General features: G+C 46.4%; 3 protein-coding genes and 1 non-coding gene across 8 annotated transcripts; 1 reads left to right on the top strand and 3 right to left on the bottom strand.

Annotated features, from left to right (window-relative positions):
* Nucleotides 1–10283: 10283 nt before the first annotated feature.
* S100A8 (S100 calcium binding protein A8) lies at nucleotides 10284–11337 on the bottom strand. Its single transcript, XM_061405972.1, has 3 exons — nucleotides 11232–11337; nucleotides 10633–10795; nucleotides 10284–10482 (listed from the first exon to the last, which is right to left on the bottom strand). The coding sequence occupies exons 2-3, from the start codon at nucleotides 10771–10773 to the stop codon at nucleotides 10354–10356; spliced, it is 270 nt and encodes an 89-aa protein (XP_061261956.1). The 5' UTR covers nucleotides 10774–10795; nucleotides 11232–11337; the 3' UTR covers nucleotides 10284–10353.
* Nucleotides 11338–16808: 5471 nt separating this feature from the next.
* On the bottom strand, nucleotides 16809–21770 carry LOC133240911 (protein S100-A15A). Of its 5 annotated transcripts, none has more exons than XR_009734456.1 (4): nucleotides 21665–21770; nucleotides 20209–20432; nucleotides 19135–19280; nucleotides 16809–17978 (listed from the first exon to the last, which is right to left on the bottom strand). XR_009734456.1 is itself a non-coding variant. In XM_061405900.1 (4 exons), the coding sequence occupies exons 2-4, from the start codon at nucleotides 20356–20358 to the stop codon at nucleotides 17802–17804; spliced, it is 468 nt and encodes a 155-aa protein (XP_061261884.1). In that variant the 5' UTR covers nucleotides 20359–20432; nucleotides 21665–21770; the 3' UTR covers nucleotides 16809–17801. The 5 variants fall into 5 exon arrangements, 4 of the variants coding, with proteins under 4 accessions (XP_061261884.1, XP_061261897.1, XP_061261903.1 ...); XM_061405900.1 differs by having other exon boundaries at nucleotides 19135–19275; XM_061405913.1 differs by having other exon boundaries at nucleotides 19135–19275; nucleotides 20209–20369.
* A 25599-nt stretch (nucleotides 21771–47369) lies between these two features.
* TRNAS-GGA (transfer RNA serine (anticodon GGA)) lies at nucleotides 47370–47441 on the bottom strand. Its single transcript has one exon. It is a non-coding gene; the product is annotated as a tRNA-Ser (tRNA).
* Nucleotides 47442–55167: 7726 nt separating this feature from the next.
* Nucleotides 55168–58019, top strand: LOC133245283 (protein S100-A7-like). Its single transcript, XM_061413218.1, has 3 exons — nucleotides 55168–55279; nucleotides 56713–56869; nucleotides 57803–58019. Exons 2-3 carry the CDS (start codon nucleotides 56729–56731, stop codon nucleotides 57965–57967), a joined length of 306 nt encoding a protein of 101 aa, XP_061269202.1. The 5' UTR covers nucleotides 55168–55279; nucleotides 56713–56728; the 3' UTR covers nucleotides 57968–58019.
* The last annotated feature ends 10332 nt before the right edge of the window (nucleotides 58020–68351 follow it).

The following is a 68351-nucleotide window of genomic DNA, read 5'->3' as shown; positions in this document are numbered from 1 at the left end:
GCTAGCAGAGTAGCCAAGAATGCTTTAAGAATGGTTGTTACTAGCCATGTCCATGGACAGATGAGTGGATAAAGAAGATGTGATATGTGCATACAATGGAATACTTCTCAACCATGAAAATGAATGAAATAATGTCATTTGCAGCGACATGGATGGAACTAGAGATTTTCATATTAAATGAAGTAAGTCAGAAAGAGAAAGACCAATACCATATTGTATCACTTATACGTGGAATTTAAACTGTGGCACAAATGAACCTACCTATGAAACAGAGACAGACTCAGGGACGTAGGAAGAGACTTGTGGTTGCCAAGGGGGAGGGGTGGGGGAGGGGTGGGCTGAGAGTTTGGGATTAGCAGATGCAAACTTATGACATAAACAACAGGGCCCTACCGTATAGCACAGGGAACTGTATTCAGTACCCTGAGAAAAATCATAATGGGGGGGAAGAGAATATGTGTGTGTGTGTGGCTGAATCACTTAGCTGTACAACTGAAACTGATACAGCATTGTGAATCAACCATATGTCAATTTAATAAAATAAAATGCCTTTTAAAGGAAAAAAAAGTGATTTGCTCCTACAAAAAAAAATCCGTAATTTTTAAAAATTTTTATTTATTATTTTGGCTGCCCTGGATCTTTGTTGGTATACAAGGGCTTTCTCTAGGTTGTGGCAAGCCGGGGTCACTCTCCAGCTGCAGCTTCTCATGGTCATGCCTACTCTTGCTGCAGAGTGTGGGCTCGCAGAGCGTGGGCTCAGTTTAGTTGTGGCACATGGGCTTAGTCGCCCAGCAGCATGTGGAATTTTCCAAGACCAGGGATCAGACCCACGTTCTCCACATTGGCAGGCAGATTCTTAACCACTGGACCACCAGGGAAATCCAAAATTATTTTAAATAAAGCAAATACTACATATTGTGCTGGGTAGGGGGTGGGGGAGAATGATTTGTTAGCTTTTCTATCTCAGACTGAATTTCTTAAGACTCTGAGCCCCTTCCTAGAAGGGGGCAGGCACACATTGCTTGGATCAGTGGGTTCTGGGAATGAGGCTACACTGAGGCTCTGACCCAACCTAGAGCAATTGATGGAGCCAGTCCGCTGTGAAGAGGGACTGTGGTTGATGAAAGCTGACATTACAGCCTCAGGGGAGCATGCATTCCAGGCAGGACTGGGAACCTGGCTGAAAACTGTAAGAGAAAAAAAAAAGAGATGAAGGAGGTCAAGAGGCTCTGCAAGAACCATATGGGCTTCATGTAGAAAAAGCGTCCGTAACTGTGGTGGAGAAGCAGAGGCCACAAAAGGTGTACTTGGAGCTGTGCAGAGTTACATGGCCCCAGTGGGATTTCCCAGAAACCTGAGAAGGTGACTGTTGTTGCTAGACCCTGTGCTCCAGAAACTGCTGGAGGAGGCATCAGGGCCCAAGGGTGCACCAGGCAGGCTCGACCTGTTCGAGTCAGGGGAAAGGGGGACACCTGTCACAAAAGTCTCTGGGCTGAGGCCCTCCAGACTGACTTGTGTCCCAGAAGTGGGGTGGGTGGGGGAGCAGGCAGTAATCTGGTCCACAGAAGGAGGGAAAAGAGAGACAGACACATCTCACTGGAGAAAGCAGCTAAGGGCCCCATACAGGCCAGGGCACCTGACTGGGACTTTGAATTCCACTCAGGACATCAGCCAATGGGAAATTCCAAAGCTCTGAAGATAGGTCTGAGAAGGAGCTTTTTCTGAGACAACCTCTAAAAACCTTGAGAAAATGAAAATGGCCATCCTCTCACCTATCTGTGAATAAAATGGCTATTTTCTGGTGACCTGATCCCATATGGTGAATCTGTCTACAGTGTCCCAGAAGCTGAGGCTGACATACACGGGAGATGAGGCCTCTTGAGAAGTTTTCAGCCCCACAGGATTCAGCTCAGTAATCACCAGGGCCTTTTCCTACCCCGGTGCAGAAACACTAGAGGAAGACAATAAAAACTCAGGTCGGGGAAAGGCAGACATCCAAAAGAAATTCAGCAGAGGTCTCTGCTCCCTCCAGCTGCATCCCCCATCAGAGAACAAGCGAGGAAGCGAGAGGGAGCAAGGGCCACCCCTTCCCAGCCTGGAGAGCCCCAGAACTGGAGAAGTCCACAACCCTACAGGTGAGAACTGCGTGAGTGATGGATCAGCCACAAGTGTCCAAATACAGATGGATTAAAGCCTGAAACAGGAGCTGTTTACCTGCTTTCAGAATAGGGAAAACAGAGAGCTATCTTGAAGCAGTTCTGCTTTGCTCCGTGGGGCAATGGCACTGAGATACGTGCCCTCTGACCCTCCCCCATCCCCACCCCGGTAGGCAGTTAGTCAACATCACTGCTGGCCCAACTGGGGAAGAGAAATCTCCTAGAGATATAAGGCAAGAGAGACATTTGGCCCCAGTCGGATCCACAGCAGGAAAACTTTCCTGAAACCAAATTAATATGGTGAGCAAAAGGGGAGATCATGCCAGTGACAAAGGAAACACAAGAACAATAAAATTGATGGAAACTCTTCCAAACCCAACCTTCCCATGTGCTTTGGGTGGCAGTGTCCTCTACAGCGGCCGCAGTGCCTGGCCTTTATAGAGGGCTTCCCAGCAGCTTGCTAGAAATGCATCATCCACAGAATTGTGCAGATGGCCTTCAACATCAGCTTTTATAATGAATAGAAGCAAACACAAGAGACTACTGCTGTTCATGAGAGCAGAATGATCCTCAGACTCCCCACTGGCCTGAGTGAGCCCCAGGCTCAAGAAGCAGATACCAGACACCCTCTTAGTATGATTTGTGGAAACTTGAGCAGTTAACTGGGAAAATAAAAACAGGTAGTTGTAAATGATCATACTTATTGCGTTTGGAAGTTCCTTGGAAGATCCTCATCTGCCTTGTGGATCAATTGATTTTCCTGGAATTTGGAGCCAGTTGCGTTTTGAAACAGTAGCTGGAATTGTGTCAGAAGTCTGGTTAATGGGGCAGATGTGATGTTGACTGTCAACTGTCTATGCTGGAACTGGCTGAGTTTGAAGGATTTGTACAGGATACCTCCAAACCCTTCAACAGCATGGAATTGTTGGCAGAATATTTCTGGAGTAAAAAGAAGGCAGATTAAAGCATTTTTTAAAAATTATTGAAAAAGTAATTCTCTGTGAGACCCAGAATAGAAAACTGAAGAGGGGAGTGCATCAGAAATGATTTCTGAGGTCCCTACTTCAGACTGTAAATTTCTAAATTTCTGAACCTTTTCCTAGAGGAGAGGATTCAGTATTAACATCTGATGACCTCTGGAGTCCCAGAGTATAGCACCCTCTATTCTGTGAGTTTGAGTGAACTCCAGGAGATGGTGATGGACAGGGAGGCCTGGCGTGCCGCGATTCATGGGGTGGCAAAGAGTCGGACATGACTGAGCAACTGAACTGAACTGAACTGATTCTGCTCCAAGCCTGAGTGTTCCGGATGCAGGCTGCAGAAAAAGCCCTTCAGCCTCCAAAGAAAACTAAGAAACACCAGCTAATCAGTGTGTTTTCCAGTAATGACATTAATAGCCTCAAGGGAAGAACTAAGTCCAACTTGGCTGGACACATTCCTGAAAAAATATACAAGAGTAGCAGTTATTCAGATGGAGAAACAGAGGAGGTGATGAAATTCAGAGACAAGAGTGCCCCGTGGGGTATTGGTTTGCTCCACAAGCTCAGTGTCTCCAGATCTCCCATTACTTCTCATTTAGTTTTTCTTGTCTTATAGCACTGGCTAGAGCCCCACAATACTAATATTAGATAGAAGTGGTAATGGAGGCATCCTTGTGTTTTTCCTGTTATTAAAAATTAATGTCTGTGGAAACAGCCTAAATGTCCATCAAAAGGTGAATGGATAAGGAAGGCGTGGTATATATTTATATATATTGTGAAATATTACTTGGCCATGAAAAAGAATGAAATGGTGCCATTTGCATCAACATGGAGGGATCTAGAGATTATCATACTAACTGAAATATATCAGACAGAGGAAGACAAATATATGATATTACTTATCTGTGGACTCTTTATAAAAGGATACTAACAAATTTATTTATGAAACAGAAATAGACCCACAGACATAGAAAACAAACTAATGGTTACCAAAGGGGAAGTAGAGGGGAGGGATAAATTGGAAGTTTGGGATTAACATATACACACAACTATACAGATGACCAATGAGGACTTACTGTATAGCACATAGGAACTATACTCAATATTTTGTAATATCCAATGGGGGAAAGGAATCTGAAAAATAATATATATGTATGTATAACTGAATCACTGTGCTATACACCTGAAACTAACACACCATTGTAAATTAACTATACTTCAAAAAAAAATAAATGTCTAATGTTTTTCCTTTAAGTATGACATTTATGATGGGGTCTTAATGAATTACATTATAGTGGAGAGTTCTAGGACCAAAGCAGGAAAGAAATCCAGAGCATTTTATTTGTGTTTGATATTTTGCTCTGGAAAGCACAGAAGAGAAATATGCCATAACAAAGCAAGATGCTGAGCAAGCTGAACCGAGTGGAGCCCTTACTGGGCTAGGCTGATGAAGAATCTCTGACTCTGGATGCAGGATATAGTTCTATGCTTTCTGCTGCTAATGAGGTCCCTTTAGGAGGAAGAAGAAACTTCTGCCCACTGAAAGAGCAATGGGTACAGATCATTTGAAAGAGTTGCTAAAGGTCTATGCCCTGACCTAAGCAGCCAGTTCAGACCGTGATTTTGCAAACAAGACAATTATTCACATGGAAATTTTCACCACTCCTAAAACTAGAAGGAAGACTCCTTAACCGAAAAGGAGGGACAGTCCCTAAGAGCTTATGGAACACAAAATGTTAATCCCCAGTTCTACAGTCATTGTCTGGAGGATTGCTCATACCAGGAAAAAAAAAATAACCACAGTAATTCAGGCCCAAGTGAGGGTGAGGACCTGGAGACAGAAGAAAGAAGTCCAAGAGAGAAAGTCCGTCCCTGTAACTGCAGGGGGCAAGGACAAAGAGACCAAGAAGGGCAGAAGAGGAAGGGCGGGCCCTCTGCAAACACAGGTTGGAAATCAACTAGAAGAAAAGCACTTCCATGTCTGAACCGGGGTTTCCTGCCTGGAGACACCCGCAGATCTAATCCTAGCTTTGCCATTTGCCAGATTAATACATTTTGCTGAGTTTCTTAACTTCTCTGAACCTCCTTATGTGTAAAATGGAAATAGCAAGTATCAGTCTTATAGGGGTGTTCTAAGAAACAAAAGAGATAAGCTATCACAAAGTCTAGTACTTAAAAGCAAAATTATCAACAAATATAGTGAGCCTGTGTCAAAATTCTTGTTTTAGTTCATTAATGAGAGAATCAGCAAAGATTTTTAAAAGCTGGTTTGAAGAATATTTGAGAATATATAAAGACATTCAGGAAAGGAATGACTAAGATTTTTAAATATGACTCAAGGTTTAATAGGGAGATAAAAATCAAAGCAACAACCTCAAATGTGAATGTCTTGATTTTATTTTATGATGACTGTATCTATAACAGTTCCTGTTTCCAAAGCTAAACACTGGAATAATACTGAATTGTCACTTAATTTAAGATAAGTAATTGCTTCTAATGACTATTTTGTTTCAGTGTCATGTATATATTTGAGTTTTTCTCTTTTGCATAATATTATTTGAACAAATGTAGATAGTTTATATGGGGCTTCCCAGGTGGCACTAGTGGTAAAGAACCCGCCTGCCAATGCAGGAGACGTAAGAGACACAGATTCAATCCCTGGGTCAGGAAGATCCCCTGGAGAAGGGCATGGCAACCCACTCCAGTATTCTTGCCTGGAGAATCCCATGGACAGAGGGGCCTGGTGGGCTACAATCCATGGAGTCGCAAAGAATCGGACATGACTGAGCGACTAAGCACACACACACATACAGAGCTCACATGCTGCCTTTTTCAATTCAACTTTGCATGGCCTCAAAGTCGGCTATGGAGTATGTCTCATGTGGAAATAAATAGAGGTTTAACATCTCTGCCAAGCTATAGAATCATATTACCACACCAAGCAGATGTGAACTGCCTACTTCTTTATCCATTGTGACCTGTTAACCAAACATACTGTGCCGACCATGTTACACTTCCCAAAGTGCCAGATGATGGAAGGTTAACAAGCAGCGGAGACTTGCTTCTACTCAGACAAACTCTAGCCTGAGATCAAAGATTTAAGCAATCACCATTTTGTCTTTCTCCAGGTTCGAGATGATTTTTTTTTCCTTTCACACTGCCTTCCAGAAGGATAGCACCTTCCCTCCCCTTCTGGACTTCCCTTGTGGCTCAATGGTAAAGAATCCACCTGCCAATGCGGGAGACGAGGGTTCTGTCCCTGGGTTGGGAAGATCCCCTAGAGAAGGGAATGGCTACCCACTCCAGTATTCTTGCCTGGAGAATTCCATGAACAGAGAAGCTTGGCGGGCTACAGTCCATGGGGTCACAGAGAGGTGACACAACTGAGCAAATAACACTTTTTTCCCTCTTCTCAGCCCATCTGAATTTAGGCTGAATTCCCTAGGTCAGGAGGCCAGAATCTAGGCTGATATCTGGACCCAACCAGAATCACTGTGGCTCCCAAGTAGAAGGATGTACAAGGAAGTCTTCTCCTCTGGAATAAGCTGTCTGTTCAGCTCCTAGACACCAGTTGCCCAATTCCAAATACTCCCCGTGCTCTTTAATAATTCTGTCACAACTGCAAGGCACTTGGCTGAAGTCAGGAGTCTTGGGTCTTGGGTGGGGAGCCTGGGTGGAGAAGTGGGATTTCAGACAAGTCATCCTTTAAGGCCGGATCTGCCTCAACTGGTGAGCCAAGTTCTTCGTGGGTTCAAAATGACATGAGGCTTCCTACTAAACCACCTATTTCTCAACTTTCCACCACCTTGTTCTTCTTTTGCTGCTGCAGCAACAGGAAACTGAAACACCTTGCTCTGGGCTACAAGCCCTGCCTGACTCTGCCCAGTAGGTCCTGTAATGGGCACAGCCTTGTTTGTACATGACAGTCTGCAAGCCTGCCTCCTCCACAGACCTTCCAAAGATGGCTTCACTCATCTCCACCTCATCCTTCAGGTGGCCAGTGCCAGCTGGTCTACCTCCCACATTCAACCATGAGCTTGGGTATCAACCGTTTGACATCTCAGGGTCAATACAATTCTTCACAATCACTGGCCCATCAGTTATGGTGAAACTCCAGAGGGCATTCTGGGCTGCTTTCCCCATGGTCCTCTGAGAGGACTCAGAGAAAGTGGACTCACTGGACTTTCAACCAGCAGAGCACAGTTAACAATAGTAAAGCCCCCACGATCACCCCACCCAAAAGAATCCATTAGCAACAAGTCTAACGTGCATTTTCAAGGAGAGTGAAGCACTGGGATATGTTGCCCCTCACCCTCACTCAGACACATACAAATATCCACACAAATACACACACACACACACACACACACATATACACACCACCACCACCAATGTGGATAACTGAGGCAGAATGGGGCTGCCCTCTCCTTTTGTGCATTCACCCATTATGTTCCCTAAATATTGAGTGAGGCCTGGGATGCTTCTTGGTGAACCATGACAACCTTTCCCATATTTTTTGCCCTGGGCCACGTTTGGACAAGCTGCTCACGTTTAAAGGTGCCTCTCAGAACTGCAGTGAGAGCCTCCTCCATGTACAGAGTGTGTTCACACTCCTGAGTTGGGTGAGAGTCAGACACGGCTGACCGACTGAGCACGCACACACTTGGCTTTGGGGAATAGATAAAGAGATCCTCCAGGAAAACTGAGAAGGAAGAGCTTTTGTCTCCAACCTTCCCACGCCTGCACAGAGGGAGCCCACCTCCATATTTAGTGACTAGATCCCCCATCCCATTCTATGCCCCAGTCTCAGTTCTCTGCTGACTGCCAACCATTTTCACTAATACATTAGCTGATAACAAAGCTAGCTGGTAATTAAAGCCTTGCTCTGTGAATAAGGGTTTAAGCTGTAATCTTTCCCTGTTCATTTGCATTTCTGTATGAGTAAACCCTACCACAAAGGAAAAGCCCAGTGATCTGGGGTGAGTAATCTTCAGCATTGGGACCCAGTTCATCTGAGTGGCATTTTCTTGGGTGAGGGAGAAACTTGCTTCTCCTGAAATCCAGGGGGTGGGGGGGTGGGGGGTGGATTGGCCAACTCCTTTTCTCCTCCTGGGGTTGAAGCACTTCTGCCTTCACCAAGGGTCCCCTCCTTCCCCCACCTTCACCCTCACAGAGTTGGGTTCCTCTACAGCCCAGGCTCCTGGAGTTAGAGGCACACAATCATCCCAGGAAGGGTGGAAGGGTCCCTGCTGTTTATGCAGTGGTTCAGTGCCTGATGCACACAGAGGGACTCCAAGCCAGCATCCATCTCCTGGGACACAGTGCCCCCACCCCAGCTTCACAGAGCAGAAGAGTTGTGAAGGGGTGGGGCAGCAGCAGAGAAACTAATTTAGCCCTTAGCAGCACATGTTCCCCACCCGCTACCCACCCCACCGAGTCTAGCCACAAACAAAACAACAATAATGGAAATACACACTTTACTTTTCATTACTAAAAATCCAGAAGCCAGAACAAATGTTATTAACATTTGAGGGGTGTCTGCATCCTTTTTTAGTGATGAAAGACTCAGAGGAATGAGCATATACACATACAATCAGAATGGTGTACTCAACTTCAGTTCTGTTCCAGAGGTGTACCATGCGTGCAAGCTTGCTCAGTCATTTCAGTTGTATCTGATTCTTTGTGACCCTATGGACTGTAGCCCGCCAGGCTCCTCTGTCCATGGGGATTCTCCAGGCAAGAATACTGGAGTGGGTTCCATGCTCTCCTCCAGGGGATCTTCCTGACCGAATCTCTTACATCTTCTGGGTTAGCAGGCAGGTTCTTTACCACTAGCGCCACCTAGGAAGCCCCAAGATGTACCATAGTAAAGTAAAGTCGCTCAGTCGTGTCTGACTGTTTGCAGCCCCATGGACTGTAGCCTACCAGGCTCCTCTGTCCATGGGATTTTCCAGGCAAGATAGACCAAGTCAAAATCCCTGGTGTAGAGACTTTGGTGACAGCTCCCAACCCCCTTCTCCATAACTAACATCACCACCCCTTCTGCTAAGTGAGGACAACGGTAAATGTCCCAAAGATGCAGCATGGAAACTCAGCTTGCTGGCTGGGTTCTGGTGAGAGATGCCCATTCATTTTCCGGCCCTCCTGTTTCACCAGACCCTTGGAAACCCGGAGTAATGACGGGGAGATTATTTTAGATAAGTCACTGATTATCGAAGCATTCACCCCACAGGGAAACAATTGAATTCCTTATTCTTCACATTGTGTTTTATTAATGTATTAGCCTATCTGGCCTTTCCTTTATTTTTTAGTATCTATTTATTTATTTCACCGTGTTGAGTCTCAGTTGGAGTCCCAGGGCTTCTCACTAGCTGTGGCTCAGGGGCTCTAGAGAGGATGGGCTCAGTCGTTGTGGTGCGTGGGCTTAGTTGCCTGCAGCAGGTGTTATCTGCTGGACCAGGGATCAAATCCATGTCTCCTGCATTGGAAGGCAAATTCTTAACCACTGGGCCACCAGGGAAGTCCTTTCTTTATTATTGAATAAAGTTAAGAGGTTGGAAATGGAGAGAGAAGGAAAGCTTCCTAAACCTCTTTAGAAGAAATTACAAGTGCGGAGGCCAGGGGGCTTATTAGTGTTACTTAATGTAACATCCACCTAAAGTCACACCACAGCATAGAATTACTCTCTCTCTCTCCCTGTCTCTCTCTCTCTCTCATACACACACACACACACACACACACACTTCTACATAGCTATCTCCCTAACTTCCTAAAAGTCACATCTAAGACATTTTGCTGGAAATTAAAATTTAGAGAGTACTCTGAGTTTTCTTTATGTCTCCCTGTTCTCAAATCACCCATGTCATATATCACGCATATCACTCATACTACAACTATAACATCTTGGACTTTCTAGAATCCTTAAATCCTGGAACTCAGGACTCAGGATTGTGGGGCTGGAAAGGCTCAGGAATCGCCTGGGAAGAACACGGGGAGGAGAGCAGACTGGTGGCAAGCACAGAGGGCTGCTGATAGATGGGTAGCGGGGGCAACACAGGTTCGTTTCTCTTCCTTTGGGTTTTCCAACCCTCCCTCCACCCCCACAGGAGCCTCATTCCACAAACAGAAAGCGCAATCAGGAGAGACCTGAGGTATCAACTATTTTATTACTCTGCAGGGACGAGTCCAGGGGCCTAGCCCCAGGCCCAATAGCTCTGCTATTCTTTGTGAATTTCTTCATGGGCTACCAGGCCCACCTTTATCACCAGCACGAGGAACTCCTCGAAGTTAATTCCACCATCCTGATTGATGTCCAACTCTTTGAACCAAGTGTCCGCATCCTTTTTCTGTGAAGATTGGAGAGAGAGAAGTCAGAGGGTAAAGATCTCAGGGAAGCTGAGGTATGGCTGTCTGTTCGGAGCCACGCAGGTGATCAGTGACCCAGGGCTTCATCAAAGCCAGACCGAGAACCCCAACCACACCCAGTCCCTCCTCACCTTCATAAATTTAGGACACTCTGTCTCTAACAGTTGCTTCAAGTCATCCCTATAGACGGCGTGGTAATTCCCTTTTTTCAGGGAGTATTTGTGGTAGACGTCAATCAGGGAGTTAATGGCACACTCCAGATCCGTCAGCATGGTGTCCAAGGATTTGCCCCACCTGGAAGACGGAGCACCCGGGCAAGCCCGAAGTGGGCAAGGTGCCTGTGGGGACACTCAGGAAGCTCCTACCCCAGGGGATGGCTTTGCCTTGGATGACACCATCCAAGTAGCTAAAGCCAGCAGAGGGCTATGGCTACAAGGGGAAGGGGTGGGATGATGTAGATGAGGGTGTGGGAGGTGGCAGGGTACCCAAGCACACACAGTGCCTGCCAGCTCTCCCCATGGCCTCATCCTCTGCCCAGGAAGGGCCCAAACGTGCCCTCACTCAAAAGTCCTAGAGCCCTCGGCCCCTTCTTCAACCCCAGGCTCATGTTCCTCTGGACCCTGTCCAGATACCAGCGAGCTTTCTCTCCCCTCCTCTGAGAAGGCTGCTGCACTCCTCAGCCCACCCCAGGGGAAGCCCTCAGTGACGGACAGACCACAGTTCCACTTACCAGGTCTCCCCAAAACAGAGTTGCCAAAAGACATGCAGGGCTCAGTGTCGGCTCCCTTTTATAGCAGCCAGGATTGGCCAGCTGCCCAGGGCCTCGGGCCACTCAGAGGCAGCTACTCCCTTCCAGTGTTGCTACAGCCTCAAGTTTCCCAACAAGGAGAATGGGGCAATCACCGTGCAGAATGAAAAGTCCTGAGGGGGAGCACAGGAAAGGTAGAAGGAGGAAGGCAAGTGCCAGGCAGTGATGCCCAGGAGGAGAAGCCAGGAAGAGGGCATGGTAAAGATTCTGCCTGTGGGCTGCTAGCGTCCCCTGGCATGGCCAACCATGGAAGCTCGCTCCTAAGTCCCTCCCACTGTTGCTGTGGTTATTTGCAAGGCTTCTCTGTGCATCTCGGAAATAGAACTGAAGTTGAATGCCTCATTTTAAGTGCATGCACATAAGCTCATTCCTCCACAGCATTCATCACATTGTCAAAAGGGTCCAAAGGCCTCCAACAGGTTAAGAACACTTGTCCTAGTTGCTGGGTTTTTAGTAATGGAAGGTAGAGTATTTCCATTATTGTTGTTATGTGTGTGGCTGGACTCAGTGGGGATGTGGGCTGCTAAGGGTTAAGTCCGTTTCTCTGCTGCTATCCCCACACCTTCACAACACCTCTGTTCTGTGAGGCTGGGGTGGGGCAGCACTGTGTCCCAGGAGATGGACTCTGGCTTGGGGTCCCCCTACGAGCATGAGGCACTGAGCCGCTGCATAAACAGCAGGGACCCTTCCATCCTCTCTGGAGTGATTATGTGCCTGTGACCCCAGGAGTCTGGGCTATAGAGGAAAACAACTCTGTGGGGGTGGGGAAAGAGGGCACTTTTGGAGAAGGCAGAAATGCTTCAACCCTAGGAGGTGGGCGATTCCCCCAGGATTTCAGGAGGAGCGAGTACTTCCCCCCAACCTGGGTTCCAGTGCTGAAGATTTGTGATCATTTCTCTTGTACAGAGTACTTGACATTCGTGTAACCTATTCAGACCCTCAGAACATGCCTATCAGAAAGTCGGGGCACAGAGCCCCCTCAATCTATACACACGGAAGCCGAGACCTAGAAAGGTGAAGCGGTTCACACAGTTTCGCAGTGCAGATGTGTCAGAGCGCAGACAGGATCCCGGGCTCCAGGGCATGATCTGATAAGAACATGACTCTGCTGAGAAAGCCCCTCCCATCTCTCCATCCTTCATGCATTGAACCAATATTTTCCTTATGCTTCTCCAAGACCTAAGCCATCATCGCCTCCTAGAGGAAGCAGATGGGATTAGCCTCTCTCTACTTCATGTTCCAGCAGCCCTTTGGGCTTTATTCTGTCATTAACTTTGTAGCTGGGTGACCTTGGGCTAATTACTTACCCTCTCTGTGCTTTAGTTAGCTCAATTATTAAATAGAGATTACAATAAAGTCTACCTCCAACCTATAGGAGAGAATATTTGCAAATCGTATATATGAGAAAGGGTTAATATCCAGAATACAGAAAGAACTCCTACAACTCAACTCAAAAAGAAAACCAATAACCCAATGAAAACTGAGGTGGGAGGGAGGTTCAGGATGGAGGGGATATATGTATATATGTATACATCTACTGCCAACAAAAACAGAAAATAACAAGTCTCGAAAGGGACGTGGGCACTGCTGGTAGGAATGTAAAGTAGTGAAGCCCCTGAGGGAAAATAATAGAGTGGTTCCTCAAAAAATTAAAAACCAAATTACCGTTTGATGCAGCAATTCCACTTCTGGGTATATACCCAAAATAATTGAAAGCAGAGTCTCAAAAAGATATTTGTACCCTCATGTTCACAGAAGCATTATTCACAACAGCCAAAATGTGGAAGCAACCCGAGTGTCCATCCACAGATGAATGGATAAATAAATGTGGTGTGTACATACAATGGAATATTATTCAGCCTTTAAAAAGGAAGAAAAATCTTGACACATGATACAACATGGGTGAACCATGAGGATAGACAGTGAAGTAAGACATTCAAAAAGACCAGTATCTCCATTTATATGAGGTACCTGGAGTAGCTGAACTCATAGAAACAGAAGTAGAGTGGTGGTTTCCAAGGTCTAGGAGGAGGGGGCTGTGGGGGTAATTATTTATTGGGTACAGGGTTTCAGTTCCAAGATGATGAGCGTTTTGGAGACCAGATGCACAACAAAGGGAATACATTTAACACGACTGAACTGGACACTTAAAGACTGGTTAGGATGGTAAATTTTATGTTAGAGATACATATATATATATATGACTTCCCTGGTGGTTCAGATGGTTAAGCGTCTGTCTACAATGCAGGAGACCCGGGTTCAATCCCTGGGTCGGGAAGATCCCCTAGAAAAGGAAATGGCACCCCACTCCAGTACTCTTGCCTGGAAAATCCTATGGATGGAGGAGCCTGGTAGGCTACAGTCCATGGGGTCGCAAAGAGTCGGACACAACTGAGTGACTTCACTTTCACTTTCATATTTATATAGCTCAGTCGTGTCCGACTCTTTGTGACCCCATGGATTGTAGCCCAGCAGGCTCCTCTGTCCATGGAATTTTTCAGGCAGGAATACTAGAGTGGGTTGCCATTTCCTACTCCAAGGTTATATAAATATATAAATATATATAACCACAATTTAAATATTTTAAAATCCTAAATGCTTCCACTCCCCCAAAATAAAATCTGCCTGATAGTGTCGTTGTGAGCATTAAAAATAGATGCAAAATATTTATGACTTGTGGGCTTTTATTAATCGATATTATATTTTAATTAAAAGTTTCTACACAAAAAAACACGTGAGGCTTTTAAAGCAGCACATAGTAAGCCAGCACTGTGTGAGCGTACACAGTGATCACTGCCCCGTCGATAAGTCCGACTCCCCAGCTGGGCTGTGAACCCTTGAGGACCCAGACTGGGTCACCTGTGTCTGCCTCCCTGGGACCCAGCTCAGTGTCAGCTATACACTATAACAGCAACGACAATCAACAAGAACAAACAATAGCAAAATAATGATTGGTATTTATTGGGCTCTTACCATGTGCCAGGAACCACTGTCATTGTTTAAGAGCTTTATTTACATCAATCCATTTAACCCTCATATAATCCAATGAAGTATGTTCTATCATAATTTCCACTTTACAGATGAGGGAACTGAGGCCCATAGAGACACAACGTTCAGAGCCTCAAATGACCTGGGTGACATGACCTACTGTGACATCATCCATTTCCTGCACTTGACTGGAATACCTCTCTGCCAATAAAGTGCTTCTCATCCTTCCTGACCCAGTCCAGGCACCATCTGCTCTGGTCCATTGCTGACTCTCTGTCCCCCACCTCTATCAACGCTGAGTGAATCCTCACCTCCATGCTACCAAGCTCTTCTGCATCACGCATTTGCTCTGCTATATTGGAGTTCATCTGTTTATTGCCTGTCTTTTCTTTGAGACTAAGGGCCCCTTTAGAGCAGAAACCCCATCATATCCTGGGGTCTGGTACATACTAGGTACTCAATTAATACTTACTGAGGGAATAAATGAATGAAGAATTGAACACTTGACCAAGCCCTTATCCCAGGCAGAAATTCCCTTTATCATACCCAGCCACTTTAAATTATAGTGTTTTGGGAACAAAGGAGGATATAGACCCACCCACCAAATACAGTCTGCCTTCCTTGATAGTCAACCTCCTGATAGGAAAATAGGGCTGTTTATGACGTCAAATATGACAAGTTTTCAACCAATGATCAAGCACTCGACACCTACCTTCGGTTGTCCAGGCCCACTTCTCAATGACCTGCACAATCACATCTTAGCCCAAACAGCACATCATATTTTCAGAGTGTTTTTGCATCCACTAACTCATCTGATAGCACTGTGAAGTGGACATCACAGATATAACTCTCCCTGGGTGACAGATGAGGAAACTGAGGCCTGAGGTCCTACGGGCTTTGTTTTGGTGCTTACATGCCAAAAGCACACTTTAGAACAAGCTGGCTTCTTCTGAGATTCTTCTTCCGGTTTGTTCACTAGCCCAGGATGGCATTCACGCTGACCTCTCTCAAGGAGGGTGATGGCGAGATTGACGGAGATGATGTTTTTCCAGGCCCCGACCCCTCAGGAGATGCCTGCCTTGAAGCCACTCCTGAGAACATCCGGGTGGAAACAGCTTCCTTTATCCAGAAAGGACAGAAAACAGGCCCCAGGTCCAGTGAGGGAATCATAAACCGTGATCCCCTCCAGCATCGGGTGTTGTCAGTGGAGCCTGCTGGTCAGCAAGGCCATGAAACATCGCCCCAGAAAAGCTCTCCCTGGACAGGCAGCCTTGGGGGCTTCCGGGAGAGCAGGAGCCAGGCTGAGCTGACCCGGAAGGAGATAGTGTCAGGAATTGGGCAAGCACAAGGGGAAAAAGGTAGCGCCTGTAATCAGACTGGCGGACATGGGGCAACCTGGGGGAACGGAACTTAGTCCTGTTTACAGGAAAGAGCTCAGTCTTGGCTGTGTGTCTCAACACCAGGCCCAAGCCAATGGCTGAGGAAATGAGGACAGAGCATGCAGGGCCGGTGGAGAAACCCCCAGGAAGGGACAGGAGGGCTGGGCTGAGCCGCCGCTTTGTAATCAAATGCCTGTGCAACCCGGTACATTTCAGGTGAGACAGGCAGGGAGGATCCACCTGGGCCTGGGGCAAGGGTGGCCTGCGTCACCCTGCCAACTGTCTCCCAGTCTCTGGATGTGACTAAGGGCCTGCACGAGGCAACGTAGACCCCGGTCATGGGATTCCAGCCCACAGGCCCCACTCCTGCACAGCCCCAGCTCCACTCTGTGTGCTGACGTTGGGCCATGTCACAGAGATGACAGGATGGGGTCCTTGTCTTGGAGGAGGATACAGACAGCCACACATAACCTCAGTGCAGCAGGATAAGCACTTCCACAGGGGAGGTCCAGAGGGAAAGTGGGGCCAGTGGCACTGACCCCTAGATGATGAGAATTGAAGATCAGCCAGTATGTGAACGTGGCGTCCACGGAGGGCCTGCTTCTGAGCGCCACTGATCAGGAACAAAGGCCTCCAGTTTGGCCTGCAGGGCGCTGCTCCCCATGTTTGGTTCACAGGTCCAGTTGGCAGAGGGAACCAAACCAAGTCCTTTAAATAACTTGATTGGGGTATCCAATCACCTGCATAGGGGTGCAGAAAATTACCCATCACTCTTTCAAATAACTCATTGTTTCTATCACAGTGCACTCAGGACATGGGTTCTCAGACCATCCTCAGAGAAGAAACCCACCAAGATGGACCCAGCAGGACCTAAAGGCAGACGAGACCCTCCCCCAAGAGACTGTGCATCAGCTTCCTGGGCTTCCAGGGAGGGACAAAAACAAACAACACAGAGAGAGGGCAGGGGCAGGTCTGAGCTGGGAGGGATGAGGGAGTCACAAATAGCCCAGAGTCAGAACAACACCCATATCCATCATCATTTATTTATTAACAAAAACAAAACCAAACCCTCCTCTCCCCAGGAAGCTTTCCCTGATTGATAGTCACCCACATTCCACTCATCAGTCTTCCAACTTTAAGTTTGACCCATCTCTGACTCAATGTCTGGAAAACCCACCTCACAATCTTCCCTCACCGACTGGCCATGGACCTGCCACCCATGCCAATTACCGGCATCATCTTCCCCACCCTGTCCTGGGCCCTTCCCAGTCCCGGCTGCTCCGCCTTTGTTGGGGCTCTCTTTTGAAGCTGGGAGAACTTCTTCCCTCGTGGCTCCTGTCCAATCAGGCATGTGTAGTGAATGAGTGACCAGAACATCAGTGGTGAGGCCTGGCTTCCTTGTCAGAGAGCTGACTCCCCGAGAGAAGAGACTCCACCCTCTCGGACAAAAAGCTGGGGGTAATGGCTGTCTCCCTGCTCAGAAAGGGGTGCCTGGGGGCAGGGGCTGTCTCCCCACTCAGACAGGGGTGCCTGGGGGCAGGGGCTATCTCCCCACTCAGACAGGGGTGCCTGGGGGCAGGGGCTGTCTCCCCACTCAGACAGGGGTGCCTGGGGGCAGGGGCTATCTCCCCACTCAGACAGGGGCTCCTGGGGGCAGGGGCTATCTCCCCACTCAGACAGGGGCTCCTGGGGGCAGGGGCTGTCTCCCCACTCAGACAGGGGTGCCTGGGGGCAGGGGCTGTCTCCCCACTCAGACAGGGGCTCCTGGGGCAGGGGCTGTCTCCCCACTCAGACAGGGGCTCCTGGGGGCAGGGGCTGTCTCCTCACTCAGACAGGGGCTCCTGGGGCAGGGCTGACTCCTCCCTCAGACAGGGGCTCCTGGGGCACAGACTACCCAAAATGACTGATCCTCAGAGTAGGACCAAATCTTTCTTTCTGGGCCCAGAGCAGATCCACGGAACCAGGAACTGAGCAACATCCAGAAGTCTTTACAAAGTTGCTTTATTCTCTTCCCTCACAGCGTTCACTGCACACACACACAGACACACACACTCACACACAGCTCTGTCTTCAGCTGCCCACAGCTAGGTCACACCTGGTCCCTAGACAGGCCCCCGCACTCCCCCTAATAGAGGCTGTGCTGGGTGCAGTAATGGGCACACAGCTGCCGGTGGTACTGCAAGTGGTAGTCCTTCACCAGCTTGCCCAAGATGTAGAGGAACTCCTCAAAGCAGATCTGGTTGTCCTGGTTCTTGTCTGCCGCCCGGAACAACTGTGTGATGTAGTACGGCTCCTTCCGGCCCTGAGGAGTGAGCAGAGGGTCAACAATGCACCCCAGCACCACCCTGCAGTGAAGGCCAGGCGCTCCTCGGCCTGCTGGTGGGAGGACAGGGGCAGTCGGTGAGAGAGTGTGGCCTGGCCCTGTCTGGAGGGGGGTTGCAGGAGACAACTCTTCATTCAGTCAGTGCCCAGGACCCTCTGTGCTGCAGAATGTTCAGGCAGCAGTGTCGGGGGCACCTCAGCTAACTGGACCTGGGGCTGCATGGGAGACAGAGAATACAGGCAGGGCTCCATGTGCTGGTTGACTGGGCACGCCCAACACAATTCACCTTTGCCCATCATCAGGGGCTCTGCGCTAAGTCGGTTCAGTCATATCTGACTCTGTGCAACCCCATGGACGATAACCCGCCAGGCTCCTCTGTCCATGGGGATTCTCCAGGCAAGAATACTGGAGTGGGTTGCCATGCCCTCCTCCAGGGGATCTTCCCAACCCAGGGATTGAACCCGGGTCTCTTGCATGGGCAGGCCGGGTCTTTACCACTAGCGCCACTTGCCTATCTCTCCACTAGCTAAAGTGCCAGCTCCCCTGCAGGGACAGCCCAGCCCAGGGGCGTCAGGGTAGAAGGCTATGCCTTCCTCCTCCACAGTGGGAGCCTCCAGGGCAGAGCCCCCTGCCCCTCATGTCTGCATCTCCAGAGCTACTGCTGGGCCAGCACCAGGTGGGGTCAGATATCTCCACGCAGTGTCATCTGCCTGGGAACTATTTAGGACTCTGTGCCCGTGTCACCTCCAGAAAGCACAAAAGACGGGAAAGGCCAGAGCTAGGGGCCCTGGAGTTGCTGGGACGTCCCAAGTAGGCAACGCTCAGGGCTGGCATAGGGAGGAAAGGGGCATTTGAGGTGGAAGGGACAGCAGGGAGGAGTCCAGCTCAGAGGGTAGGTGCAGGCAGGAGGCTCACTGAGCAGTGGGGGTGAAGCAGGTGTCAGCAGGATTTCATTGGTGGGCACAGGAAAGCTGGGGTGAACCTCTCAGAAAGCCTCCAGGAAGGAGGTCGCTGCAATTGTCAGCAGCCGTGGGCCTGGGAGCAGTCCTCATCCCTGTGGAAATTCTCCCCTTCCATCTCTCCCATGGCCCCACCATCTACTTATTGTCTTATCTCCTCCGCAAATTTGGTTGACCTGAGAAACGGGAGGCCTCCGGCCTGGGGCAGGCACGTCCGGCTTCCCTCCTCTCAGACCACGGCCCAGGCTGCTACGTTTGCCCAGTGAGTCCTCCAGTGCAGGTTCTGGGGTCCTTGCACAGCCGCATGACATTGGCAACTGGCCTTGGAAAGAAAAGGTTTTCCCAGAAACAGGGACTAGCCAGTCACCCTGGTCCCACTGCCCTGTGACTCTCGAGGCTGCACTCCAATAAACAGAGGGTGAGGCTCTCTCCTCCGACGTGTCCCAGAGGCCGGCAGGGGACATGAGATGTGACCAGGGGAGGTGCCTCTCCTGGAATGGAGGGCCTTGAGTTGGGCACCACCTGAAGTACTCTGGACGTGACAGTCCAGAGACCCCGGGGCTGGGCGCCAAGGGCCAAGAGACAGACACTTCCGCCAGCTTTGCAGTCCCCAAGGAGCTGGGTAGTCACAGGGCTGGGGCTGATGACAGAGGAGAGGCACAAGCCTGAGGAGGTGGCTGAGCCCAGCCTGAATTCCAGGGCTGGGCCCCCAGGCTGCTCGGAGGGACTCTGTTGGCCTCTCAGATGGGAGAGGAAATGACATTCCCAGCCCCGCAGGTTAGCAGCAGCCACCACAGCCCAAACTGTCCTCCACTGGGACCAGGAGGTGGATGAGAGAGGCTTGGATAGACCCCAGGAGAAGGGCCTAGGGTTCAAAGGTCAGGTGTGGGGCAAGGTCGCTGACCGAACTAGCTTGTGGGCAGAGGAAGGATTTAGGTCCTTTTCTTTCCAGAAGCAGGTCAGGCAGAAGAACAAACAGGTTTGGGGTTAGGACTGAGTTTCAGGGATTAGCTGTGTTTGGTCTGGAGTGGGGCCAGGCAGAGAGTTTCAGGAGAGGGAAGGACAGAAAATAAACCCAGGCTGGGCCACGCTTCTCCCACAAAACATCCTGCCCTCCACCCTCCCGCACGCCCCCTCCCCTAGCTGGAAGTGCTCCTAAGAGATGGCTTCCTGCACCTTCACCCACCCCAATCGCTTCCAGCCCCACAAGCAACCCCATACTTTATGTATCCGCACCCAGCCCCACGCACCAAGGTCTCCATGAAGCGGGGCACATTGTCCGTGAGCAGAGCCTTCAGCTCCTCCAGCGACAGTGTCTCTGCATCCCCTTCCCGGGCAGCGTACTCATGGTAGCAGTGGATGATTTGGAAGAGGGATTCCTCCACTGGTGTGTCCGTCATGGTGGCTGGGCCTGGGCCCAGGATGGGGGCAACTCAGGAGATGCAGGGGGAAGCACCTGGGGACAGTGGAGAATCTGGGGGCAGGGAGCACAGCAGAGCAGGCCAGGCAGAGGCCAGGCCACAACAGGTGGGTGCTTCCTCCAGGAATCTTCTGCCCACCTGTGTAAGGGCCCCTCTCTGCCCTCCCCACCTGACCTCTTGCAAACTTGGCTCAGCCTCCCTGCCCTGCAGGAAACTGCCACAAGCTCAGGACAGGGCTCTGTCCCTTCCCCAAGCCAGCAGCCTTCCAGGAGACAGGATCTGTGTCCTGTGTCCCACCCCCAACCATGCCCTCAGCTTAGGAGCCCTCAAAATCAAGAAATCAAGGAGCCCTCAAAATCAAGAATGAGAAGAAATTAGACTCTTGGAAGCAAGATGACATATCCCAATGGAAATATTTTTAAACCCCTTGAGAAGGCAAGATACCCACTACCATAAACTATTTTGTAACACAAACAAAATATCGAGATAACTGTCCTACCCAGAACCCCAGACGTGCTCAAATATTGTTTTCCTTTTGGGGCTTAATACAGACGGCACAGGGACCCTCATCTTGCTCCCACTCCTGCCCTGACTGGCCCTCTTTGAAGGGGTCTGTGTGCCATCTGCATGCCCCCGGGGCCCCCAGAGTCTCTGTGTGTGGGGCTGTTCAGTGCCCAGTGTCAGGGGCAGGCAGGGGTGCCGTGGCCTCTCCCAGTCACCCCAATCCCCATCCAGGTGCTCTACATGGGTGAAGGCAGGTGCCCTCAACCCCCTGCTCCCCACTTCCTTTAGAGATGAGAGCCCTGTTTTCAGGAGGCAGGGCTGTCCAATAGTATCAGCTGTCCTCCCTGGATTCTGGGCAGGTAAGATTCAGGACAACTGGTTCCAACTCTTAACAGAGTCAGCCAGGCCCTGGGCAAAGCAGTTTATGCACAGTATCCCATGCAATCCTCACAATGACCTTATAAAGCAGGCATCACGCCCCCACCCTATCTTCCTGAGGAGGAAACGAAATCCAAAAGGCCTAAGTAAATTTCCCCAAATCACACAACTGACCATTTGGAGCTGGAATCAGTCAGTGTCTTTGGGGTTATAAGACATGTTTTTCATTTGGAAGTCCTTAACCCTTTTGAGGCCACAGTATGCTATTGGGACATCCATCTACAAGGCACACATCCTCCAAAATGGGTAAGCAACTCCTTTCAGCTATCCTGGACCTGTGTAGGATATCCTGGACCCACACAACCCAGCCCACCCCCACAGCTCTCTCGGACCAGGCGCTGACCTGTTGCTGCTGGGGTGAGGCTGCTGCTGATCCACAGTCTTGATCTGTTTTATCCTAGAGACTCCTCGGTGCTCAGGCAAGAGGCAGTTGAGAGCAGGGGCTCCTCTGCCAAGTCCCACATCCTGCCCATCCTCAATGCCTCCAATTATGGTAGCCAGTGCTGTGACTCTTAACTGGTTCCTCAGCAGCACGACTGAGCCTTAATTGCATTCCTGAGATGACATCACAGGACACTGCTTTCTATGATTAACTCAGTTTCAGGGACCCACCTGCCCTCAGAGCCTGATCTAAAGCATCTCAGAACCACAGAAGATCATGTTATCCATCTCCCCACCTCAGAGCTCATCATCACAGCTCCAGGGCTCATTCGGGGTCAGACACACAACTTAAATACAACTTTGGGGATGTCCTTCCACAATTAGCAAAACCCCAAACTCCAGAGTCACGAAGCACATTCATTCATCCAACAAATATTTCTCAAGCAGTAGGCCCTCTCTAGGCAATAAAGAGTAAGACATGAGGCCAAGTCACAGGGTGGGGACGCTTGGAGGGGACAGAGTCACACACAGTCAGAGAGCACTGTGAACACTCCTAGTTTAGGGGCATAAACAGGGTACCCTGGGCACCCAAGGAGCACCTCTGCCTTCCTGGAAAGCTGAGGAAGGTTTCCTCGGGAGATGCTATTTGCCGTGGCACTTGAAAATATGGTTGCAAGGAGATGCATGGAGAACCAGGCACTCCAGACAGAGGAAAAGGCTTTGCCCAGGGGCAAAGGCTCAGGTGCATGAGAGAGAGTGGCTTGCTTGGGGGGTGAAGTCCACAGGGTATCCAATGAGCAGTTAGAAGAAACAAGACTGGAGAGGTAGGATGGAGACCAAATGTGAATGGCCCTGTGTGCCAGGCTAGAGCTGCAACTTTATCCTGCGCAAAGAAAGTAGCTGACGGGGGATTTTTAAATGGGTTGGGTGATGGGTGAGAGGTGACAGAAGTAGTAAGGACACCTTTATGACCAACCTAGATAGCGCAGAGACATTACTTTGCCAACAAAGGTCCGTCTAGTCAAGGCTATGGTTTTTCCAGTGGTCATGTATGGATGTGAGAGTTGGACTGTGAAGAAAGCTGACCTCCAAAGAATTGATGTTTTTGAACTGTGGTGTTGGAGAAGACTCTTGAGAGTCCCTTGGACTGCAAGGAGATCCAACCAGTTCATTCTAAAGGAGATCAGCCCTGGGTGTTCTTTGGAAGGAATGATGCTAAAGCTGAAACTCCAGTACTTTGGCCACCTCATGCAAAGAGTTGACTCATTGGAAAAGACTCTGATGCTGGCAGGGATTGGGGGCAGGAGGAGAAGGGGACAACAGAGGATGAGATGGCTGGATGGCATCACCGACTCGATGGAGGTGAGTTTGAGTGAACTCCGGGAGTTGGTGATGGACAGGGAGGCCTGGCCTGCTGCAATTCATGGGGTTGCAAAGAGTCAGACATGATTGAGTGACGGAACTGAACTGAACTGAACCCACTGCAAAGAGGGAGTGATCTACTCTAAAGGGGTCCTGACGTGTAAGCTTGGCCTCCATTCAGGTGCCATCTGGCTGACAGGTTCTTGAGTGACGGGTGAACTGCCTCACCACCCCCCCACCCCGACCCCAAGCCTTCTCTCTGCCAACCCCTTCCACTTCTGTCTCACCCATGCATCTTCCATGGGAGGAGTCACACAGGCTGATGAGTAAATCTTCCAGAAGGGAGCGCCAAAGGACAGTTAATTAACCAGAGATTGTGTCTTGGCATGCCTGAAGATTTGAGAGAAAAATAGGTATATAGTTAAAGCAAAATGTTTTCCAGTTTACAGGGTGAGCCTTCATCTGACCAACTTAATGATTTCCTGAGCAGACAAGTGGTTCATCAACACACGTTTATATTTTGAAAATAAAAGCAGGGCTCAAATTTCTAAACAGTAAAACAATATGGCAATGCCAAGCTGAAGTCACAGAGATATGTTTGATTCAGCCATCATTCTCCTGGGAATTTATTTTACAAAAGTAATCAGACAGACATTTAAAAGCAATAAATAAGAAAATATTCACAACTCTGATATCTATAGACAAGGGACAAAATAGAAGTGAAAACCTTGAAAACAACTACTTATCAAATTTCAGATGGAGATACATCCTTGGACAATCCCCACATGATAATTTGTTACTCAAAAGGAACTCCAATTTTGGCCCATGGCATGAAGTGGGTAGAAGGTCATTTGCAGCCCTCTTCACCCTGCCTTTGTTCAACTTGGGAAAAAATGGCTCTCTATACCATCGGACTACACAATGATGACCTCCTCCCACAGCTCTGGGGTAACTATTTTGTCTTATTATTATGCTGTGGGCATCCTCTCACACTACTAATCAATGCGAGCCCAGTTTTTAATAACTGTGGAGTGATCATTTGTTTCATGCATCAAAATTTATTGTATTAATCTATTATTGGCAGACATTTAAAATACTCCAAGTCTGTCCACTTTAATCAACTTTTCCTTAATGTTGATATTTCTTCAGAATTTTGGCATCTGTGCTAGGTTCTGGGGAGAAGGGGAACAGAAGTGAATTGATATTCCCTTCCCCTGCCAGAGCCAACACTCTGTATCCACCCAAAGCCCACCACCAGAGCCACCCCCCACATCTCATTACAACAAGCAAGTCCCTAAACACCAGCTGCACAGCCAACCCACACATACACACACCTGAACACAGACATCACTGCTGCAGAGAGAGCTCCCATGTACTAAACCCGAGAGGGCTCCCCATGACTTCCTTCTGTGAGAGAAAAGGCCCACCCCAGCAGCCTTCCCCACCCTAATATAAAAATCAGTAGACTGCTTTACAGTGCTGCATCAGACTGCATGTGTCTAGATATTTACCTTTACCTGTGAGATTGATGCTGGCCTATGTTTTCACATTGCTGTTTAGTGAGTTTTCATTTAGATTGAAGAACTTTCTTAAGCGTTTCTTGTGAGGCAGTTCTACTGACAACAAAGTCCCTTAGTTTAGTTTGTCTGGGAAAAGAAAAAAAAGAAAAGCCTACGATCTAATGACTTCATGGGTGAATTCTACCAAACATTCAGAAAAGAATACCACCAGTGCTTCTTAAACTCTTTCAAAAAATAGAAGAAGGGGAAACACTTCCAAACTCAGTTCTTGAGCATCACCCCAATACCAAAATCAGGTAAAGATTCTACAAGAAAATAAAACTACAGGCCAATACCCCCTGATGAATGTAGATGCAAAAATCCTGAGTAAATACTAGCTAACTGAATTTAAAAATACATTTAAAGGATCATGTACCATAACTAAATGGGGTTTATCCCAGGGATGCAAGGATGGTTCGATGTGTGTAAGTCAATCAAGGTGGTATAATACATTAATACAATGAAAGGAAAAAAAAAACATGATTATTTCAATAAATGCAGAAAAAGTGCTTGACAAAGTTTAACTTTCATTTACAATTAAAACTCTCAACAATGTAGGTATAGAAGCATCTTATCTCAACACAATAAATGGCATATATGAGAAGCCCACAAGTAACTCCATAGTTAATGGGGGAAAAACTGAAAGCTTTCCCTCTAAGATCTGGCATAAGGCAAGGAGGCTTACTCTTGTCACTTCTTATCAACATAATAATGGAAGTTCTAGTCAGAGAAATTAGACAAGAAGAGGAAATAAAAGGCATCCAAATAGGAGAAGAAGAAATAAAAGTATCTGTTTGCAGATAGAAAGATGATATACATAGAAAACACTAAAGACTAAACAACTACAAAAATCCTGTTATAAATAATAAACTAATTCAGTAAAGTTACAGGATATGAAATAAACATATGAAATCCACTGTATTTCTATACCCAAACAATAAACCGTCCAAGAGGGAAATGAAGAAAATAATCTCATTCACAACAGCAACAAAAAGAATAAAATACTTAGGAAACAACAAGAGGTGAAAAACTTGCACTCTGAAAACTTATAAAAATATTTATTAAGGAAATTTTTAAAAACACAGACAAAAGGAAAGACATCCTTTGCTCATGGGTTGGAAGAATTAATATTGTTAAAATGTCCATTCTAACCAGAGTGATCTATAGATTCAATGCAATCCCTATCAAAATCCTAGTGACATTCTTTATAGAAATAGAAAAACAATTCTAAAATTTGTATGGAACTGTAAAAGACCCTGAATAACCAAACCAATCTTGAGCAATAAGAACAAAGCTAAAGACATTTGATGATTTCAAAATTCATTACAACACTACAGTAATCAAAACAGTATGATACTGGCATAAGTATCATCTATAAGACATATAGACGAATGGAACAGAATAGAGTCCAGAAATAAATCCACACCTTAAAGTCAACTGATCTTCAACAAGAGTGCCAAGAGCACAAAATGAGGAAAAAATCAGTCTCTTCAATAAACGGTGTTGGGAAAATTGAATATCAACATGCAGAAAAAGGAACCATGATCTCACCATATACAAAAATCAACTAAAAGAAGGATTAAGGACTTAAATGCAAGTCCTGAAACTGTAAAAACTACTAGGAAAAGACATAGGGGGAAAGCTTCTTGATATTGGTCTGGGTAATAATTTTTTAATATGAACCTCAAAATCACAGGCAACAAAAGCTAAAATAGACAAATGGGATTGCATTAAATTAAAAAGCTCTGTACAGCAAAGGAAACAAGCACAGAGTAAAAGGAAACCAGAATAGGAGAAAATATTTTCAAACCGTATATTTGATAAAGGGTTAATATCAAAAATAAATAAGAAACTCATACAACTCAACAGCCAAAAAACTAATGTCCCTCGGGCAAAGAATCTGAATAGATATTTCTCAAAAGAATACATACAAATAGCCAGAAGGTATATGAAGAAGCGCTCAATTTCAATAGTTGAATAAGAAATGCAACTCAAAACCACAATGACATAAAACCTACCTGTCAGAGTGGTTACTATCAGAAAGACAAAGATAACAAATGTGGGTGAAGATGTGGAGAAAAGCAAATCCTCATATACTGTTCTGGGGAATGTATATTGGTACAGACTTCATGGAAAATAATGGAGGTTTCCTCAAAACTCAAAAATAAGATTACCTATGATCCAGCAATCCTACTTCTGGATATATATCCAGAGGAAATGAAACCACGATCTCAAAGAGATATCTGCATTCCTGTGTTTATTTCAGCATTATTCATGTAGCCAAAATACACTAAAACCTAAATGTCCATAGACATGGATTCCTGGGGGTACAATGGTTAAGAATCCACCTGCCAATGCTGGGGACACGGGTTCGATCCCTGGTCTGGGAAGATTCCACATGCCAATCAGCAACTACGCCCCTGCATCACAATGACTGAAGCCTGTGTGCAGTAGAGCCCACCCACACACTACAACTACTGAAGCCCACACGCCTAATGCCTGTGCTCCCCAACAAGAGCAGCCACCACAGAGAAGCCAGTGCACCACAGTTAAGAGCAGCCCTTTTGTACCAGAACCAGAGAAAGCCTACAGGCAGCAACCCAGCACAACCAAGAATAAATAAATAACTTAAAAAAAAAAAAAAACTCTATAGACAAATGAACGGACAAAGAAAGCATGATATGTGTATACAACGGAACAGTGTCTGGCCATTAAACAAGAAAGAGGTCCTGCCATTTTCAGCAACATGAGTGAGCCCCGAGAAGGTTACGCTAAATGAAACAAACCAGGCACAGAAGGACAGACACTGCATGATCGCACTATATGTGTAATCTAAAAGGGCTGGAATGCGAAGTCAAATGGGCCTTAGGAGCATCACTGCAAAGAAAGCTAGTGGAGGTGGTGGAATTCCCGTCGAGCTATTTCAAATCCTGAAAGATGATGCTGTGAAAGTGCTGCACTCAATATGCCAGCAAATTTGGAACACTCAGCAGTGGCCACAGGACTGGAAAAGGTCAGTTTTCATTCCAATCCGAAAGAAAGGCAGTTTCAAAGAATGCTCAAACTACCGCACAATTGCTTCTCACACGCTAGTAAAATAATGCTTAAAATTCTCCAAGCCAGGCTTCAGCGATATCTAAACCATGAACTTTCAGACGTTCAAGCTGGTTTTAGAAAAGTCAGAAGAACCAGAGATCAAATTGCCAACATCTGCTGGATCATCAAAAAGAAAGAGAGTTCCAGAAAAACATCTATTTCTGCTTTATTGACTATGCCAAAGCCTTTGACTGTGTGGATCACAATCAACTGTGGAAAATTCTGAAAGAGATGGGAATACCAGACCACCTGACCTGCCTCTTGAGAAACCTGTATGTAGGTCAGGAGGCAACAGTTAGAACTGGACATGGAACAACAGACTGGTTCCAAATGGGAAAAGGAGTACATCAAGGCTGTATATTGTCACCCTGCTTATTTAACTTATATGCAGAGTACATCATGAGAAACGCTGGGCTGGAGGAAGCACAGGCTGGAATCAAGATTGCCAGGAGAAATATCAATCACCTCAGATATGCAGATGACACCACCCTTATGGTAGAAAGTGAAGAGGAACTAAAATGCCTCTTGATGAAAGTGAAAGTGGAGAGTGAAAAAGTTGGCTTAAAGCTCAACATTCAGAAAACTAAGATCATGGCATCTGGTCCCATCACTTCATGGCAAATAGATGGGGAAACAGTGTCAGACTTTATTTTTCTGGGCTCCAAAATCACTGCAGATGGTGACTGCAGCCATGAAATTAAAAGATGCTTACTCACTGGAAGGAAAGTTATGGCCAATCTAGACAGTGTATTGAAAAACAGAGACAGTACTTTGCCAACAAAGGTCCATCTAGTCAAGGCTATGGTTTTTCCAGTGGTCATATATGGATGTGAGAGTTGGACTATAAAGAAAGCTGAGTGCCGAAGAATTGATGCTTTTGAACTGTGGTGTTGGAGAAGACTCTTGAGAGTCCCTTGGACTGCAAGGAGATCCAACCAGTCCATCCTAAAGGAAATCAGTCCTAAATATTCATTGGAAGGACTGATGCTGAAGCTGAAACTCCAGTACTTTGGGCACCTGATGCAAAGAGGTGACTAATTTGAAAAGAGCCTGATGCTGGGAAAGATTGAGGGCAGGAGGAGAAGGGTACAACAGAGGATGAGATGGTTAAAAGGCATCACCGACTCAATGGACATGGGTTTGGGTGAACTCCGGGAGTTGGTGATGACAGGAAGGCCTGGTGTCCTGCAGTTCATGGGGCCGCAAAGAGTTGGACACAACTGAGTGACTGAACTGAACTGAAGTGAAAAGGGCTGAACTCAAAGAAAAGGAGTAGAAAGGTGGTTACCAGGGAATTAAGGGAGAGGGAAATGAGAAGACAAGGCTGTGGTCCTAGTGTGATTAGATTGACTAGTTTTCTGTGATTATGGTTTCAGTGTGTCTGCCCTTTGATGCCCTCTTGCAACACCTACCGTCTTACTTGGGTTTCTCTTACCTTGGATGTAGGATGTCTCTTCACAGTTGCTCCAGCAAAGCGCTGCCGCTGCTCCTTACCTTGGACGAGGGGTATCTCCTTACCTTGGACAAGGGGTATCTCCTCACCACCGCCCCTCCTGACCTTGAACGTGGAATAGCTCCTCTGGGCCCTCCTGCGCCTGCGCAGCCACCACACCTTGGACGTGGGGTTGCTCCTCCCAGCCGCCACTCCTGGCCTCAGGCTGGGGGTAGCTCCTCTCTGCCGTTCCTGCACCATCGCAGCCTGGCACTCTCGGCCGCTGCCCCTGACTCTCGGCCACACTATGTGCACTGTCGCAGCCGCCCGCCTATCTCAATGAAACTAAGCCATGCCTGTGGGGCCACCCAAGATGGGCGGGTCATGGTGGAGAGGTCTGACAGAATGTGGTCCACTGGAGAAGGCAATGGCAAACCATTTCAGTATTCTTGCCTTGAGAACCCCATGAACAGTATGAAAAGGCAAAATGATAGGATACTGAAAGAGGAACTCCCCAGGTCAGTAGGTGCCCAATATGCTACTGGAGATCAGTGGAGAAATAACTCCAGAAAGAATGAAGGGATGGAGCTAAAGCAAAAACAATACCCAGCTGTGGATGTGACTGGTGATAGAAGCAAGGTCCGATGCTGTAAAAAGCAATATTGCATAGGAACCTGGAATGTCAGGTCCATGAATCAAGGCAATATGGAAGTGGTCAAACAAGAGATGGCAAGAGTGAACATCGACATTCTAGGAATCAGTGAACTAAAATGGACTGGAATGGGTGAATTTAACTCAGATGACCATTATATCTACTACTGCGGGCAGGAATCCCTCAGAAGAAATGGAGTAGCCATCATGGTCAACAAAAGAGTCTGAAATGCAGTACTTGGATGCAATCTCAAAAACGACAGAATGATCTCTATTCGTTTCCAAGGCAAACCATTCAATAAGACAGTAATCCAAGTCTATGCCCCAACCAGTAACGCTGAAGAAGCTGAAGTTGAACAGCTCTATGAAGACCTACAAGACCTTCTAGAACTAACACCCCAAAAAGATGTCCTTTTCATTATAGGAAACTGGAATGCAAAAGTAGGAAGTCAAGAAACACCTGGAGTAACAGGCAAATTTGGCCTTGGAATACGGAATGAAGCAGGGCAAAGACTAATAGAGTTTTGCCAAGAAAATGCACTGGTCATAGCAAACACCCACTTCCAACAACACAAGAGAAGACTCTACATATAGACATCACCAGATGGTCAACACCAAAATCAGATTGATTATATTCTTTGCAGCCACAGATGGAGAAGCTCTGTACAGTCAACAAAAACAAGACCAGGAGCTGACTGTGGCTCAGTTCATGAATTCCTTATTGCCAAATTCAGACTTAAATTGAAGAAAGTAGGGAAAACCACTAGACCATTCAGGTATGACCTAAATCAAATCCAGAACGATTATACAGTGGAAGTGATAAATAGATTTAAGGGACTAGATCTGATAGATAGAGTGCCTGATGAACTATGGATGGAGGTTTGTGACATTATACAGGAGACAGGGATCAAGACCATCCTCATGGAAAAGAAATGCAAAAAGCAAAATGGCTGTCTGGGGAGGCCTTACAAATAGCTGTGAAAAGAAGAGAAGCAAAAAGCAAAGGAGAAAAGGAAAGATATACCCATTTGAATGCAGAGTTCCAAAGAATAGCAAGGAGAGATAAGAAAGCCTTCTTCAGCAATCAATGCAAAAAAATAGAGGAAAACAAAGAATGGGAAAGACTAGAGATCTCTTCAAGAAAATTAGAGATACCAAAGGAACATTTCATGCAAAGATGGGCTCAGTAAAGGACAGAAATGGTATGGACCTAACAGAAGCAGAAGATATTAAGAAGAGATGGCAAGAATACACAGAAGAACTGTACAAAAAAGATCTTTACGACCAAGATAATCACAATGGTGTGATCACTCACCTAGAGCCAGATCCTGGAATGTGAAGTCAAGTGGGCCTTAGAAAGCATCACTACAAACAAAGCTAGTGGAGGTGATAGAATTCCAGTTGAGCTATTCCAAATCCTGAAAGATGATGCTGTGAAAGTGCAGCACTCAATATGTCAGCAAATTTAGAAAACTCAGCAGTGGCCACAGGACTGGAAAAGGTCAGTTTTCATTCCAATCCCAAAGAAAGGCAATGCCAAAGAATGCTCAGACTACTGCACAATTGCACTCATCTCACATGCTAGTAAAGTAATGCTCAAAATTCTCCAAGCCAGGCTTCAGCAATATGTGAACCATGAACTTCCTGATGTTCAAGCTGGTTTTAGAAAAGGCAAAGGACCAGAGATCAAATTGCCAACACCCACTGGATCATCGAAAAAGCAAGAGAGTTCCAGAAAAACATCTATTTCTGATTATTGATTATGCCAAAGCCTTTGACTGTGTGGATCACAATAAACTGTGGAAAATTCTGAAAGAGATGGGAATACCAGACCACCTGACCTGCCTCTTGAGAAACCTGTATGTAGGTCAGGAAGCAACAGTTAGAACTGGACATGGAACAACAGACTGGTTCCAAATAGGAAAAGGAGTACATCAAGGCTGTATATTGTCACCCTGCTTATTTAACTTATATGCAGAGTACATCATGAGAAACGCTGGGCTGGAGGAAGTACAAGCTGTAATCAAGATTGCCAGGAGAAATATCAGTCACCTCAGATATGCAGATGACACCACCCTTATGGCAGAAAGTGAAGAGGAACTAAAAAGCTCACTTGATGAAAGTCAAAGAGGAGAGTGAAAAAGTTGGCTTAAAGCTCAACATTCAGAAAACTAAGATCATGGCATCCGGTCCCATCACTTCATGGCAAATAGATGGGGAAACAGTGGAAACAGTGTCAGACTTTATTTTCCTGGGCTCCAAAATCACTGCAGATGGTGACTGCAGCCATGAAATTAAAAGACGCTTACTCCTTGGAAGGAAAGTTATGACCAACCTAGATAGCATATTCAAAAGCAGAGACATTACTTTGCCAACAAAGGTTCGTCTAGTCAAGGCTATGGTTTTTCCAGTGGTCATGTATGGATGTGAGAGTTGGACTGTGAAGAAAGCTGAGCACCGAAGAATTGATGCTTTTGAACTGTGGTGTTGGAGAAGACTCTTGAGAGTCCCTTGGACTGCAAGGAGATCCAACCAGTTCATTCTAAAGGGGATCAGCCCTGGGATTTCTTTGGAAGGAATGATGCTAAAGCTGAAACTCCAGTACTTTGGCCACCTCATGCGAAGAGTTGACTCATTGGAAAAGGCTCTGATGCTGGGAGGGATTGGGGGCAAAAGGAGAAGGGGACGACAGAGGATGAGATGGCTGGATGGCATCACTGACTCTATGGACGTGAGTCTGAGTGAACTCCAGGAGTTGGTGATGGACAGGGAGGCCTGGCGTGCTGCGATTCATGGGGTCGCAAAGAGTCAGACACGACTGAGCGACTGAACTGAAATGAACTAACTGAAATGGGAAGAAGTTGGTCAAGGGATACAAAGTTTCACACGTGCAAAATGAGTAAACTCTAATGTAAGAAAATGTGGCTACAGTTAACAGTTCTTTACTGTACACTTGAAATTTGCCTAGAAGATAGACAATAAGTGTTCTCATGCAGGAAGAATAAATATATATATATATATTTATTAATATTATATATGTGTGTGCTCAGTTGTGTCTGACTTTTTGCGACTCTTTGGACTGTAGCCCTCCAGATTCCTGTCCATGGGATTTTCCAGGCAAGAATCCTGGGGTGGGTTGACATTTCCTCCTCCAGGGGATCTTCCCTACCCAGAGAACGAACCCACATCTCTTGTGTCTCCTGCATTGCAGGCAGATTCTTTACTGCTAAGCCATAGGCGAAGCAAATATATATAATATATATGATTAATATGTTAATTAGATTGATTATGATGGTTATTTCACAATGCATTATGTATATCAAATCATCAAAATGCACACCTTAAATATTATCATTTTTGTCAAATATTCCTCAGTAATAAATTATTTAGCATTCTGTCTTCTAGAAGCTCATAGTCTGGAGGTAGAGACAGACCCCTACACAAATCTTCAAGGTAGTGTACTTAGAAAAGAACCACAAATTTGGTGCCAAACATGTATGCCTATCACCACCAGGACACAATCCCAGCCTTCACAAACATCCCAGCTTTCAACATCTTTCCGATTGTGGAGCCCAGTCATTGAAAACGACACCTTGTGGCAGCCAGCAGTCACTGCACCAAAGGACTTGGGTTGAAAAGAAGATTCACCCCCATTGGCCTTGAAGGACTCAGGATTTTAGAAAATTCAAGGATAGGTAAAGACCCCAAGAGAATAATATTAGATTTCTGGTTGGGTGGGGAGAGGAATTCAAACAATTACTTTTAAAAGTAAATGAATATGGCCACTTTAGTACCCAAGATGATGAATCTGATTCAGTTCAGTTCATTTCAGTTCAGTTCAGTCGCTCAGTCATGTCTGACTCTTTGCAACCCCATGAATTGCAGCATGCCAGGCCTCCCTGTCCATCACCAACTCCCAGAGTTCACTCAGACTCACATCCATCGAGTCCGTGATGCCATCCAGCCATCTCATCCTCTGTCATCCCCTTCTCCTCCTGCCCCCAATCCCTCCAAGCATCAGAGTCTTTTCCAATGAGTCAACTCTTCACACAAGGTAGCCAAAGTACTGGAGTTTCAGCTTTAGCATCATTCCTTCCAAAGAACACCCAGGACTGATCTCCTTTAGGATGGACTGGTTGGATCTCCTTGCAGTCCAAGGGACTCTCAAGAGTCTTCTCCAACACCACAGTTCAAGAGCATCAATTCTTCAGTGCTCAGCTTTCTTCACAGTCCAACTCTCACATCCATACATGACCATTGGAAAAACCATAGCCTGACTAGACGGACCTTTGTTGGCAAAGTAATGTCTCTGCTATGCTATCTAGGTTGGTCATAGCTTTCCTTCCAAGGAGCAAGCGTCTTTTAATTTCATGGCTGCAGTCACCATCTGCAGTGATTTTGGAGCCCAAAAAAATCAAGTCTGACACTGTTTCCACTGTTTCCCCATCTATTTCCCATGAAGTGATGCCCAGTCATTGAAAATGACACCTCATGGCAGCCAGCAGTCACTGCATCAAAGGACTTGGGTTGAAAAAGAACATTCACCCTCATTGGCCTTGAAGGACTCAGGGTTTTAGATAATTCAAGAATAGGTAAAGACCCCAAGAGAATAATATTAGATTTCTGGTTGGGTGGGGAGAGGAATTCAAACAATTACTTTTAAAAGTAAATAAATATGGCCACTTTAGTACCCAAGATGATGAGTCTGATTACACTGGTTAAATATGAGGCTCCGTTTGGGATTTGGCCAGTTCTCATTATAAATGAATGAATGAACAAACGTTAATCACTCAGTCGTGTCCAGCTCTTTGCGACCCCATGGACTGTAGCCCACCAGTCTCCTCTGTCCTTGGGATTCACCAGGCAAGAATATTGGAGTGAGTTGCCATTCTCTTCTTCAGGGGCTCTTCCCAACCCAGGGATCAAACCAGGGTCTCCTGCATTATAGGCAGATTCTTTACTGTCTGAGCCACCAGGAAAGCCAAACTTTCTATTTTACAGGCCAATTTTATGTTTATAATTAGAGCAAACTGATATCATAGTCAGTGACTTCACTGGTACCTGAAACGTGGGATGGGCTGTGCTTGAAGGGAGCTTACAAGATGGTTTGGAATCAGGGGGGATGCTTAGGATGAAAGAGAACATAAGTGTGATAGTGATAGGCAACTCAGTTTCTTTACTATATAGAAAATAAGAATAGTATCAGAGTATGGGGAGCGCCTTCTGTAGGATTAAGAGGTTTCTAGAGACTGGCAAAATAACTAAAAGTATAAAATAACTTTAAAAATGCCTCCTCTGTGCTGAGTACTGTCCCCATGGACTTTCCATCTGTCTCATCTTTATAACAGTTGCTGATCAGGAACCTAAGGAAAAACAGGGTAAAGGAATGTGCTCAAGGTGACTCGGCTAGTAAATGCAGAAGCGTGATTCAAACACAGCTCCATGTACAGCTCCATGAAGCCCATACTTAAAAAAAAAAAAAGCTTTATTGAGACATCGTTGACATATCATTGACATATAAAAGTTGTATATATTTAAAGTATACAACTTGATGTTTTGATACATGTATACTTTGCAAAATGATCACCAGAATCAAGCTAATTCACACATCCATCACCTCACATAATTACTATTGTGTATATGTGTTAAGACTTAAGAGTTATCCTCTTGTGGTATACTTGTAGTAGACTACAAGTATACAGTACAGTATTGTTAACTTTTATCACCATGTTGTACATTAACTACTATATCACCTTGCTTCTAAATAACAAGAGATCCAGCCGGGGAAGAGTCCTGCCAGTAGAGTGTAAATCTAATACAAAAGCACACTCAGATGGGAGCCAGTCTGATGTGTTCAAGGGGCAGAAAGAAGACCTGGAATGATGTAAAAGAAAAGCAGAGAGCGAGAGAGAGAGTTATGAGAGATAGGCACTGGATTTAACAGAAAGCAAGAAATGAGAAAAGATCAGAAGAAGGGGGGACTTTGAAAATTTGGAGTTTATGCTAAATAGCATGGGAAACCACAGAAAGTATATGCTGTGCTCAGGAACTAGAAGACTATGCTATGTTAAAGCTTTCAGTTCCCCCCAAAGTGATCTATAGACTCAGGGCAATCCTATCAAAATTCTAGCCAGAATTTTTATAGCCATTGACAACTTACTTTTTTAAAAAAGGATGGGACCATTATATCTACTACTGTGGGCAAGAATCCCTTAGAAGAAATGGAGTAGCCATCAGAGTAAACAAAAGAGTCTAAAATGCAATACTTAGATGAAGTCTCAAAAATGACAGAATGACCTCTGTTCATTTCCAAGGCAAACCATTCGATATCATGGTAATCCAAGTCTATGCCCTGACCAGTAATGCCAAAGAAGCTGAAGTTGAAAAGTACTATGAAGACCTACAAGACCTTCTAGAACTAACACCCAAAAAAGATGTCCTTTTCATTATAGGCGACTGGAATCCAAAAGCAGGAAGTCAAGAGATACCTGGAGTAACAGGAAAATTTGGCCTTAGACTACAGAATGAAGCAGGGCAAAGGCTAACAGAGTTCTGCCAAGAGAATGCACTGGTCATAACACCCACTTCCAACAACACAAGAGAAGACTCTACACATGGACATCACCAGATGGTCAACAATGAAATCAGACTGATTATATTCTTTGCAGCCAAAGATGGAGAAGCTCTATACAGTCAACAAAAACAAGACCAGGAGCTGACTGTGGCTCAGACCATGAACTCCTTATTGCCAAATTCAGACTAAAATTGAAGAAGGTAGGGAAAGCCACTAGACAATCAGGTATGACTTAAATCAAATCCCAAATGATTATACAGTGGAAGTGAGAAATAGATTTAAGGGACTAGATCTGATAGAGTGCCTGATGAACTATGGACTGAGGTTTGTGACATTGTACAGGAGACAGGGAGCAAGATCATCCCCAAGAAAAAGAAATGCAAAAAAGCAAAATGGCTGTCTGAGGAGGCCTTACAAATAGCTGTGAAAAGAAGAGAAGTGAAAAGCAAAGGGGAAAAGGAAAGATATACCCATTTGAATGCAGACTTCCAAAGAATAGCAAGGAGAGATAAGAAAGCCTTCCTCAGTGATCATTGCAAAGAATAGAGGGAAAAAATAGAATGGGAAAGACTAGAGATCTCTTCAAGAAAATTAGAGATACCAAGGGAACATTTCATGCAAAGATGGGCTTAATAATGGACAGAAATGGTATGGACCTAACAGAAGCAGAAGATATTAAGAAGAGGTGGCAAGAATACACAGAAGAACTGTACAAAAAAGTTAATCCTGATGGTGTGATAACTCACCTAGAGCCAGACATCCTGGAATGTGAAGTCAAGTGGGCCTTTAGGAAGCATCACTACAAACAAAGCTACTGGAATTCCAGTTGAGCTATTTCAAATCCTAAAAAATGATGCTGTGAAAGTGCTGCACTCAATGTGCCAGCAAATTTGGAAAACTCAGCAGTGGCCACAGGACTGGAAAACGTCAGTTTTCATTCCAATCCCAAAGAAAGGCAATGCCAAAGAATGCTCAAACTACCGCACAATTGCACTCATCTCACATGCTAGTAAAGTAATGCTCAAAATTCTCCAAGCCGGGCTTCAACAATATGTGAACTGTGAACTTCCAGATGTTCAAGCTGGTTTTAGAAAAGGCAGAGGAACCAGAGATCAACTTGCCAACATCTGCTGGATCATCGAAAAAGCAAGAGAGTTCCAGAAAAAACATCTATTTCTGCTTTATTGACTAAGCCAAAACCTTTCACTGTATGGATCACAATAAACTGTGGAAAATTCTGAAAGAGATGGGAATATCAGACCACCTGTCCTGCCTCTTGAGAAATCTGTATGCAGGTCAGGAAGCAACAGTTAGAACTGGACATGGATCAACAGACTGGTTCCAAATAGGAAAAGGAGTACATCAAGGCTGTATATTGTCACCCTGCTTATTTAACTTATATGCAGAGTACATCATGAGAAACGCTGGGCTGGAGGAAGCACAGGCTGGAATCAAGATTGCCAAGACAAATATCAATCACCTCAGATATGCAGATGACACCACCCTTATGGCAGAAAGTGAAGAGGAACTAAAATGCCTCTTGATGAAAGTGAAAGTGGAGAGTGAAAAAGTTGGCTTAAAGCTCAACATTCAGAAAACTAAGATCATGGCATCCAGTCCCATCACTTCATGGCAAATAGATGGAGAAACAGTGACTGACTTTATTTGGGAGGGCTCCAAAATCACTGCAGATGGTGACTGCAGCCATGAAATAAAAAGACAATTACTCCTTGGAAGGAAAGTTATGACCAACCTAGACAGCATATTAAAAAGCAGAGACATTACTTTGCCAACAAAGGTTCATCTAGTCAAGGCTGTGGTTTTTCCAGTGGTCATGTATGGATGTGAGAGTTGGACTGTGAAGAAGGCTGAGCGCCGAAGAATTGATGCTTTTGAACTGTGGTGTTGGAGAAGACTCTTGAGAGTCCCTTGGACTGCAAGGAGATCCAACCAGTCCATCCTAAAGGAGATCAGCCCTGGGTGTTCATTGGAAGGAATGATGCTAAAGCTGAAACTCCAGTACTTTGGCCACCTCATGTGAAGAGTTGAGTCATTTGAAAAGATCCTGATGCTGGGAAAGATTGAAGGAGAGAGGAGAAGGGAATGACAGAGGATGAGATGGTTGGATGGCATCACCGAGTCAATGGACATGAGTTTGAGTAAACTCCAGGAGTTGGCTATGGACAGGGAGGCCTGGCGTGCTGCAGTCCATGGGGTCGCAAAGAGTTGGACACGACTGAGTGACTGAACTGAATTGAAAAAAGCCTAGAATAGCCAAAGTGTTAGTTGCTCAGTTGTGTCCAACTCTATGCAAAACCATGTATTGTAGCCCACCAGGCTCCTCTGACCATGGGGATTCTCCAGGCAAGAATACTGTAGTGGGTTGCCATTCCCTTCTCCAGGGGATCTTCCCAACCCAAGGATCAAACCCCGGTCTCCTGCATTGTGGGCAGATTCTTTACTGTCTGAGCCACCAAGGAAGCCCCACGAAGGGCCAAAGCAATTATGAAAAGGAGAGTTGGAGGATTTATAACACTAGATGCTAGTTAAGGTTTATTATAAGAGCTGCCATAACTAAGACACTGTGAATCTGGTTCAAGTATAGTCAAATAGACCGACAGAATAGTTAAAAAAAAAAAAAAAAGCCAATAAACAGAAACCTCGTTTAAGTAGAGTTGGGACACCAGCAGGGGGAGCCCTCAGACTGTGACAATGGCAGAGCCTGGTGGCTCAGCCGGTAAAGCGTCTGCCTACAATGCAGGAGACCGGGGTTTAATCCCTGGGTCGGGAAGATTCCCTGGAGAAGGAAATAGCAACCCACTCCAGTATTCTTGCCTGGAAAATCCCATGGACGGAGGAACTTTGTTGGCCACTGTCTATGGGGTCGCAAAGAGTCGGCCACGACTGAGCAACTTCACTATCACTATTACTAACATTAAGAAAGACTTCTTTCCTGTCGAGGACTTAACTTTGGAAGAGGCCTATTCTCTTTTATTTTGCTGCAGTTTCCCTCTTCACTTGATGTCAGGAACTTGCCCATGACTCTGTGGTTGCAGACTGAACTGCAATTTGCTGCTGATCCCAAAGAAATACAGCTTTGCTGGAGAAATATCTGGTAGTCTATTAGTTTCAGGTCAACAGAACTAAATGGAGAACGGAGAAAAAGACATACGTAATATAATATACTTGTTCTATGACAAAAGAAGCACCGCTGAGCCATCGGAAAAGGAAAGGTTTTCAATACATTGGACTGGGTTAGTTGGATACTCATGTGAAAAAAAATAAAAGAAACTTGACCTCACAAGTCATCAAAAATTCCAAGTGGACAGTAGGTCTAAAGGTGAAAAGTCAAGGAATAAAATTCTTGTAACATAGGAAAATATCAAGACCTTGGGGTAGGTAGGCAAAGATTCCTTAAACAAGACAAAAGGAACACTATTCCCACAGGGGTGCTGGGATGGTAAGTTGGGCTCAGGAGCAGCCAGGCAGGTGCTCAGTGAACCCAGATTCTCTGAGGGCCACACCAATGCCTCTAGCCCACCTCACTCTCCTCTGGGGGTTTCTGAGCGACAGACCCCCCGAGACCCAACTATACCCCGCTCATAAAGATAACTAGATAGTCAAGAAAATGGTCTTTCTTCAGACTTTTCCTCTCTGACTGATTTGGGCTTCTTTTCCATGCATTTGTGGAAAAGGGTGACCAGGTCCCTGGTGGCTTCCTTAGATACAGTGTGACTCGCCTTTGCTGTCAACAGGCTGAAGCTGACAAAGCAGCGGCATGGGTGTGTATACCAAACTGAGAACCTGTAGGAAAGAAGAATGAGAGGTGAGGGCTGTGGAGGGGGTAGAAATAGAGCTAAAAAGAAAAACCACAGACTTGCTTTTCCTTTGATCCAGATGATTTGTTAGGAAGCTCGGTAAACAGGAGGGATGAGGGATGAGGGCTGAAGGCCTAGGGCTGTGAGCCCAGGAGAAGATGGTGCCCGCCATGGAAGAGGTAGAGTAGGGGAGCCAGGTTGAGCTGTGGGGTTGGGAATTGTAGGTTCTGGGTGCAGGGTACACAGGGCTGAGGAGGGGCTGTAGAGATAAGAACGACACCCCTTGGAGCCAGAACCTGCAAATCAGTACCCAGCTTCCTCTACTGCCACCCTAACTTGTCATCTTATCACCCACTAACCCAGGGCCCTTGAGTCTGGGGTCCTCAAGGGATGACCCAAGCTATGGTCAGGACAGAACCAGAATTCTGAGGGCACGCACCACCCTGCTTGGAGGCTTATATCATGGGAAGGGTCACATCAAGAATGAGCGGGACAGGCTCAAGGGGCATACTAGGGAACCGACCCACCCACATAACAAAGTCATTGTAGGGCGCTGCTTTTAACAGAAAGCAAGTGGAGGCAGAGGCACCTTCCTTACATTCCCACCCTTGTACACAAGGCTCAAGATGGAAGAGAGAGAGAGAAAAGGAATGATTCATTAGAGAGCAGTCTCCAGTTTCTGCAGAAGGGTTTGCAGCTAGCTTCTGTTGGTAGAAGGGCTAAAAAGAAAAGGATCTTGGCACAGAATTTTTCAATCAGCATAAGGACAAGCACTTAAAGGACAAGACAGCTGGCCTTTGGGTGGAGGATTAAATCAAAAGGCAGACATAGTTATTTTAATGTATTTTTTATAGAAGTATAGTTGAATTGCAATGTTGTGTAAATTAATGCTATACAGCAAAGTGACTCAGTTATACATATATAAACATTCTTTTTCATATTCTCTTCCACTATAGTTTATCACAGGATATTAAATGTAATTCCCTTTGTTATACAGTAGGACCTTGTTGCTTATCCATTTTATATATACCAGTTTACATCTGCTAATCCCAAACTCACAAGTTATCCTTCCCCCACAGGAGCACCCTTCTCCCTTGGCAACCATAGTCTATTTTCTGTGTCTGTGAGTCTGTTTGTCTTTCATAGATAGGTTCATTTGTAGAATATTTTAGATTCCACAAAGAAGTAATATCATACGGTATTTGTTCTCTTTCTGACATGTCACTTAGTATGATAATCTCTAGTTGCATCCATGCTGCTTCAAATGGCATTATTTCACTCTTTTTCATGGCTGAGTAGTATTCCATTGTATATATGTACCACATCTTCTTTATCCATTCATCTATCAATGGATATTTAGGCTGTTTCCATGTCTTGGCTATTGTCAATAGTGCTGCTATGACCATCAGATCAGATCAGATCAGTCCCTCAGTCATGTCCGACTCTTTGCGACCCCATGAATCTCAGCACGCTGGGCCTCCCTGTCCATCACCAACTCCCAGAGTTCACCCATACTCACGTCCATCGAGTCAGTGATGCCATCCAGCCATCTCATCCTCTGTTGTCCCCTTCTCCTCTTGCCCCCAATCCCTCCCAGCATCAAAGTCTTTTCCAGTGAGTCAACTCTTCACATGAGGTGGCCAAAGTACTGGAGTTTCAGCTTTAGCATCATTCCTTCCAAAGAAATCCCAGGGCTGATCTCTTTCAGAATGGACTGGTTGGATCTCCTTGCAGTCCAAGGGATGCTCAAGAGGCTTCTCCAACACCACAGTTCAAAAGCATCAATTCTTCGGTGCTCAGCTTTCTTCACAGTCCAACTCTCACATCCAGACATGACCACAGGAAAAACCATAGCCTTGACCAGACGAACCTTTGTTGGCAAAGTAATGTCTCTGCTTTTGAATATGCTATCTAAGTTGGTCATAACTTTCCTTCCAAGGAGTAAGTGTCTTTTAATTTCATGGCTACAGTCACCATCTGTAGTGATTTTGGAGCCCAGAAAAATAGTCTGACACTGTTTCCAGTGTTTCCCCATCTATTTCCCATAAAGTGATGGGACCGGATGCCATGATCTTTGTTTTCTGAATGTTGAGCTTTAAGCCAACTTTTTCACTCTCCACTTTCACTTTCATCAAGAGGCTATGACCATAGAAACGCATGTTTTTATGTCCATATCAGCACTGTTGAATTCTGTTTTTGAATTATAGTTTTATCTGGACATATGCACAGGAGTGGAATTGCTAGATCCCATGGTAATTCTATTCTTTTCTAAGGAACGTCTATACTGTTTTCCACAGTGGCTGCACCAACTTACATTCCCATTAAAGTGTAAGAGGGCTCCCTTTACTCCAGACAATCTCCAGCATTTGTTATTTGTAAACTGTTTGATGATGACCATCCTGACCAGTGCAAGGTGGTATCTCGTGGTTTTGATTTGTGTTTCTCTAATAAGTAGCAATGGAGAAGGCAATGGCACCCCACTCCAGTACTCTTGCCTGGAAAATCCTATGGATGGAGGAGCCTGGAAGGCTGCAGTCCATGGGGTCACTGAGGGTCAGACACGACTGAGCGACTTCCCTTTCACTTTTCACTTTCATGCATTGGAGAAGGAAATGGCAACCCACTCCAGTGTTCTTGCCTGCAGAATCCCAGGGATGGAGGAGCCTGGTGGGCTGCCATCTATGGGATCACACAGAGTCAGACACGACTGAAGTGACTTAGCAGCAGCAGCAATAAGTAGCAATGTTGAGCATCTTTTCATGTGCCTATTGGCCATCTGTATGTCTTCTTTGGAGAAATGTCTCTTTAGGTCTGCTGTCCATTTTTCAATTGGTTTTGTTGTTATTGTTGATGTTGTTGTCAAGTTCTGTGAGCTGTTTGTATATTTTAAAAATTAAGCCCTTGGTTGGTCCCATCGTTTACTAATATTTTCTCCCATTCTGCAGGTTGTCTTTTCATTTTGTTTATGATTTCGTTTGCTGTGAAAAAGGTTGTAAGTTTGGTTTGATTCCACTTGTTTATTTTTTCTATTTCTAGTCTTTGGGAGGTTGATCTAAGAAAATATTGGTATGATTTATGTCAGAGAATATTTTTCATATACTCTCTTCTAGGAGTTTTATGTTGTCACGTCTTATGTTTAAGTCTTTATGCCATTTTGAATTTATTGTATTTTTGTGTATGGTGTGAGGGTGTGTTCTAACTTCATTGATTTACATGTGTCTGTCCAACTTTCCCAACATGACCTGCTGAAGAGACTGTGTTTTTCTTTTCCCATTGTACATTCTTAACTCCTTTGTCAAAGACTAATTGACCATAGGTGTGTGGGTTTATTTCTAGGTTCCCCATTCTGTTCCATTGATCCATATGTCTGTTTTTGTGCCAATATCATGCTATTTTGATTACTGTAGCTTTGTAGTATTGTCTAAAGTCTGAGATGATTATACCTCCTGCTTTATTATTTTTCTTCAGGTTTGGTTTGGCAATTCCTGCTCTTTTATGGGTCCATATAAATTTTAGGATTATTTTTTCCAGTTTTGTGGAAAAAATCATGGGTAATTTGATAGGGATCACATTAAAACTGTAGATTGCTTTTTGTGCATGTGTGCATGCTAAGTCACTCAGTCGTGACTAACTCTTTGTGATTCCATGGACTGTAGCCCACGAGGCTCCCCCATCCATGGGATTCTCCAGGGAAGAGTACTGGAGTGGGTTGCCATTCCCTACTCCATTTCTTTGGGTACTATGGCATTTTTAAATTTTTATTGGCGTATAAGTACTTTACAATGTTGTCTTAATTTTTGCTGTATAACAAAGTGAATCAGGTACATGTATGTATACATGCCCTCTTTTTCAGATTTCTTTCCCATTTAGGTCACCACAGAGTACTGAGTAGAGGTCCCTGTGCTATACTGCAGGTTCTCATTGATTCTCTATTGTATACATTTGTTGTTCCTGTTGTTCAGTCACTAAGTCACACCTGATTCTTTGCCACACCATGGACTGCAGCATGCCAGACTCCTCTCACCTCCACTATCCTCCAGATTTTGTTCAAATTCATTTCCACTGAGTCAGTAATTCTATCTAACCATCTCATCCTCTGCTGCCAGCTTCTCCTTTTGTCTTCAATCTTTCCCAGCATCAGGATCTTTTCTAATGAGTCAGATCTTCACATCAGGCAGCCAAAGTACTGGAGCTTCAGCTTCAGCAACAGTCTTTTCAATGAATATTCAGGGTTGATTTCCTTTAGGATTGATTGGTTTGATCTCCTTGTAGTCCAAAGGACTCTCAAGAGCACCACAGTCCAAAAACATCAATTCTTTGGCAATCAGCCTTCTTTATGGTTCAACTCTCACATCCATACATGACTACTGGAAAAACCATAGCTTTGACTACACAGACCTTTGTCATCACAGTGATGTCTCTGCTTTTTAATATGCTGTTTGTTTTGTGACAGTTTTCCTTACAAGGACCAAGTGTCTTTTAATTTCGTGGCTGCAGTCACCATCCACAGTGATTTTGTAGCCCAAGAAAATCAAATCTGTCACTGCTCCCACTATTTCCCCTTCTATTTGCCATGAAGTGATGGGACCAGATGCCATGATTTTAGTTTTTCTAAGATCACTCTCCTCTTTCACCCTCATCAAGAGGCCTTTTCATTTCTCTTCACTTTCTGCCCCTTCATGGTTCACAGCCTTTTCATAGCAAAGGGGCTTGTGTGACTCAATGAGGCTATGAGGCATACCAGGCAGGGCCACCCAAGATGGATGGGTCATAGTGAAGAGCTCTGACATAAGCTCCAGTGGTCCACTGGAGGAGGAAATGGCAACTCACTCCAGTATTCTTGCCACAAGAACCCCATGAATAGTAGGAAAAGGTAAAAAGAAATGATATTGGAAGATGAGCCCCTCAGGTCAGAAGGTTTCCAGTATGCTACTGGTGAAGAGCAAGGGGAAATTATTAATAACTCCAGAAAGAATGAGAAGGCAATGGCACCCCACTCCAGTACTCTTGCCTGGAATATCTCACGGATGGAGGAGGCTGGTAGGCTGCAGTCCATGGGGTCGCTAAGAGTCAGACATGACTAAGCGACTTCACTTTCACTTTTCACTTTTATGCATTGGAGAAGGAAATGGCAACCCACTCCAGTGTTCTTGCCTGGAGAATCCCACGGATGGGGGAGCCTGGTGGGCTGCCATCTATGGGGTTGCACAGAGTTGGACATGACTGAAGCAACTTAGCAGCAGCAGCCAGAAAGAATGAAGGGGCTAGGTCTGAGCAGAAACATGCAGTTGTGGATGTGTCTGGTGGTGAAAGTAAAATCCAATTCTCTAAAAAACAATATTACATAGGAACTTGGAAGTTTAGGTCCATGAATCAAGGTAAATTGGGCGTGGTCAAGCAGGAGATGGCAAGATTGAACATTGACATTTTAGGAAACAGTGAACTAAAATAGATGGAAATGGGCAAATTTAATTCAGATGACTATTATATCTACTACTGTGGGCAAGAATCTCTTAGAAGAAATGGAGTAGTCCTCATAATCAACAAGAGTTCAAAAGCAGTATTGGGTGCAACCTCAAAAACGACAAAGTGATCTCAATTCATTTCCAAGGCAAACCATTCAACATCACAGTAATCCAAGTCTATGCCCCAACCACTGATGCCTAAGAAGCTGAAGTTGACCAGTTCTTTGAAGATCTACAACACATTCAAGAACTAATACTTAAAAAAAAAAAAAAAAAAGGATATGTCTTTTTCATCATAGGGAATTGGAATGCAAAAGCGGGAAGTTAAGAGATACCCAGAATAACAGGCAGGTTTGACCTTGGAGTAAAAAATGAAGCAGGGCAAAGGCTAAGAAACTTTTGTCATGACAATATGCTGGTCATAGCAAACACCCTCTTCCAACAACACAAGAGACGACTGCACATGAACATCACCAGATAGTCAACACCAAAATTATACTGATTATCTTCTTTGCAGCCAAAGATGGAGAAGCTCTATACAGTCAGCAAAAACAAGACCTAGAGCTGACTATGTCTCAGATCATCAGCTCCTTATTGCAAAATTCAGGCTTAAATTGAAGAAAGTTGGAAAAATCACTAGACCATTCAGGTATGACCTAAATCAAATCCTTTATGATTATACAGTGAAGGTAACAAATAGATTCAAGGGACTAGATCTGGTAGACAGAGTGCCTGAAGAACTTTGGACAGAAGTTAGTAACATTGTACAAGAGGCAGTGACCAAAACCATCCTAAAGGAAAAGAAATGCAAGAAGGCAAAGTGGTTGTCTGAGGAGGCTTTACAAATAGCTGAGGAAAGAAGAGAAGTGAAAAGCAAAGGAAAAAAGGAAAGGTGTACCCAACTGAATGCAGAGTTCTAGAGAACAGCAAGGAGAGAAAGGAAGGTCTTCTTCAATGAACAATGCGAAGAAATAGAGGAAAACAAAAGGATGAGAAAGACTAGAGATCTCTTCTAGAAAATCAGAGGGAAAATATAAAGGGAACATTTCATGCAAGGATGGGCATGATAAAGAACAAATGGTAAGGACCTAACAGAAGCAGAGAGATTAAGGAGAGGTAGCAAAAATACACAGAATAACTATACAAAAAAAAAAAAAAAGATCTTAATGACCCTGATAACCACAATGGTGTGGTCACTCACCTAGAGCCAGATATCCTGGAATGTGAAGTCAAATGAGTCTTAGGAAACATTATTACTAACAAAGCTAGTGGAAGTGATGAAATTCCAGCTGAGCTGTTTCAAATCCTAAAAGATGATGCTGTGAAACTGCTGCACTCTATCTGTCAGGAAATTTAGAAAACTCAGCAGTGGCCACAGGACTGGAAAAGATTAGTTCTCATTCCAGCCCAAAGAAAGGCAATGCCAAAAAAAAATGGTCAAATTACTGTACAATTTCACCCATTTCATATGATAGCAAGGTTATGCTGAAAATCCTTCAAGCTAGGTTTCAGTAGTACATAAACTGAGGACTTTCAGATGTACAAGCTGGGTTTAGATAAGGTAGAGGAAAGTGAAAGTGAAAGTAAAGTCGCTCAGTCCTGTCCAACTCTTTGCAACCCCATGGACTATAGCCTACCAGGCTCCTCCATCCATGGGATTCTCCAGGCAAGAGTACTGGAGTGGGTTGCCATATCCTTCTTCAGGGGATCTTCCCAACCCAGGAATTGAACCCAGGTCTCCTGCATTCCAGGCAGACGCTTTAACCTCTGAGCCACCAGGGAAGCCCAAGGTAGAGGAACCAAACATCAAATGGCCAGCATTCATTGGATCATAGTGAAAGCAAGGGAATTCCATAAAAAACATCTGCTTTATTGACTGTGCTGAAGGCTATGACTGTGTGGATCACAACAAACTGTGGGAAATTCTTAAAGAGATGGGAATACCAGATCACCTTACCTATCTCCTGAGAAACCTGTATGGGAGTAAAGAAGCAACAGTTCGAATTGGACATGGAACAACTGACAGGTTCAAAACTGGCAAAGGAGTACGTCAAGGCTGTTTATTGTCACTTGGCTAATTAACTTCTATGCAGAATACATTATGGGCTTCCCTGGTAGCTCAGCTCGTAAAGAATCCACCTGCAATGCAGGAAACCCCAATTCAATTCCTGGTCTGGAAGATACCCTGGAGAAGAAATAGGCTACCCACTCCAGTATTCTTGGGCTTCCCCGGTAGCTCAGAGGGTAAAGAATATGCCTGCAATGTGGGAAACCTAGGTTCGATCTCGGGGCTGGAAGATCCTCTGAAGGAAGGCATGGCAAACTACTCCAGTATTGTTGCCTGGAGAATCCCCATGGACAGAGGAATCTGGCAGGCTACAGTCCATGGCGTCACAAAGAGTCAGACATGACTGAGCATCTAAGCATAGCACAGAGTACATTATGCAAAATGCCAAGCGGGATGAATCACAGGCTGGAATCAAGATTACCAAGAAAAGTACCAACAACCTCAGAAATGCAGGTGATACCACTCTAATGGCAGAAAGTGAAGAGGAACTAAAGAACCTCTTGATGAGAGTGCAAGAGGAGAGTGAAAAGCTGGCTTGAAACTCAATATTTTATACATAGTAGTGTATATATCGGAGAAGGCAATGGCACCCCACTCCAGTACTCTTGCCTGGACAATCCCATGGATGGAGGAGGCTGGTGGGCTACAGTCCATGGGGTCGCTAAGAGTCGGACACGACTTAGTGACTTCACTTTCATTTTTCACTCTCATGCATTGGAGAAGGAAATGGCAACCCACTCCAGTGTTGAGAATCCCAGGGACAGGGGAGCCTGGTGGGCTGCCATCTACGGGGTCTCACAGAGTTGGACATGACTGAAGCGACTTAGCAACAGCAGTGTATATATGTCAACCCCAATTTCCCAATATATTTCACCTCCCCTCCTTACCACTTCGATATCCATAAGTTTTCTCTACATCTGGCTCTCTATTTCTGCTTTGTGAATAGTTCATCTGTGCCATTTTTCTAGATTCTGTATATAAGTGATATTATTACATGATATTTGTTTTTCTGTTTCTGACTTACTTCACTCGGTATAACAGGCTCTAGGTCTATCCATGTCTCTGCAAATGGCACTGTTTCATTCCTTTAAATGGGTGAGTAATATTCTATTATATACACCAAATCTTCTTTACCCACTCCTCTGTTGATGGACATTTAGGTTGCTTCCAGTCCTAGCTGTTGTAAATTGTGCTGCAATGAACATTGTGGTACATATATCCTTTTGAATTACTTTCTCCAGGTATACGCCCAGGAGTGGGATTGCTGAGTCATATGATAATTCTATTTTTAGTTTTTTGAGGCACCTCCATGCTGTTCTCCATAGTGGCTGTACCAATTTACATTCCCACCAACAGTACAGAAGGGTTCCCTTTTCTCCACATCCTCTCCAGGATTTGTTGTTTGTAGATTTTTTTTTACAGCAGCCATTCTCACCAGTGTAAGGTGATGCCTCTTTGTAGTCTTGATTTGCCTCACTATTAGTAATGTTGCTGAGCACTGAAGAGTTGATGCTTTTGAACTGTGGTGTTGGAGAAGACTCTTTAGAGTCCCTTGGACTGCAAGGAGATCCAACCAGTCCATCCTAAAGGAGATCAGTCCTGGGTGTTCATTGGTAGGACTGATGTTGAAGCTGAAACTCCAATACTTTGGCCACCTGATGCGAAGAGCTGACTCATTGGAAAAGACCTTGATGTTGGGAAAGATTTAAAGGCAGGAGAAGGGGTTGACAGAGGATGAGATGGTTGAATGGCATCACCGACTCAATGGACATGGGTTTGGGTGAACTCCGGGAGTTGGTGATGGACAGGGAGGTCTGGCGTGCTTCGGTTTATGCTGTCGCAAGAGTCAGACACGACTGAATGACTGAACTGAACTGAATTAGTAATGTTGAGCATTTTTTCATGTGTTTGTTGGCTATCTTTATGTCTTCTTCAGAGAAATGTCTATTTAGATCTTCCACCCATTTTTTTTTCCATTGGGTTGTTTGTTTTTTTGATATTGAGATACATGAGCTGTTTGTATATTTTGGAGATTAATCCCTCATCAGTTGCTTCATTTGTAAATATTTTCCCCCATCCTGAGGGTTGCTTTCATTTGTTTATGTTTTCCCTTGCTGTGCAAAAGCTTTTAAGGTCATTTTAACAATATTAGTTCTTCCAATCCAAGAGCATGCAATATAATTCCATTTCTTTGAGTCGCTTTCAGTTTCCTTTATTAATGTTTTATAGTTCTCAGCATTTAAGTCTTTCACTTCCTTGGTGAGGTTTAGCCTTAAGTATTTTATTTTGGGTGTGGCAATTTTTAAACGGTTTTTTTTTTTACATTTGTTTTCTGACATTTCATTATTGGTGTTAAGAAATGCAACCAATTAGACAGAACCAATCAGCTTTTACTCTATCCCATGCCACCCCAGCCCTATCCCCCAGAGTGAATGATTCAGAGGTCTGGGTTCCTTAGAGCTGAGAGATAATAGAAAGTATACATTGGTCTCTGCCCCCTGTTTCTTGCACAGAGCTCCTGAAACCCTTGCGATGGAAACATCTTTTGTTCTAATACTTGGTCTTTGATCATGACTCCTGACACAGGGCTCTTGAAACCCTTGTACTCTCCTGGGTGATGGGAGTGTCACTTTAAAGAAGTGACTCTGGGTGGGCTGCTAATTGAGGGTTGGTCACCGAAACGACCAAGCCATGATTAGAAGCTTGAAATTTTCAGTTCTTCCCTCATTCTCTTAAGAAGAGAGAAGTATTGAAAATGGAGTTAATGATCCATCATCCCAAGTGATGAAGATTCCATAAAATCCCAAAAGTGAAGGATTTGGAGGGCTTCCAGGAGGTACAGGAGGCACAGCCAGAGAGGGCATGGACATGCCACTGTTCTGCTTCTATCCCCAAAACATGATTTTATGCAAAGCTTGGTGGTAAGAATTGGGAAAAGATTCAGTTCAGTTTAGTCACTCAGTCGTGTCCAACTCTTTGTGACCCCGTGAACCGCAGCACGCCAGGCCTTCTTGTCCACCACCAACTTCCAGAGTCCACCCAAATCTATGTCCAATGAGTCGGTGATGTCATCCAACCATCCCATCCTCTGTCGTCCCCTACTCCTCCTGCCTTCAATCTTTCCCAGCATCAGGGTCTTTTCCAATGAGTCAGCTCTTCACATCAGGTGGCCAAAATATTGGAGTTTCAGCCTCAACATCAGTCCTTCCAATGAACACCCAGGACTGATCTCCTTTAGGATGGACTGGTTGGATCTCCTTGCAGTCCAAGGGATGCTCAAGAGGCTTCTCCAACACCACAGTTCAAAAGCATCAATTCTTCGGTGCTCAGCTTTCTTTATAGTCCAACTCTCACATCCATATATGACTACTGGAAAAACCATAGCCTTGACTAGACAGACCTTTGTTGGTAAAGTAATGATGTCTCTGCTTTTTAATAAGCTGTCTAGGTTGGTCATAACTTTTCTTCCAAGGAGTAAGCATCTTTTAATTTCATGGCTGCAGTCACCATCTGCAGTGATTTTGGAGTCCAGAAAAAAAAAGTCTGCCATTGTTTCCACTGTTTCCCCATCTATTTGCTGTGAAGTGATGGGACCAGATGCCATGATCTTAGCTTTCTGAATGTTGAGCTTTAAGCCAACTTTTTCACTCTCCTCTTTCACTTTCATCAAGAGGTTCTTTAGTTCTTCTTCACTTTCTGCCATAAGGGTGGTAACATCTGCATCTCTGAGGTTAAGGATATTTCTCCCAGCAATCTTGATTCCAGCTTGTGCTTCATCCAGCCCAACATTTCTCATGATGTACTCTGCATATAACTTAAATAAGCAGGGTGACAATATACAGCCTTGATGTACTCCTTTTCCTATTTGGAACCAGTCTGTTGTTCCATGTCCAGTTCTAACTATTGCTTCCTGACCTGCATATAGGTTTCTCAAGATTCAGGTCAGGTGGTGTGGTATGCCCATCTCTTTCAGAATTTTCCACACTTTATTGTGATCCACACAGTCAAAGGCTTTGGCATAGTCAATAAAGCAGAAATAGATGTTTTTCTGGAACTCTCTTGCTTTTTTGATGATCCAGCAGATGTTGGCAATTTAATCTCTGATTCCTCTGCCTTTTCTAAAACCAGCTTGAACATCAGGGAGTTCACGGTTCACATACTGTTGAAGCCTGGCTTGGAGAATTTTGAGCATTACTTTACTAGCCTGTGAAATAAGTGCCATTGTGTGGTAGTTTGAGCATTCTTTGGCATTGCCTTTCTTTGGGATTGGAATGAAAACTGACCTTTTCCAGTTTGGTGGCCACTGCTGAGTTTTCCAAATTTGCTGACATATTGAGTGCAGCACTTTCACAGCATCATCTTTTAGTATTTGAAATAGCTCAACTGGAATTTCATCACATCCACCAGCTTTGTTAGTAGTGGTGCTTCCTAAAGGCCCACTTGACTTCACATTCCAGGGTGTCTGGCTATAAGTGAGTGATCACACCATTGTGATTATCTGGGTGGTGAAGATCTTTTTTGTACAGTTCTTCTGTGTATTCTTGCCACCTTTTCTTAATATCTTCTGCTTCTGTTAACTCCATGAAGAGATTAGAGTATAAATAAATAAGAAGAATATAAATTAGAGTATAGATAAATTCAGAAGCTTTCACTACCAGAAGACACAGCTGCAAAAATTAAAATTTGCTGATTGGTGCTCACATGGAAACCAGCAAAGACATCCCAGCAACCCTGCAGAAACCTCATGTGACAACTGTGTGTGACAAGTCCTCAGTAGCACCACCAAGCAGAAGCTAAAGAAAGAGAAAATCAAATATCTCCGCTCAGGGCAAGAATCTCCCACTGGGTCTATGATTGGCACCAGCAGAATAGGAACAGTGCTGTCTGTAGATGAGAATCTCAGGGAGCCTTCTGGGAATGGACCCCACCACTTCCTCCCACTCTCCAGCTTCAGCCTAGATGCGCCAGCCTTACCTTTAAGAGACTGGGAAGCAGATCAGGAATGATCTTTGCAAATTTGAGTGGATTCTCCACCATCCCAAATTTGAGCAGAAGTAACCCTAGGGTCACCTCTCAACACTGTCTGCATAGATGACATAACAGAAAGCAAATTCCTTTGGTTCTCAGGGTCACAGAATTAATAACAATAAATCCCCCTACACACCCATTCCAGTCAAGATCTGGAAAGCTTTTCAGGAGGCGAGCACAGGCTCCGGGCTGCATTAGAGTTTCCATCATCCAGGGTGGCAACTGAGAAGCAGTGTTGTGTCCTGATACCCTCCAGCGAGTGCCCCACCCACACTCCCTCCCTTCTTGCCCCTCCCCTAACTCCTTCTGGAAGCCCAGGTCAATGCTCAGCACAGCCCTAATGATCATAGACAGAGCGAGTGCCTATCTCTGATCACCATCTCACTGCCACCTCCCCAAAGTGTGTCGGCTGCTGGCAATGCTCCAAGGCTACTCAAAGGATGCCCCCCAACCAAGCTGTCCCTGATTCCTCCACCTGACAAGTGATTTCTCCCACCTCAGAATTCCAACAGTCTTCCCCTGAACCTTTCTGACGATACCTCACTTGCTGGTTCCACCAGTGTCCGTGGAGTTCTCACCTAGCTCTGGGAATCGGGGCCAGTGAGAGTGAGACGCAGACCAGACCTCAGTGAGTGTGGCCAGGGGACAGTGAGAAACCAACCCACATGCACAAGGATGTGGGGACCATGGCTCTGCCTGGAGGCTTCCCGTGGGAAGTATCACTGAGCTGCAGGAGGTCTGGGGTCTCTGAGGTCTGGGGCCAGGGCCTCCCACCCTCTCCCTGCTCCCACCACCATCGCACTGTATATCCCCAACACAGGGTAGACTGGGTTACTCATGTGCCCCCAGGAGATGGAGCAACACTCAAGTACCATCCACACCTGCAATATCTTTCTCTCTCTGCTCCCCCTACACGCACATCCAGAACAGAGTCTACAATCAAAATATAAGCAATACATAAGTATAAATAAACAGATAGACAAACAAGAAAAATAACAAGTGGTTTTTTGTTTTCTTCTGCCACCAAAGTGGGATCTTTTAGGAAGCCTGGACTGTGCTGCCTCCGTGAGAAACCCTCAAGAGATGCCAGACATTGACCACCCGTTTGGGGTCTCCATTCCCTGCTATGACCTGTCCTAGTTGGTGGAAAGCTACTTGGGTGAATGAGATTGGTCCAAAAAATAGGTCCCATCCTAGCGTGACATCAGACCAGCTCAGCAGAGGCCCAGGGAGCCTGAGGACTACCCACCAGATGAACCAGGACACTCTTGTGTCATATGAGGAAATTCAGGAAGAGGGAGCAGGAAATTGATCAGTATCAGTGATTCATCAGCCCCTTTCCTCACCAAGCCTAGAGGGGCTCTGCTGACTACCCCATCTTGTTCCCACACCTAGCATTTCAACAGCAGGTTCAACACACCAGAGCCCGGGGCTTGCCTGCCAACTCCGAAGATATTGTTTAGCATGGAGGAAGGTCAAAGGTCATGGAAGACGTGTAGGAATTCAGCATCAGAGACTTTGGGAGGAAACTTTGCCCAAGTCGTAGCCCCCAGGATCATTCCACGGCTGTCACCACCACTGGACCCAGACAGTGAGGTCTGAGTGGTCCAGGCGCCCCAGGAGCTGCGAGGGGAATTCAAGAGTGAGGAGGTGAACTCAGGACTCAGGTTCTGGCCCTGAGTGATCCCTCAGCAGCAAGTGAGCAGGCTGAGCCCACTGCCCTCTCTGTGTTCCCTCGTCCGTCACCGTGGGTCCTGACACCTGTCTCCCTCCCAGGATCCACCGAGGACTAGGTGTGAAGATGGCAGTGAGGTGGTGTGACTGTGAGTACCAGAAGGCAGGGCCTGAGGTGACACAACAAGTCTACTTAAAGCATTAAGACTAAGAATTGGACCAGATTTTCTGGGATCTGATCCTGACTGCTGTCTACTAGCGGTGTAGTCTTAGTTTACTTAAAGCCCTGATGCACGTATTTTCCACTCTTACATGGAGACAACAGATCTAGAGCCTAGTTGGTGAAGGACTAAAGAGAGAGCAAGAGCGGGTAGGTATGCTGAGCCCTGGAGTACCTTCAGTTCTCAGTAAGTGGCGGTGGGGTTATTGTTCTGAGACCGAGTTTGTAGAAGGACTGAATAAATAAAAATGGAGACCATGCAGCCTTCAGAGTCCAAAATTCCATCCACTTTAGGTCCAGAAACCCAGTTTTCTCTACTCTGTTCCCAGTCCTGTTGCAATACATCCCACCAGTTGCCCAGCCCCAGATCAAACAGGGGACAGAGAAGCCTCTAGGGAAAGATCCTGGGAGGTGCAGTGTGTCCTGGGGTTCTGCCAGGAAAGGCTGAGCACACCCCCCTGGGTGTGGCCCACCCACCTGAGTGGGGCAATGCTCCAGGAAGCAGAGAGCGAACACAGCCGCAGGGCTCCCAGCCCCGGGAAGCTCCCGGCTAAGCCTTATAAAGGGACCAGTCTCTGTCCAGTGAGCATCTCACTCGTCCTTCTCCTTGGTGACATCTCCTCTGATCAGGTAAGTCTGCTCCGGCCTATCTACCTTTTCTAGGAGGAGCCGGGAAGCAGCTCTGGGAGGGGATGTAGGAGCCTGTGGTCCAGTCCCGACTTTGCCGCCAACATGCTGAGGTCCCATCTGTGTGGCAAGATGACCAATACTCCCTGCTCCTCCACTGGCTCCTCGGTGATGCTCTTGTGGACACGTGCCCAGTGGGAGCTGAGGACCCTCCCCCTCCTCTTGCTTTCTTCCTTCTCTGGACTCACCTGATTACCAGGTCAAAAAACCCACCGACCTCACCGTTGAGGAGAGTGGGACTCCCAGCCAAAGCCTTAACCCCAGGCTTGGGACCCCCAGTCACCATTACTCTGGTGAGACGTCCTGCCCTGACCTGGGTAAGAGACTGATCAACCAGAGCTCCCCACCTCCTCCCAGCAGGAAAATGCTCAGGGACCATCTGCACGCAGGGCTCGGCTCTGGTCTTGGCCACGTTGACAGAAGCCTTGGGTGGGTCCTCTTACTGACAGAACAGTGGGCTCTTTCTCCTACATCAGAAGGCAGGGGGGTTTGTCTTTGATGTTGACATGCGTGATGCAGGGTCATGTCCTGGCTGCTTAGGAAAGTGGCATGGGAGGGCTGCCCTGTCCAGTTTCTCTGACTGGGGTCCAGGGCAGCCTAGACCTCTGACTGCTGGGGGAAGAACCTGCTTAGGAAAGTCAGATGTTCTCTTTATTTTAATGAGGTCAAGCCTTGGAGATGCACATAGTGCCCAGTAACAGAAAATCGGAAGGACCCCCATCTCCAACCTTCAACCCAACAGCCTGGAGCTGGGGCAGCTATTTCTGTTCACTCCCAACCCCAGGCTGATTCTGATCCCCAGTCCCTCTTTCTCTCTCAGGGGTGGTCCAGGAAGGCCCCCACCAGGGCTCAGGACAGGACTGCATTTCTGTCCACTTATTGTAGAGCCTACTTTATGGTCCAGGTGGATTTCTAGGGGATCTTCCTGAAGCAGCCCAGGAGGCTCAGACCAGATCAGAGGTGACACTGTCCTGCCCCCGTGACTCTGACCCTGATGCTGAACCTAGAGAAGATGGATTTGCTGCTGTTTGGGGTGTGGGGTGATCCAAAGGCTCTGGTTGCCAGGTCCCACCTCAGGCTCGGTCTTCTCACTGGGGCTGACCCCCCGTCTCTGCTTCCACACGCTGTGGTCCTCCCCACAGTGGAGTCTGCCAATCTCCTTCACCTACTCACACCCTGAGCTGTGGGGACCCAGCCCCAAGCTTGGTCACGCCCTCCTGCTGCTCAGCTACTCCTTCCACCACGCAGAGAAGCAGTTTCTTGTGCTCCAAATGAGCCACGCTTTTGCTGGCTGCTCAGTCCCCATCCAGGTGTCCTAACTTGGGGACCCTCCCCTGGGGGAAGGACACAAAAGGTCACTGACTCCTCTCTGGCAGCTCTTTCGAAGCCAAGATGAGCGGCTTTCAGCTTGAGCAGGCCATTACAGACTTGATCAACCTGTTTCACAAATACTCGGGATCCGATGACACCATCGAGAAGGAGGACCTGCTGCGGCTGATGAAGGAGAACTTCCCCAACTTCCTCAGTGCCTGTGTGAGTGGGGTTCTGGTCCCCCATGGTGACTGGGTCCTGGCATGACTGAGGACCCTTTCCTGGGTGACTTTGGACAAGTCCCTCTAATCTCTGATCCTCACTTTCTCATCTGCAAAAGGGCATCATAGAACTTCCTATCCTGACCTATAACAGGGTGTAAAGAGATGATGTATGTGGCAAAGTAGAACAATGTGTGCATATAAGTACTTGATGATAAGTTATCAAAAAGCGCTACAGCTGGAGGGCAGTGACGGGTCCCCTCTCGCCTGTCCCAGCTTCTGTATGGGACTCAAACTCTTCTGCTCAGATCTTGAGAGGCTCTAGAGGCTCCCCTCAGGGTTCTTGAGATCAGAGGGAAGGTGACAGACATTCCATCACTGACAGGACTTACGACCATTTTATACAACAAAGAACTCATCCACCGACCTGATTTAACTGGACAATTCGATGAACTGAACTGACTACAAAAAGAAGAGGTTACTAGGGAAAGCAAGAAGAGGGAACTCAGAGCAAGTAAGACCTCATAGGTCAAAAGAAGAAGGGGTTGGCACGAGGCAGACAAGGGTAGGGCTTATTTTGAGTCCCTGAGCAGAACTTAGGTAGGTGGTCACCTGCAGGGAGTTGGGGGAAGAGGGGGGGTGGTCTGGGGCTGGAGACTCCCCCCACCAGCACACTGATCAGGACAGCTCTGGGCAGAGCCTGCTCACCATGTCAGGCTTTCATCCAAGTTCACATTTGGGGAAGGACTCTCCACTGAACTGCTGGGCAACGTCAGTGTCCCCACCTCATCCCACACCTCCCCTCCTCAATGCCATACCAGACACCTCTGTGCTGCATTGGGTCCTCATTTCTCTGTCTCTACTTCTTCCTCTTCTCCCAACTCATCGCTTTTGTGGAGCTGAATTTGCCTGTTTTGATGTCTTTTGCCCACAGGAGAAAAGGGGCAGACAATACTTGTCCGATATCTTTGAGAAAAAGGACAAGAATAAGGACAAGAAGATTGACTTTTCTGAGTTCCTGTCCTTGCTGGCGGACATAGCCACAGACTACCACAACCACAGCCACGGAGCACAGCTCTGTTCTGGGGGAAATCAGTGAGCCCAGAGGCCTCCGGACAACCCAGGAAACAATAAAGTGTTGTCCCCCCAGATTCTGGCTTATTTCCTTTCTTTATGGGGGCGCCTATGTTGTCAAAACTGCTACTCCTTGTGAATATTTTCTGGAATTTCCACCAGGTGGATGGACCAAGAAGGTGCTAGCAGTGCGCCCTCTCATGGCCTCCAGCATCAGCGAGCATTCTTCTCGGCAGGGCCTCTTGTCCACCTCTGTCCCTGCTCCCTAACAAATGTAGCCAACATTCGGGGTGCCAGAGATGGAGGCCAGGACAAAGCATTCCAGCAGGCCCCAGACATGCTTTTCCTTGTGAAGGCAGGGCTCAGCATCTGGTGACCAAGAAACTGCAGTAAGCAGAAGCCAGTGTCTCCACACTGGGCCTCATGCCCCAATATTTTCCCGAGGGGCTGTGGAGACTGGCACCGATTTAAAAGGGTTTTCTTGCTGGGCGGGTGCACGGGGGAGTTTGAGGACACAGGGCCATTTGTCGCTGTGAACAGGAGGCTCAGCAGTACCAAACGGTTGAATCTCCTGTCCTGTGGCCTGGGGTCCCTGGGCTGTGTCCTGGTCCCCGTGCAAGCCTTGGTGTGTTTTCGCCTATGTGAGTGTCCCTGTGGAAGTGAGAGTCACCCTGTTTGCTGAGCTGATTCTCAGCAGCTGTTTGCTACAAGCCAGGAGCTGTGTGTTTGGGGATAGCACATGGTGATGGATGCTCCAGGCAGAGGAGGTCTAGCTAGTCCAGGGGTCCAGACATCCCATGGGAGTCAAGTGAGGAGACAGGACTGCAGAAGGAGCCCAGTGGAGAAGCCTCTCAGGGAGGAGAAGGGGCCCTGTGCCGAGCGTGTACATGCCCGTCTCCTCTATCTGCCATGGGTAGGGGCATGTCATTACCCACTGGCCCTTTGAAGCCAGGCAAGGTTCTAGGGGCTGAGGATTTAGAAGCCAGTACAATACCGGGGCTTCCCAAACAGATCACTGGCACTCCTCAGAGTATCTCCAGGGCGCCACGAGGCAGAGTCAGTGCTTACCCCCTCCCCAGTGCCACTTACAGATCATATCCCCTGCAGATTCAGCCAGCGTGCCCTCCTTGAGGGCATCTCTTCTGGCCCTATCACTCCCCACCCCTCCACCTCCGCCCACTCAGCCTCCCACTAACCTCTTATTCAGGCAAACCTTCTTCCTGGATGAATCAGGCAACCGTCTCCACATCCTTCTGCTCTCCCGCCAGCAGGTGACATGTAGGACAAGTTATTGTCCGCGCGGGTAACTGCTCAGCTTCCTTGACACCATTCCTTGAGCACTTCAATTTCCAGAACATCACCTCCTCTCTGCTTGAGGAACATCCCTTGCAGACTATTTTGCCAACATTCATAACCAATGAAAAATATGAAAATAGGCTGATTCATGTCAATATATGGCAAAAACCACTACAATATTGTAAGGTAACTAGCCTCCAATTAAAATAGATAATTAAAAAAAAATAAGAAAATAACAGTAATAAAAGTGATTAAAAAAATAACACTAGTAATCAGAACAAGGCAGGCAACAGTTTATTGACTCCTGAGAGGTCTTCATTGAGACCTCTGGGCTGAGCTGGGCCTGGCTAATCTCTGACCCTCAATACAGGGCTTCTAGCCATGGGACTGGCTGTGTAAATCTATGGCAACTGCAGCCTCACTCTAGAGAAACTCGGGAAAGCTGATCTTCTCATCTTGGTCTTGTCTTGTTTCTTAAAGAACTCTTCTAAGAAACCTGGCTCTAACAAACTCACAGACTTAGAGAACCAACTTATGATTGCCAGTTGGGAGGGATGGAACGAAGGGATAGTTAGAGAGCTTGAGATGAACAGATACACACTTGCATATTTAGAATGCATAACGAACAAGGACCACCTACTACATAGCAGAGGGAACACTGCCCAATGTTAAGGGGCAGCCTGGATAGGAGAGAAGTTTGGCAGAGAATGGATACATATACACGTGTGGCTAAGTCCCTTCCATCCACCTGAAACTAGACAACATTGCTATTAGGCTACGCACGCATGCTGAGTCGCTTTAGTCACGTTCGACTCTGCGAGGCTATGGACTGTAGCCCACTAGGCTCCTCTGTCCTTGGGATTCTGCAGCAAGAGTACTGGAGTGGGTTGCCATACCCTCCTCCAGGGGATCTTCCCAACCCAAGGATCCACCCATGTCTCTTATGGCTCCTGCATTGATAGGTGGGTTTTTTACCACTAGTGCCACCTGGGAAACCCTGTTAATAGGATATATCCCAATACAAAATAAAAAGTTTAATTAAAAAAAAAAGCAAGAAATCTGGCTCTTTCTTTACTGTGGGGAGAAGATATCAAACAAAGGAAAACTTGATTACAGCCCTGGCCTGGAGCGAGGCGGGAGGACGGCAGAGGCAAAGGGAGAATAAGCAGGGTGAGTGTGGGCTGCAGGGATGGGGTGGGAGCCCTGGCCCTTGGCTTTCCAGGGGTTGCCATTTCCTCCTCCAGGGGTTCTTCCCCACCCAGGGAATGAGCCCACAGCTCTTGCATCTCCTGCCCTGGCAGGTTCTTTACCACTTGCCACGTGGGGAGCCAGGTTCTATGGCCCAACCGGAGGAGCCCCTCCGGGCTCTGCTGGAGGTGAGGCTAATTTTCACCAAGGTCATGGGATGCAAGTGGAGACCAGAGGGTAATGGGGCATTTGCTCTTGGGATTTGTAGGCTAGTCCATCCTAAGTCCAGATCAAGACAGGCTGAGGCCAGAATAATGGTGAATAGCGGTCCCAGGACTGGGACAAGGGGGATGTTGCAAACATGGAGGTATGGGCTGTGAGCCCTCCAGTTCCTCTCTGAGCACCTTGAAAACACCGGAGCCCAAAAAGCTAGGGGATGCCACAAACTGCAGAGTAAGCAGAAAAAAGGCAGCAGAGGGTAGAGAAGGCTCTGGAAATCCTAGATTTGGGTCTATCCTCAATTACCTGGGCTTCCTTGGTAGCTCAGATGATAAAGAATCTGCCCTGCAATGCAGGAGACCCCGGTTCGATTACTAGGTCAGGAAGATCCCTTGGAGCAGGGATAGGCTACCCACTCCAGTATTCATGGGCTTCCCTGGTGGCTCAGATGGTAAAGAATCTGCCTACAATGCTGAAGACCTGGGTTGAGAAGATCCCCTGGAGGAGGGAATGGCAACCCACTCCAGTATTTTTGCCAGGAGAATCCCCATGGACAGAGGAGCCTGGGGGGCTACCGTCCATGGGGTCACAAAGAGTCAGACACGACTGAGTGACTCAGCACTAAGCGCTTGATTACCTACAAAGACATTTTCCCTAGAAGTTTGTGAATCTCTCTGGATGTCACAGAGCCACCAAAAGGACGTAGGAGGTTATCTATCTAGTCCAGCCCCTCAGTGCCCAGTAGAGCACATTGAGGCCTAGAGGGAGAAGAGGAATGACTCTTTCTGACTCCCCCAAGACTCTTGGCCCAGAGGGAGTGCCCTGGGCTGAGCAGGGAGCAAAGCTGGGGCCTCGTGCCTTCAACCTGTAAGAAGCAAAGCGGCATGGAGGAGTGAGAGCTCTGCTCCGAGGTGAAGGGCGATCCCTTCACAGTCCTCAGATTTGCACTTGTTCCATCAGTTGCCCAGGTGACACTGCTCTGGGTGGGGACTCACACTCAGGACTCAGCCCGACCCAGACCCCGCTCAGAGCCCTGTGGGGCTGGCCTGGCAGCTGGTGACAGAGGGAAGATGAGAGGGATGCTGTGCCTCAGGAAATAGAACATTTGGGGCTTTGCAGGTGGAACCAGAGTGTCTGATTATGTATCCAGTGCGTCACTAGACCAACTTTCATTAACTGTCAATCACGTAAGAGCTGCTGCCCTCAGTGACAGTTTACTCCATGCCGGACGGCGTGCTAAGAGCTTTAAATGCATCGCCTCACTTACTCCTCAGAAAAACCCTGTGTCACGGGTCTCAGTATCCCAGTTTACAGATGTGAGGCTGAGGGCTCAGTAAACCTCCCAGGAGTGCTTCCTGGTAAATGCCAAAGCCAGGGTGAAACCCAAGACTTGCAGACTCTGAAGGCCAGCTCCTAGGACAGCAGAAATCCTGAGTCTCTGTCCGTCTCTGGGCTGAGCGAGGAGGGTCTCTGCCCTGGCTCTGCTCCACCGGAGCCCACCATCCAGGGCAGGTGTGTGCACAGACAGGTGGCCGGGAGAGCGACAGCAAAACCACCAGGGCCCTGACTCATCAAGGCCCTGGGAACCGACTCCACGGCCCAGGCAGTGGGGAGGGGCTTCTGTGATCCGGAGCCCTGGTTCTCCTGCTCCTGCTGATCACTGGCCACTCCCAAAGGGTCTGCTACAAAGGATGCACTTGTGCCTTCTGAGGAAAACCACTTTTACTGGAAACGTTTTGCCTAGCCAACGGCCCAGAAAGGCAACGAGGGTATTTATCCCATTTTACAGCTGAAGGGACCATGGTCCAGGAGGCAGGTTGGCTTGGCCGAAGTCACAGAGCTGGGAAGGGGCAGACTTGGGGTCAGACCCAGTGGTCCTGACTTCTGCTGAGCATCCCTGCTGCTCGGGCTCAGAGCCCTGGGGGTCTGAATCCTGCATGGAGGATGTTGTTACCTCCAGTCACCAAAGGGACCTGTGGGGGCTAGAACAGCAGCCTGCTGACTCACTGGGTTCACTCTGCTTGCTCTGCACTACGAATCACTGTCCGTGGAGTGAGGGGAGCCTGGGATATTCAGTGAGCACCCACCCCGGCACCCTCATGCTCCTCGGGGCTGCTTCTCACACCTCTCTGCAGAAGGGCCCATCCCTGAAGCCCACCCTGTTCCCCTGAAGCTGCTCCTCCCAGCTGTCAGGGTCTACCAGGAGCACCAGCACGCATGCATGCTCAGTCACTAAGTCATGTCCTACTTTGCAACCCCATGGACTATAATCCACCAGGCTTTTCTGTCCATGGGACTCTGGAATCCCATTTCAAGAATATTGGAGTGGGTTGCCATGCTCTCTTCCAGGGGATCTTCCTGACCCAGGGATCGAACCCGCATCTCCTGAGTCTCCTGCATTGGCAAGCAGGTTCTTTACCACTGAGGCACCAGGGAAGCCCCGAAGAGCACCAGAGGCCTCCCCAAGGCAGGCGTTTTGGTTCTGCTTTTCCCCCAGCTTTCCCTCAACATGCACACACACACACACACACACACACACTCACACACACACACAGCATGGACCCATATATATGCGTCCACTGACTAAATCTGCACTTTACCTCTACATGGCCTGCCCGCCAGCCTCCTCCAGGCAGGCCCTCCTGTACCAGGTTTTCAAATGATTTTACCACTAGACACCTTCTGAAAACCAAATTGCTTCCAGTAACCAGAGATAGAAAATGGTAGAACAGACTTGTGGACACAGTAGAGGAAGGAGAGGGTGGACAAACTGAGAGAGTAGCATTGAAACCCATACATTACCATACATAAGATAGATCAGTCAGTCAGTTCTGTCACTCAGGCGTGTCCGACTCTTTGCAACCTGCAGCTGGTGGATTGCAGCATGCCAGGCTTCCCTGTCCTTCACCAACTCCTGGAGTTTATTCAAACTCATGTCCATCAAGTCAGTGACGCCATCCAACCATCTCATCCTCTGTTGTCCCCTTTTCCTCCTACCTTCAATCTTTCCCAGCATCAGGATCTTTTCCAATGAGCCAGTTTTTCCCCTCAGGTGACCAAAGTATTGGAGTTTCAGCTTCAGCATCAGTCCTTCCAATGAATATTCAGGACTGATTTCCTTTAGAAGGGACTGGTTATATCTCCCTGTAGTCCAAGGGACTCTCAAGGGACTCTTCTCCAACACCACAGAATTGATGCTTTCAATCTTTTCAATTCTTTTGAACTGATGCTTATAAAGCACAGCCTTCTTCATAGTTCAACTCTCACTTCCATACATGACTACTGGAAAAACCATAGCTTTGACTAGACAGACCTTTGCTGGCAAAGTAATGTCTCTGCTTTTTAACATGCTGTCTAGGTTGGTCATAGCTTTTCTTCCAAGGAGCATCTTTTAATTTCATGGCTGCAGTCACCATCTGCAGTGATTTTGGAGCCCCAAAACATAAAGTCTGTCACTGTTTCCATTGTTTCCCCATCTGTTTGCCAGATGCCATGATCTTAGTTTTCTGAATACTGAATTTTAACCCAGCTCTTTCACCCTCCTCTTTCACTTTCATTAAGTTCCTCTTCACTTTCTGCCATAACGGAGGTGTCATCTGAATATCTGAGGTTATTGATATGGCAGTCTGGCAGTCTCGATTCCAGCTTGTGCTTCATCCAGCCTGGCATTTCGCATGATGTACTCTGCACATAAGTTAAGTAAGCAGGGTGACAATATACAGCCTTGATGCACTCCTTTCCTGATTTGGAACCAATCTGTTTTCCATGTCCAGTTCTGACTGTTTCTTCTTGACCTGCCCCAGATTTCTCAGGAGGCAGGTAAGGTGGTCTGGTATTCCCATCACTTGAAGAATTTTCCACAATTTGTTGTGATCCACACAGTCAAAGGCTTTCTTGTAGTCAATAAAGCAGAAGTAGATGTTTTTCTGAAATTCTTTTGCTTTTTCAATGATCCAAAGGATGTTAGCAATTTGATCTCTGGTTCCTCTGCCTTTTCTAAATCCAGCGTGAATATCTGGAAGTTCACAGTTCATGTACTGTTGAAGCCTGGCTTGGAGAATTTTGAGCATTACTTTGCTATCTTGTGCTGCTGAGTCGCTTCAGTCGTGTCTGACTCTGTGCGACCCCATAGACGGCAGCCCACCAGGCTCCTCCGTCCCTGGGATTCTCCAGGCAAGAACACTGGAGTGGGTTGCCATTTCCTTCTCCAGTGCATGAAAGTGAAAAGTGAAAGGGAAGTCGATCAGTCGTGTCCGACTCTTAGTGACCCCATGGACTGCAGCCCACCTGGCTCCTCCGTCCATGGGATTTTCCGGGCAACAGTACTGGAGTGGGGTGCCTTTGCCTTCTCCATGCTATCTTGTGAGATGAGTGCAATTGTGGGGTAGTCTGAACATTCTTTGTCATTGCCTTTCTTTGGGATTGGAATGAAAACTGATTTTTCCAGTCCTGTGGCCACTGCTGAGTTTTCCAAATTTGCCAGCGTACTGAGTGTAGCACTTTCACAGCAATATTTTTTAGGATTTGAAATAGCTCAATTGGCATTCCATCACCTCCACTAGCTTTGTTAGTAGTGATGCTTCCTAAGGCCCACCTGACTTTGCATTCCAAGATGTCTGGCTCTAGGTGAGTAATCACATCATTGTGATTATCTGGGTCATGAAGATCTTTTCTGTAGAGTTCTTCTGTGTATTCTTGCCACCTCTTCTTAATATCTTCTTCTGTTAGGTCCATACCATTTCTGTCCTTTATCAAGCCCATCTTTGTGTGAAATGTTCCCTTGGTATCTCTTATTTTCTTGAAGAGATCTCTAGTCTTTCCCCTTCTATTGCTTTTTTCTATTTCTTTGCATTTATCATTGAAGAAGGCTTTCTTATCTCTCCTTGCTATACTTTGGAAGTCTGCATTCAAATGGGTATATCTTTCCTTTTCTCCTTTGCCTTTTCCTTCTCTTCTTTTCTCATCTATTTGTAAGGCCTTCTCAGACAACCGTTTTGCCTTTTTGCATTTCTTTTTCTTGGGGATGGTCTTGATCCCTGTCTCCTTACAATGTCATGAACCTCCATCCATAGTTCTTCAGCCACTCTATCAGATCTAATCCCTTGAATCTATTTCTCACTTCCACTGTATAATCGTAAGGGATTTGATTTTAATACCTGAATGGTCTAGTGGTTTTCCCTACTTTCTTCAATTTAAGCCTGAATTTGGCAATAAGGAGTTCATGATCTGAGCCACAGTCATCTCCCGGTCTTGTTTTTGCTGACTATATAGAGATTCTCCATCTTTGGCTGCAAAGGATTTGATCAATCTGACTGTATCTCAGGCAGGGATTGCCCTGTCTAAGACGGCAGAGTAGAAAGACGTGCACTTATCTTCTCCTGCGAGAACTCCAAAATTACAACTTGCTGATGAACAACCGTTGACAGGAGAATGTTGAATCTCACCAAGAAAAGATGTCCCACATCCAAGGGCAAAGGAGAAGCCCCAGCAAGATGGTAGGAGGTGCAAAATCGCATTTAGAATCAAACCCCATACCCACCAGAGATGCTCAGAGGGCTTGAACAAATCCTTGTGCACATGAGGAGACCCACAGAGACTGGGCCAGACCTGCCTTTGAGTATTTGAGTGCCTCCTGTGGAGGTATGGGTCAGCAGTGGCCTGCTACAGAGGCAGGGGCTCTGGGTACAGCCAAGCTGGGTATGGCATAAGCCCTTTTGGAGGAGGTCGCCATTAACCCCACCATAGAGCTACCAGAACTTACACAGGACTGGGGGAACAGACGCTTGGAGGGCACAAACAAAACCTTCTGTGCATCAGGACCGAGGAGAAAGGAGCAATGACCCCACAAGAAACTGATCCAGATTTGTAAAATAGATAGCCAGTGGGAATTTGCTCTATGACTCAGGGAGCTCAACCTGGTGCTCTGTGACAACCTAGAGGGGTGGAATGGGTTAGGGGGTGGATAGAGGCTCAAAAGGGAGGAAACATATGTGTACCTATGACTGATTCATGTTGATGTATGGCAGCAACAAAAACAACATTGTAAGGCAAATATCTTGCAATTAAAAATAAGTTAAAAAAAAAAAAGAATGAGAGGGAAATCAACACATTCTCAGTTGAAGAAAAAACTAAGAATTCCTCCCCAGCAGAACTACCTAAAAAGAGCAGCTGAAGGAAGTTCTTAAAATAAAAAGAGAATAAAAAAATAATGAATCTTGGAACATCAGGGAGAAATAAAAACACAATAACCAGAAAAAAAGAAAATTATAAAAAAGCAGAGGTGTTCGGGGGAGGGTTGGAAATGGGGCCAGCAGCTGCCTTCAAAGCGCTTCCAATGAATCCTGGTTAATAGCATAAATTCTGGCCCCAGGTTGGCAGGACTTACCTTCTCTGTGCCTCAGTGTCTCACCAGTAAAGGGGGGTGGCAGTATGTGCCTTCTCGATTGTTTTGGACGTTAAAGGAGTTAACTTAGATAAAGCGCTTTAGAGAGAGATGGACAGGTGGTGTCTGCTGTGCGTGCATGCTCAGCTGTGTCCGACTGTTTGTGACCACACGGGCTGTACCTCACTAGGCTTCTCTGTCCGTGGGATTTCCCAAGCAAGAATACTGGAATAGGTTGGCATTTCCTTCTTCAGGGGACTTTCCTGGCTCAGGGATCAAACCCACATTTCCTGCACTGGCAGGTGGATTCTTTACCACTGCACCATTTGGGAAGCCTAAGTATCTGCTGTACATGTTTGCTATTATTATTCTGTTTGCATTCAAGAAAGTAGACTGAACGATGTGCTGCAAAGGAGCTTCCAGGCCCAAGAAAGCCAGGATTGCCTCCTCTGGGGACAGTTTGCTGTTTGTTAGGGATGACCTGACAAAGGCGAACAAAAGGTGGGCCTCGCTGCCTCAGAATCGGACAATCTCTGATTTCCTTCATCCTCTGGAGCCCCTCATAGAATCAGACTGAATCGAAACAGAAGCTGAGCTCTCATCTTTGTTTTGCCTCTTCCTCCATCCTGTGCAGTTCCCTCATTTCCTGTCATGCTTCCCCTGAGAGTACTCCCTCAATAAACCACTTACACAAGAATCCCCATCTTATCTCTCTTTCTGGGAAATCTGGCCTAAGATGGTGGACTTACTCCAGATATACTGTCCTGGTAAGACAGAAAGGGTGAATGTAAGGCCCATGTCTAACCCCTCTATGCATCAGAAATGTGTGCAAAAAGAACAAGAAAGGAGGATAAATTTCATGGCAGCCTGATGAAAGCCTCAGTGGTGGGGAAGGTTGTCAAAGTGTGGGGAACAGTGGAGAAATGCTCTGAAAAAGGTGCTGGAGATGGGCACCAATGCTAACTCTGACCCTTGGTCTGAAGGGTTTGAAGGGCTTCCAACTGGAAAGAATTAGCAACCCCAGTGGAAAGGACATAGAAAATGGGCACTTTACGGGACAGGGGGCAGCTATTACAACATTTTTATTTCTGTATCTCCATTTCTTAGCACAGTACCTGGCTTGGAAATGAACATAGGGAACTGTCTGCTCCCAGCCAACCCTTGCATCTGGTGCATGGTTAGCACTGTTCCAAAATGACCATCCAAAACATTGACTGGAGCCAGCTAGACTTCTTACCAGTTTCATTTGTATTGAAAGGACTCCTCACACTACAGCAGGGACTGACTCATTTACCTTTGTCCCCACTTGGCCCAGCGGGGTATG

Source organism: Bos javanicus, chromosome 3 (genome assembly GCF_032452875.1).
Source record: "Bos javanicus breed banteng chromosome 3, ARS-OSU_banteng_1.0, whole genome shotgun sequence".
Classification (NCBI taxonomy): domain Eukaryota; kingdom Metazoa; phylum Chordata; class Mammalia; order Artiodactyla; family Bovidae; genus Bos; species Bos javanicus.
The sequence above is the reverse complement of the archived record's forward strand: the minus strand, read 5'-3'. Positions and strand labels throughout refer to the sequence as shown.

Bases quoted from the DNA above. Each gene is read 5' to 3' on its own strand.
- S100A8 (XM_061405972.1), bottom strand. From the start codon at position 10,773: ATGCTGACGGATCTGGAGTGTGCCATTAACTCCCTGATTGACGTCTAC. The intron at 10,483-10,632 runs GTGAGGAGGGAC...CAATCTTCACAG, and splicing joins AGTGTCCTAAATTTATGAAG to AAAAAGGATGCGGACACTTG.
- LOC133240911 (XM_061405900.1), bottom strand. From the start codon at position 20,358: ATGACGGACACACCAGTGGAGGAATCCCTCTTCCAAATCATCCACTGC. The intron at 19,276-20,208 runs GTGCGTGGGGCT...TTCCAAGGCCAG, and splicing joins CCCGCTTCATGGAGACCTTG to TTGCCAATGTCATGCGGCTG. The intron at 17,979-19,134 runs GTCAACCAAATT...CTCACTCCTCAG, and splicing joins GGAGGCCTCCCGTTTCTCAG to GGCCGGAAGGAGCCGTACTA.
- LOC133245283 (XM_061413218.1), top strand. From the start codon at position 56,729: ATGAGCGGCTTTCAGCTTGAGCAGGCCATTACAGACTTGATCAACCTG. The intron at 56,870-57,802 runs GTGAGTGGGGTT...TTTTGCCCACAG, and splicing joins CCAACTTCCTCAGTGCCTGT to GAGAAAAGGGGCAGACAATA.